The 60672-nt window shown below is 53.2% G+C and overlaps 3 protein-coding genes across 3 annotated transcripts; all 3 read right to left on the reverse strand.

The window, feature by feature from the left end:
* Window positions 1-2249: 2249 nt before the first annotated feature.
* PEX11B (peroxisomal biogenesis factor 11 beta) lies at window positions 2250-17483 on the reverse strand. The gene is made up of 4 exons (XM_038768318.1): window positions 17408-17483; window positions 8779-8894; window positions 5296-5497; window positions 2250-3094 (listed from the first exon to the last, which is right to left on the reverse strand). Exons 1-4 carry the CDS (start codon window positions 17461-17463, stop codon window positions 2722-2724), a joined length of 747 nt encoding a protein of 248 aa, XP_038624246.1. The 5' UTR covers window positions 17464-17483; the 3' UTR covers window positions 2250-2721.
* A 3046-nt stretch (window positions 17484-20529) lies between these two features.
* On the reverse strand, window positions 20530-29115 carry RBM8A (RNA binding motif protein 8A). Its single transcript, XM_038768321.1, has 6 exons — window positions 28994-29115; window positions 22855-22914; window positions 21208-21285; window positions 20932-21068; window positions 20717-20853; window positions 20530-20630 (listed from the first exon to the last, which is right to left on the reverse strand). The coding sequence occupies exons 1-6, from the start codon at window positions 29058-29060 to the stop codon at window positions 20585-20587; spliced, it is 525 nt and encodes a 174-aa protein (XP_038624249.1). The 5' UTR covers window positions 29061-29115; the 3' UTR covers window positions 20530-20584.
* A 1058-nt stretch (window positions 29116-30173) lies between these two features.
* Window positions 30174-54042, reverse strand: LIX1L (limb and CNS expressed 1 like). Its single transcript, XM_038768421.1, has 7 exons — window positions 54012-54042; window positions 53078-53323; window positions 44670-44833; window positions 42127-42267; window positions 40381-40476; window positions 35045-35122; window positions 30174-31321 (listed from the first exon to the last, which is right to left on the reverse strand). The coding sequence occupies exons 1-7, from the start codon at window positions 54040-54042 to the stop codon at window positions 31076-31078; spliced, it is 1002 nt and encodes a 333-aa protein (XP_038624349.1). The 3' UTR covers window positions 30174-31075.
* Window positions 54043-60672: the final 6630 nt, after the last annotated feature.

Genomic DNA, 60672 nt, shown 5'->3' on the forward strand with positions numbered 1-60672 from the left:
GAGATACAAGGTGATCAGGTTGTCCCACGTGGGGCTCCCAGTCTTCATCCCCATTTGACGGATGAAGGAACCGAGGCCCAGAGAAGTGAAGCGACTTGCCCAAAGTCACACAGCTGACAAGTGGCGGAGCCGGGATTTGAATCAGTGACCTCTATAATAAAAATAATGGCATTTATTAAGCACTTAGTATGTTCAAAGCACTGTTCTAAGCGCTGGGGAGGACACAAGGTGATCAGGTTGTCCCACGGGGGTGCTCCCAGTCTTCATCCCCATTTGACAGATGAGGGAACTGAGGCCCAGAGAAGTGAAGTGACTTGCCCAAAGTCACCCAGCTGACAACTGGCGGAGTGGGGATTTGAACCCATGACCTCTGACTCCAAAGCCTGGGCTCTTTCCACTGAGCCACACTACTATGTGCAGAGCACTGTACTGAGCACTTGGGAGAATATTAATAATTCTGGTATTTGTTAAGCCCTCACTGTGGGCTACGTATCCACCGAGCCAATCGGGTTGGACCCAATCCCTGTCCCGGGGGTGGCTCACAGTCTCCATCCCCATTTTACAGATGAGGAAACTGAGGCCCAGAGAAGTGACGTGACTTGCCCAGCAGACAAGTGGGGGAGTCGGGATTAGAACCCACAACCTTCCGACGCCCAGGCCGGTGGTCTATCCTCTATGCCGTGCTACTTTACGGTTAGAGAAGCAGCGTGGCTCGATGGAAAGAGGCTTTGGAGTTGGAGGTCGTGGGTTCAAATCCCCGCTCTGCTAATTATCAGCTGTGTGACTTTGGGCAAGTCACATAACTTCTCTGGGCCTCAGTGACATCATCTGTAAAATGGGGATGAAGACTGTGAGCCCCCCCGTGGGACAACCTGATCACCTTGTAACCTGAGCAGTGCTTTGCACATAGTGTTTAATAAATGCCATCATTATTATTACCCAAGTGCCACCCCCTCCCACCCCTATTCAAGATCCACAGCTTCTTTTACCCGCAGCCTGATTTCCTTTTGACTGGGGTCTGAGGGTCCCGTCCCTGGCCTCCTGGTTTGGGGGTCAGCCTGCGCCCCCGAAGTGGGATGGATATTCATTCATTCATTCATTCATTCCATTGTATTTATTGAGCGCTTACTGTGTGCAGAGCACTGTACTAAGCGCTTGGGAAGTCCAAGTTGGCAACATCTAGAGACGGTCCCTACCCAACAGCGGGCTCACAGTCTAGAAGGGGTTTTTCTAGAAGGCTTCAATTTTAAAATTTCAATTTTAATTTCAAGCCTCTTTCGGGTGAACTGTATCGTCCCTTTTTTAAAAAATGGAATTGGTTAAGCCCTTACTCGGTCCAACCTGATTTATCTGTATCCACCCCAGGGCTTGGCACATAGTGAGCGCTTAACCAATACCACAGATATTATTCTTCTGTGCCCCGCACTGTTTTAAGCACTGGGGTAGATACAAGACGATCAGTTTGGACCCGGTCCCCTGTCCCACGTGGGACTCACAGTCTACGTAATAATAATAATGATAATAATTCATTCAGTCGTATTTATTGAGTGCTTATTGTGTGCAGAGCACTGTAATGATAGTAATGGTATTTGTTAAGCACTTACTAGGTGCCAAGCACTGTTCTAAGCACTGGGTTAGATCCAATCAATCAATTGTATTTATTGAGCGCTTACTGTGTGCAGAGCACTGTACTAAGCGCTTGGGAAGTACAAATTGGCAACATCTAGAGACAGTCCCTACCCAACAGTGGGCTCACAGTCTAAAAGGGGGAAGGTGATCCAAGGTGATCAGGTTGTCCCACATGGGGCTCACAGTCTCCATCCCCATTTTACAGATGATGTAACTGAGGCCCAGAGAAGTGAAGTGACTTGCCCAAAGTCACCCAGCTGACAAGTGGCGGAGCCGGGATTAGAACCCACGACCTCTGACTCCCAAGCCCAGGCTCTTTCCACTGAGCCACGCTGCTTCCCTTCACTTCTCTGGGCCTCGGTTCCCTCATCTGGAAAATGGGGATGAAGACCGTGAGCCCCGTGTGGGACAACCTGATCACCCTGTATCCCCCCCCCCCAGCGCTTAGAACAGTGCCTGGCACGTAGTAAGCGCTTAACAAATACCACAATTGTAATTATTAGTCAAAAAGACGACTTCTCACTGCCCCCAACCTAGACTTCAAGGTAGGAGAGGGACCGGGCCTAATCCGACCGCCGTACCTGGGTGATGGGCCCGTAGAAAGCACATGACAGATACCTACAATTATTATTATTATTATTAATAACGTCGCTGACAAAGACGAACCGGACAGGGAGCATTTGGGAGGGGATGAGGACCAGGCCGGGCTCTTCAAGGAGTTCTAACGCCGGGCACGGGTATTTACAAGGTTTAATTGTACAGTATTTACACGGGGGAAGGCGGTGGACAAAAACCAAAGAAGGGAAGTTGAGACGGGGAGCAAGACCCTTCCCGCCTCTGGTTTTCTCCCAGGAGGAATCTTACACGTTGAATCTTGGATTTGTTCCTTTTTTTTTTATAAAAAGGGGGGAAAAAGTTCCAACTTTGTCCTCGAAGGGGACGGGGAGATGGACGAGGACTTCGGGGTCCCCCCGTCCCCGGCCTCACCCGGGGTGAATCGAGCGGACTTCCGGAGGGACGGGGCGGAGAAGCAAGACGCGGATCGGGAATTGGGGAGGGACCGGCGGGTCCGTCCATCGTCCGTGGGTCGGCTCAGGGCTTGAGCTTCATCCAGGGGTGCAGCAGGGCGAGGATGGAGAGGACGGAGGAGAGGAGGCCGCAGCAGCCCACGACCCCGGGCCCGGAGCGCAGCAGGCCGAGGCGGTCCAGGGGGATGGCCAGGTCGCAGCCGTTGCGGACCACGTCCAGGAGCAGGGGCGGGTGGGCGCGCAGGACCCGGCCGGCCAGCCGCAGCCGCAGCCCCAGGGCGGCCAGGGGAGCCCGGCCCGGCCCCGGCCCCGGCCCCGGCCCCGGCCCCCACTCCTCGCCCCCCTTGGCCCGTCGCCCCGACGCCTCCTGCTCCATCAGCAGCCCCATCTCGTAGGCGTCGCGACTCAGGTTCATGATCAGCGCGAACAGGTAGTACCTGCGGGGGGGTCGTCTCAGAGTTTGGGGGGGACCCCGGGGCCCGTCTACACCTCCCCTCCCTCCCCCAGCCGGCAGGGCCGTCGTCGGGGCGATTCCCGGGAGCAGGAGTACGGCCCACGGATGGATGGATGGATGGATGGATGGACAGAAGCGTCAGTGACCTCATCTGTAAAATGGGGATCAAGACTGGGAGCCCCGCGTGGGACAACCTGATCACCTTGTAAACTCCCCAGCGCTTAGAACAGTGCTTTGCGCATAGTAAGCGCTTAATAGATGCCATTAAAAAAAAAAAAGCGTCACGGCGTATCGGCTACAGCCCAGGCCTACGAGTCGGAAGACGGCCAGGCGTTCTAATCCCGTCTCTGTCGCTTGCCTGCTGGGTGACCTTGGGCGAGTCACGTCACTTCTCTGGACCTCAGTCCCCTCGTCTGGAAAACGGGGATGGACCCCGTGAGCCCCACGTGGGACGGGGACCGTGTCCAACCCGATTTGCCTGGCTCCGCCCCGGCGCTTAGTACAGTGCCTGGCACACGGTAAGCGCGGAACAAATTCCATCGTGATTATTATTCCCGGGGGGCGTCGGAAGGGTCCCGGGAGTCGGCGGGGGCGGGTGGGATCCGTGGAGTTCCTGGGGGGCGTTGGGAGCGATACACTCCCAACTCCCAGAGAAGCAGCGTGGCCTAGTGGCGAGAGCCCGGGCTTGGGAATCAGAGGACGTGGGTTCGAATCCCGCCTCCGCCCCTTGTCTGCCGTGGGACCTTGGGCAAGCCACTTCACTTCTCTGGGCCTCAGTTCCCTCATCTGTCAAATGGGGAGGAAGACTGGGAGCCCCAACGTGGGACAACCTGATCACCTTTTATCTGCCCTAGCGCTTAGAACTGTGCTTGGCACCTAGTAAGCGCTTAACAAAGACTATAATTCATTCACTCATTCCATCGCATTGAGCGCTTACTGTGTGCAGGGCACTGTACTAAGCGCTTGGGAAGTACACTTTGGCAACATATAGAGACGGTCCCTACCCAACAACGGGGTCGCATTTGTTATACGTGGAGGGGTGGTCAGGAGGTGGGGGTCCACTGAGTTGGGGAGGGCTTAGTCCAGTGCTCTGCACACAGTAAGCGCTCAATAAATACGATTGAATGAATGAATGAAGGAATGGGGAGGGGGTGGGGATGGTTCCACAGCAGGAAGGGCTCCCGGAATGGTCCAGGGGAAATTGTGCAGGCCGTTGGATAATCCCGGCTCTGCCACTTGTCTGCCGAGTGACCCTGGGCAAGTCCCTTCACCTCCCTGTGCCTCGGTGTCCTCCCTTGTAAAATGGGGATTCGATCCCTGTCCTCCGCCAGTGAGTGGGGCAGGGGCTATGCCCGACCTGCTGACCTCGAATCTCCCCCAGTGTGAATACCCCGATTGCTACTAATAATAATGATGGCATTTATTAAGCACTTACTATGTGCAAAGCACTGTTCTAAGCGCTGGCACTGTACCAATAATTATACTAGTAATAACCATGAGTCCGTTGGGTAGGGACCGTCTCTATATGTTGCCGACTTGCACTTCCCAAGCGCTTCGTCCAGTGCTCTGCACGTGATAAGCGCTCAATAAATACGACTGAATGAACTATGGTGTCTGTAATAATAATCATAATAAGGATGATGGCGTTTGTTAAGCGCTTACTACGTGCCAAGCACCGTTCTAAGCGCTGGGGGGGATACAAGGTGATCAGGTTGTCCCACACGGGGCTCCCAGTCTTCATCCCCATTTTACAGATGAGGTCACTGAGGCACAGGGAAGTTAAGCAGGTTGCCCAAGGTCACACAGCAGACGAGTGGCGGAGGCGGGATTACACTCCCAAGCCCGGGCTCTGGCCACTAAGCCACGCTGCTGCGAAGCGCTTACTATGTGCCGAGCACTGTTCGAAGCAATGGGGCAGGTAAATGTTAATCAGGGCGGACTCGGTCCCCGTCCCCCGTGGGGCTCGCGGTCTCATCCCCATTTTCCAGATGAGGGAACGGAGGCCCCGAGAAGCCCAGTGACTCGCCCAAGGTCACCCGGCGGACACTTGGCGGAGGTGGGATGAGCCCCAGGCCCGGGCTGCGCCCGTTAAAGCCGGGCTTCTTCTCACTAGTATTAGTGTCGGGGGCGGCCGGGGGGACGGGCCGGGGGGACGGGCTGGGGGGACGGGCCGGGGGTCCTGACCGGAATGAGCGTCGAGTCCACTTGTCCTGGTCGAGATGCGGAGCCAGCCCGGCCCGGCCGGCCCACAGGACGTTGTCGCAGGCCAAGTACATGGCGCGGTTGAGGTGGCCGACGGTGATGAGGAAGCGCAGGACCACGTCCGACAGGTGGACCGCACGCTTGGCCGACTCCAGGGCGTCCACCGAGTTGCCCAGGCGGAGCACTGGGGGCGGGGACGGGGACGGGGAGACACACGCCCACAGAGGAACGGAGACCCCCGGAGAGAAAATGAGAACCAAGGCAATTTAACCGTGCCCCGACTTCTGACACCCCCCCATCTTTGTGTCTCCCTCTCCTCCGACACCCCCCCGTCTTTGGGTCTCCATATCTTGACAACCCTGTCTCTGCAGCTCCATCTCTTCTGACGTCTTCCATCTCTGCGTCTCCTTACACTCCCCCATCTTTGTGTCTCCATCTCTTCCGACACCCCCCGTCTTTGGGTCTCCATATCTTGACAACCCTGTCTCTGAAGCTCCATCTCTTCTGACGTCTTCCATCTCTGCGTCTCCTGACACTCCCCCATCTTTGTGTCTCCATCTCTTCTAACACCCCCCCGTCTCTGGGTCTCCATATCTTGACAACCCTGTCTCTGCAACTCCATGTCTTCTGACATCTTCCGTCTCTGCGTCTCCACGTCTTCTGACACTCGCCCCGTCTCTGCGTCTCCACATCTTCTGACACCCCCGGCTCTGCGTCTCTGTATCTCGATACCCCCCGTCTCTGGGTCTCCCACCTCCCCGTCTCTACATCTCCATGTCTTCTGACATCTTCCTTCTCTGCGTCTCCATGTCTTCTGACATCTTCCGTCTCTGCGTCTCCACGTCTTCTGACACTCGCCCTGTCTCTGCGTCTCCACATCTTCTGACACCCCAATCGCTGCGTCTCCGTATCTCGATACCCCCCGTCTCTGGGTCTCCCACCTCCCCGTCTCTACATCTCCATGTCTTCTGACATCTTCCGTCTCTGCGTCTCCACGTCTTCTGACACTTGCCCTGTCTCTGCGTCTCCACATCTTCCGACGCCCCCAGTCTCTGCATCTCCGCATCTTCCGACACCCGCGTCTCTGCGTCTCCGTATCTTCCGACACCCGTCTCTGCGTCTCCATATCTCGATACCCGCCGTCTCTGGGTCTCCCACCTCCCCATCTCTACATCTCCATGTTTTTTGAATCTTCCGTCTCTGCGTCTCCATGTCTTCTGACACCCCGTCTCCGCATCTCCATATCCTGACACCCCCCCATCTCCGCGTCTCCATGTCTTCTGACAACCCCCGTCTCTGCATCACCATGTCTCCTGACGCTCGCCCCATCTCTGCCTCTCCATATCTTCTGACACCCCAATCACTGCGTCTCCATATCTTCTGACACCCCAATCACTGCGTCTCCATATCTCGATACCCCCCGTCTCTGGGTCTCCCACCTCCCCGTCTCTACATCTCCACGTCCTCTGACATCTTCCGTCTCTGCATCTCCATGTCTTCTGACACCCCCGTCTCTGCATCTCCATATCTTGACATCCCCCCATCTCTGCGTCTCCATGTCTTTCGACGCCCTCCGTCTCTGCATCTCCATGTCTTCTGACATCCTCCGTCTCTGCGTCTCCATGTCTTTTGACACCCACCCCTCTCTGTGCCTTCATAGTCATTCATTCAATCGTATTTATTGAGCACTTACTGTGGGCAGAGCACCGTACTAAGCACTTGGGAAGTCCAAGTTGGTAACATCTAGAGAAGGTCCCTACCCAACAGTGGGCTCACAGTCATATCTTCTGACACGCCCGTCTCTGCGTCTCCATATCTTGACACCCCCAGTCTCTGGGTCTCCCACCCCCCCCCGTCTCTGCACCTCCATGACTTCTGACAACCCCCCGTCTCTGTGTCTCCATGTCTTCTGACACCACACCCCGTCTCTTCGTCTCCATGTCCTCCGACGTCTTCCGTCTCTGCATCTCCGTGTCTTAATAATAATAACGATGGCATTTATTAAGCGCTTACTATGTGCAAAGCACTGTTCTAAGCGCTGGGGAGGTTACAAGGTGATCAGTTTGTCCAACGGGGGGCTCACAGTCTTCATCCCCATTTTCCAGATAACTGAGGCCCGGAGAAGTGAAGTGACTTGCCCAAAGTCACCCAGCTGACAATTGGCGGAGCCGGGATTAGAACCCATGACCTCTGACTCCAAAGCCCGGCCTCTTTCCACTGAGCCACGCTGCTTCTCCATGACTTCTGACACTCTCCAGACTGTGGGCCAGTCACTTCACTTCTCTGGGCCTCAGTTCCCTCATCTGTAAAGTGGGGATGAAGACTGTGAGCCCCCCGTGGGACAACCCGATCACCTTGTAACCTCCCCAGCGCTTAGAACGGTGCTTTGCACATAGTAAGCGCTTAATAAATGCCACCATTATTATTATTATGTCCATTTCTGTCGTTTATTTCTAATCGTGTCTGTCTCCCCCTCTAGACCATCAGCTCGTCACGAGCAGGGAATACGTCTCTCTACTGTCGGGTTGTCCTCTCCGTGGCTCAGTGGAAAGAGCCCGGGGTTTGGAGTCAGAGGTCATGGGTTCAAATCCCAGCTCTGTCAGCTGGGTGACTTTGGGCAAGTCACTTCACTTCTCTGGGCCTCAGTTCCCTCATCTGTAAAGTGGGGATGAAGACTGGGAGCCCCCCGTGGGACAACCCGATCACCTTGTCACCTCCCCAGCACTTAGAACGGTGCTTTGCACATAGTAAGCGCTTAATAAATGCCATTATTATTATTATTATTATGTCCATCTCTGTCGTTTATTTATTTCTAATCACGTCTGTCTCCCCCTCTACACCGTCAGCTTGTCACGAGCAGGGAAGATGTCTCTTTACTGTCAGGTTGTCCTCTCCCAAGTGCGTAATGCAGCGCTCTGCACACAGTCAGCGCTCGATAAATCCCCCTTCTCGACTGTGAGCCCGCCATTGGGGTAGGGACCGTCTCTATATGTTGCCAACTTGGACTTCCCAAGCGCTTAGTTCAGTGCTCTGCACACAGTAAGCGCTCAATAAATACGATTGAATGAATGTATTTTATTTTGTTAGTATGTTTGGTTTTGTTGTCTGTCTCCCCCTTCTAGACTGTGAACCCACTGTTGGGTAGGGACCAGCTCTATACGTTGCCAACTTGGACTTCCCAAGCGCTTAGTCCAGTGCTCTGCACACAGTAAGCGCTCAATAAATACGATTGAACGAATGTATTTTACTTGGTTTATATGTTTTGTTTTGTTGTCTGTCTCGCCCTTCTCGACCGTGAGCCCACTGTTGGGTAGGGACCGGCTCTAGATGTTGCCAACTTGGACTTCCCAAGCGCTTAGTACAGTGCTCTGCACACAGTAAGCGCTCAATAAATACGATTGGATGAATTAAATCTGACTGATTGACGGATCGAACCCCCGGCAAGGGGCCCGAGGGCTTACTTACGCTTGCGGACGACCCCGAAGTGTCCCTCCAGCTCCTTGATCTGTCTGAGCGCGGCCTCGCTCGCCCCATGTCTCTGCAGGGAGTAGCCCAGGAGGACGCAGGCGTACTGGGCGGCCCTGAGGAGACCGAGGGGCGGGAGGTCAGGCTGGGGGGCCGAGGGGCCGGGCCGGCGGGCCGAGGACGTCGGGCGGGACCGCGAGGAGGCCCGGTCAACGCCGGCCCGGGGCCCGGCAGCGGGAAGGGCGGCCGAGGTCGCAGCGAGAGGGAGCAAGGCTAGACCCTCAGGAAACTCTCGTTTAGGGTGGGAGGAAAAACTAAAGGGCGGGAGAGGTTGGAGGCCCCCCTCGGGGGTCGGCGTGGGGAACGACCACCCTCCCCGCGTCCACAGCGTCCGCCGGGGGCACGGAGGTAGGGGAACGGGTCGGGACGACCCTCGCGAGATGCCGATGGTGTTCGTTAAGCGCTTACTATGCGCCGAGAAGCGTTCGGAGCGCCGGGTTAGATTCAAGCTACAGCAGGTTGGATGTAGTAGTCCCCGTCCCACGTGGGACTCAATCAATCAATCAATCAATCGTATTTATTGAGCGCTTACTGTGTGCGGAGCACTGGACTAGGCGCTTGGGAAGTCCAAGTTGGCAACATCTAGAGACAATCCCTACCCAATCAATCAATCGTATTTATTGAGCGCTTACTGTGTGCAGAGCACTGGACTAAGCACTTGGGAAGTACAAGTTGGCAACATATAGAGACGGTCCCTACCCAATAGGGGGCTCACAGTCTAGAAGGGGGAGACAGAGAATGAAACCAAACATACTAACAAAATAAAATAAATAGGATAGATATGTACAAGTAAAATAAATAAATATGTACAAGTAAAATAAATAAATAGAGTAATAAATATGAAGGCTCGCGGTCTTCCTCCCCCTTTTTCCAGAAGAGGTCACTGAGGCATGGAGAAATGACTGGCTCAATCTAGAGCCGGTCCCTACCCAACAGCGGGCTCACAGTCTAGAAGGGGGAGACAGAGAACAAAACCAATCAATCAACCAATTGATCGTATTTATTGAGCGCTTACTGTGTGCAGAGCACTGGACTAAGCGCTTGGGAAGGACAAGTTGGCAACATCTAGAGACGGTCCCTACCCAACAGTGAGCTCACAGTCTAAAAGGGGGAGACAGAGAACAAAACCAAACGTATTAACAAAACAAAATTAATAGAATAGATATGGACAAGTAAAACAAATAAATATGTACAAGCCAAATAAATAAACAGAGTAATAAATATGAAGGCTCGCGGTCTTCCTCCCCCTTTTCCAGAAGAGGTCACCGAGGCACGGAGAAATGACTGGCTCAATATGGAGACGGTCCCTACCTAACAGTGGGCTCACAGTCTAGAAGGGGGAGACAGAGAACAAAACCAATCAATCAATCAATCGTATTGAGTGCTTACTGTGTGCAGAGCACTGTACTAAGCGCTTGGGAAGTCCAAGTTGGCAATATCTAGAGCCAGTCCCTACCCAACAGTGGGCTCACAGTCTAGAAGGGGGAGACAGAGAACAAAACCAATCAATCAATCGTATTTATTGAGCGCTTACTGTGTGCAGAGCACTGGACTAAGCGCTTGGGAAGTACAAGCTGGCAACATCTAGAGATGGTCCCTAACCCAACAGTGGGCTCACAGTCTAGAGGGGGGAGACAGAGAACAAAACCAAACGTAGTAACAAAATAAAATAAATAGAATAGATATGTACAAGTAAAATAAATAAATATGTACAAGTAAATAAATAAATAGAGTAATAAATATGAAGGCTCACAGTCTTCCTCCCCTTTTTCCAGAAGAGGTCACCGAGGCACGAAGAAATGACTGGCTCAATATAGAGATGGCCCCTACCCAACAGTGGGCTCACAGTCTAGAAGGGGGAGACAGAGAACAAAACCAAACTTATTAACAAAATAAATAGAATAGATATGTACAAGTAAAATAAATAAATATGTACAAGCAAAATAAATAAATAGAGTAATAAATATGAAGGCTCGCGGTCTTCCTCCCCCTTTTCCAGAAGAGGTCACCGAGGCACGGAGAAATGACTGGCTCAATCTAGAGCCGGTCCCTACCCAACAGCGGGCTCACAGTCTAGAAGGGGGAGACAGAGAACAAAACCAATCAATCAATCAATCAATCAATCGTATTTATTGAGCACTTACTGTGTGCAGAGCACTGGACTAAGCGCTTGGGAAGTCCAAGTTGGCAACATCTAGAGACGGTCCCTACCCAACAGCGGGCTCACAGTCTAGAAGGGGGAGACAGAGAACAAAACCAAACATAGTAACAAAATAAAATAAATAGGATAGATATGTACAAGTAAAATAAATAAATATGTACAAGCCAAATAAATAGAGTAATAAATATGAAGGCTCGCGGTCTTCCTCCCCTTTTTCCAGAAGAGGTCACCGAGGCACGGAGAAATGACTGGCTCAATCTAGAGCCGGTCCCTACCCAACAGTGGGTTCACAGTCTAGAAGGGGGAGACAGAGAACAAAACAGGACGTATTAACAAAATAAAATAAATAGAATAGATATGGACAAGTAAAATAAATAAATATGTACAAGTAAAATAAATAAATATGTACAAGTAAAATAAATATGTACAAGTAAAATAAATAAATACGTACAAGTAAAATAAATAAATAAATAGAGTGATAAATATGAAGGCTCACGGTCTTCCTCCCCTTTTTCCAGAAGAGGTCACTGAGGCACGGAGAAATGACTGGCTCAATCTAGAGCCGGTCCCTACCCAACAGCGGGCTCACAGTCTAGAACGGGGAGACATCATCATCATCAATCGTATTTATTGAGCGCTTACTATGTACAGAGCACTGTACTAAGCGCTTGGGAAGTACAAGCTGGTAACATATAGAGACGGTCCCTACCCAACAGTGGGCTCACAGTCTAAAAGAAAGACAGACAGAGAACAAAACCAAACGTATTAACAAAATAAAATAAATAGAATAGATATGTACAAGTAAAATAAATATGTACAAGCCAAATAAATAGAGTAATAAATATGAAGGCTCGCGGTCTTCCTTCCCCTTTCCCAGATGAGGTCACTGAGGCACGGAGAAATGACTGGCTCAAGGTCACACAGCGGATGAGGGGCGGGAACGGGATTAGAACCCAGGTCCTCCTGAATCCCAGGACGGGGCTCAATCCGCTAGGCCGCTCCGCTTTCCTATGAGGCCGGGGGGAGGAAACAGGGAATCTCCCCCTCTCCTCTCCCACCCGTTCCCTCTGCCCGCTTCTTTGACCTCTGACCCTGGGGGGCTCTGCCCCCGCAGGGTGGGCCGGAGTTATCTCCCCAACCCGGCCCCCCGAGGTCAAAGGTCACCATTCATTCATCCAATCGGATCTACTGAGCGCTTACCGCGTGCAGGGCACCGGACTAAGCGCACGGGGAGCAGGGCGGGTAATGAATGAGCTCAGGTCGTGGGTTCAAATCTCGGCTCTGCTATTTAGGTGTGCGACTGTGGGCAAGTCACTTCACTTCTCTAGGCCTCAGTTCCCTCATCTGTAAAATGGGGATGAAGACTGTGAGCCCCACGTGGGACAACCTGATCACCTTGTATCTCCCCCAGCTCTTGGAACAGTGCTTTGCACATAGTAAGCGCTTAACAAATACCAACATTATTATTATTATTATTATTGTTATTATTAAGTTGAAGGGGCGTCTACAGGGGAAGACGGGGCTACACTGTGGGCAACGACTCGATCCGAAAGGGGCTTCGCCGTCGGTGAAAGTGGGGTCCCCTGCTCCCCCGGGGACCGCGGAGTAAAGGGGAAGTTGGGAGAACAGCGACCTGCCCTCCCTTAGTAATAATCAATCAATCAATCAATCGTATTTATTGAGCGCTTACTAGGTGCAAAGCACTGTTCTAAAGTTCACAGTGTTAATCTCCATTTCACAGCTGAGGGAACTGAGGCACAGACAAATAGAGGGACTCGCCCAAGGTCACACTGCAGACGAAGGGTGGAGCCGGGATTAGAACCCAGATCCTCCGACGACCACTGCTGCTTCTCTCCCTTCTGCCTCGGTTTCCCCATCCTTATCCCCCCTTCCCTCGGCCCCACGGCACTTCTTATGTCCCTTTCCCTAATTTACTGAGAAGCAGCATGGCCTAACGGGTAGGGCCCGGGAGTCGGAAGGTCACGGGTTCTAATCCCGGCTCCGCCACCGGCCTGCTGAGGGACCTCGGGCCAGTCACTTCACTTCTCCGGGCCTCAGTGACCTCAGGGATGCAGACCGCAGGCCCCGTGTGGGCCGGGGACCGCATCCAACATGATTAACTTGTCCCTGAGTGCTTAGAGCAGTGCTTGGCACATAGTAAGTGCTCAAATACCACAAGTGCCGGTACTCTGAGTAATAATAATAGTAATAATAATAATGTTGGCATTTGTTAAGTGCTTACTATATATGAAGCACTGTTCTAAGCGCTTGGGGGATACAAAGTGATCAGGTTGTCCCACGGGGGGCTCACGGTCTTAATCCCCATTTTACAGATGAGGTACCTGAGGGTCAGAGAAGTGAAGTGACTTGCCCGAGGTCACACAGCAGACATGAGGCGGAGCCGGGATTCGAACCCATGACCTCTGACTCCAAAGCCCGGGCTCTTCCCACTGAGCCAGGCTGCTTCTCATTGAGAAGCAATGAGAAGCATTGCTGCGTTGAGTGATAATGCTACTAAATATTATGGTAAATTTTATATTTATATATATTATATTATATATACTATATATTATATTTATATATATTAAAAATACACTTATATTTATAAATGTAAATAAATATATTATAATTATATATTATAATAAATAAATAACATATAAATATTATAGCACATAATATTGCAATAAACAAATAATATATAAATATTATAGTAAATTATATATTTATATATATTATACATACTATATATTATATTTATATATATCATAAATACATTTATATTTATGCAAATATATTTATGTATGTTATAAATATATTTGTATTTATATAAATATTTAGTGAATATTTTATTTACTAAAATAAATATTATTTATGTGAATTTCTGCCTCCCCCGCTAAACTCTGAGCTCGCCGTAGGCAGGGAGCTAGCCTACCAGCTCCGTTACGTTGTACTCTTTCAAGCGCTAAGCCCAGTGCTGTGCACACAGCAAGCGCTCAATAAATACCCCTGATTGACTGACCCCTTGCTGTGGCTTAGAAGCCCTCCCCCTTTATATCTGACAGTCGCGTCCCCCACCTTCTTAAAAACACATCTCCTCAACAGGCCGTCCCTGAATGAGCCCTCGTTTCCCCTATTCCCTCTCCCATTTTTTTTTTAATTGCGTCTGATAAGGGGTCGCTACATGCCAGGCACTGTACTAAGCGCCGGGGAAGATACAAGCAACGCAGCCTGGTGATTAGAGACGATCCTGAGCATCAGAAAGACCTGGGTTCTCAACTCAGCTCTGCCATTTGTCTCCTGTGTGACCTCGGGCAGGTCACTTGACTTCTCTGGGCCTCGGTTCCCTCACCTCATAATCACCAGTGTCTCCTAAGTAGTAAACTCTGTTCCCTTTAAGCACTTGATAGGCACCGTAGGGACCGTCTCTATATGTTGCCGATTTGTACTTTCCAAGCGCTTAGTACAGTGCTCTGCACACAGTAAGCGCTCGATAAATATGATTGAATGAATGAGACCCAGTTATGATGTCCACTTAGTACATCACAAGCTTAGTCCAGTGCTCTGCACACAGTAAGCGCTCAGTAAACACGACTGACGATGTCCACACCCGGAACTCGTCTATAGGAATGGTTCTCTCATTCGCTCGGTCGTACTTACTGAGCGCTTACTGCGTGCGGAGCACTGGACTAAGCGCTTGGGAAGTACAAACCGCCGAACGGTCGCCTCTCCTCCTTGTGGGAAAGGGACTCCGCTGTACTAGACTCTTCCAAGCGCTTATTCGGGTGCTCTAAGCGGACAAAGCATTCTGTTCGGGCCTGCGGGGAAAATGAACGCGTTCCCACCCTCAAGGAGCGTGCAATCTAAGCAGGGAGACTGGCTGGCACAGACCGGAGCAGAAGTAACGGCAAAGACACACATGGTGGTACTGTGGTGAGGGCGCCGGCCTGGGATATTCTATTTATTTTATTTTGTTAGTATGTTTTGTTTTGTTGTCTGTCTCCCCCTTCTAGCCTGTGAGCCCACTGTTGGGTACGGACTGTCTCTACTTGTACTTCCCAAGAGCTTAGTACACTGCTCTGCACATAGTAAGCGCTCAATAAATATGATTGAATGATTGAATGAATGAATGAATGAATACCATGGGTGGATTAATTACCCCACGCGTGGTCAAGCCCCCCCGTGACTCCTCCGGCCCAGTGGGCCTTCCGCACCCCGGCGCCGGTGGATTCTCCCCGGGCCCGGGGGAGACCCCTGCCCCCCTGGCGACCCCCGGGATGACCCAGCCCCCCCGGCCAGAGGGCCTCAGGAAGCCCCCAACCCGCAGTGTAGTAGACCACCCCCGGATGACCCCTGTCCCCCACCCGGCGACTCCCGAGGCGACCCCGGCTCTCCAACCAGCAGCCCCCCAGGAAGACCTCTGCCCACCCGGTGACCCCCAGGGAGACCCCAGCCCACCCTGCGACCCCCAGAAAGCCCCCAGCCCCGTGCCCAGGGGGCCCCAGGAAGCCCCCAACCCTCAGTGCAGACCACTAGAAAGCCCCCAGCCTCTCACCCGGAGGACCCCAGAAAGCCCCCAACCCTCAGTGCAGACCACTAGAAAGCCCCCAGCCTCTCACCCGGAGGACCCCAGAAAGCCGCCAGCCCCGGGCCCAGACGGCCCCAGGAAGGCCCCCCAACCCCCAGTGCAGCAGACCACAAGAAAGCCCCCCGCCCCCCAACCGGAGGACCCCAGAAAGACCCCTGCCCCCCACACAGACGGCCCCAGAAAGCCCCCAGCCCCCCCGCGACCTCCAGAAAGCCCCCAGCCCCCTGCCCAGGGGGCACCAGGAAGACCCCTAACCCCCAGTGCAGTAGACCCCCAAAGGGCCTCAGGAAGGACCCCCAACCCCCCACCCGGAGGACCCCAGGCAGACCCCGCCCCCCGCCTTACAGCCCCCCCCCCCGCGACCCCCAGAAAGCCCCCAGCCCCGTGCCCAGGGGACCCCAGGAAGACCCCAACCTCCAGCGCAGCAGACCACCAGAAAGACCCCCAGCCCCTCACCCGGAGGACCCCAGGAAGACCCCAGCCCTGTGCCCAGAGGGCCCCAGGAAGACCCCCAACTCCCAGTGCAGCAGACCCCCAGAAAGACCCCAACCCCCAGCCCCCCGCCCAAAGGGCCTCGGGAAGACCCCCAACCCCCAGTGTGGTAGACCCCCAGGAAGCCCCCAGCCCCTCACCCAGAGGACCCCAGGAAGCCCCCTGCCCACCTGGTGAACCCCCAGGAAGACCCCAACCCCCAATCAATCAATCAATCGCATTTATTGAGCGCTTACTGTGTGCAGAGCACTGTACCAAGCGCTTGGGGAGGACAAGTTGGCCACCAGGAAGACCCCAGCCCCCCCACCCAGGCGACCCCAAAAAGCCCGCTGCCCACCCGGCGAATCCCCAGGAAGCCCCCAGCCCACCCTAAGACCCCCAGAAAGAGCCCAGCCCCCCGCCCAGAGGACCTCAGGAAGCCCCCAGCCCCCAGTGTAGTAGAGCCCCCAGAAAGACCCAGCCCCCCGCCCAGAGGGCCTCAGGGGACCCCCAACCACCAGTGTAGTAGACCCCCCCAGAAAGATCCCAGCCCTCCGCCCAGAGGGCCTCAGGAAGCCCCCAGCCCCCAGTGTAGTAGACCCCCAGAAAGACCTCAGGAAGCCCCCAACCCCCAGTGTAGTAGACCCCCAGAAAGAGCCCAGCCCCTCACCCAAAGGACCCCAGGGAGCCCCCAACCCCCAGTGTAGTAGACCCCCAGAAAGAGCCCAGCCCCTCACCCGGAGGGCCTCAGGAAGCCCCCAACCCCTAGTGTAGTAGACTCCCAGAAAGACCCAGCCCCCCGCCCGGAGGGCCTCAGGAAGCCCCCAACCCCCAGTGTAGTAGACCACCAGAAAGACCCAGCCCCCCGCCGAGAGGGCCTCAGGAAGACCCCAACCTCCAGTGTAGTAGACCCCCAGAAAGAGCCCAACCCCCTCAGAGGGCCTCAAGAAGCCCCCAACCCCCAGTGTAGCGGACCCCCAGAAAGAGCCCAGCCCCCCACCCCGAGGGCCTCAGGAAGCCCCCAACCCCCAGTGTAGTGGACCCCCAGAAAGAGCCCAGCCCCCCCCAGAGGGCCTCAGGAAGCCCCCAACCCCCAGTGTAGAAGACCCCCAGAAAGATACCAGCCCCCCACCCAGAGGGCCTCAGGAGGCCCCCAACCCCCAGTGTGGTAGACCCCCAGAAAGAGCCCAGCCCCCCCGCCCCCGAGGGCCTCAGGAAGCCCCCAACCCCCAGTGTAGTAGACGCCCCCATAAAGACCCCAGCCTCCCCCCCCACCAGAGGGCCTCAGGAAGCCCCCGAGCCGCAGTGTAGTAGACCCCCCATGAAGCCCCCTCCCTCGGGCGGCGCACGACCTGCACAGCCGCTCCCGGGCCTGGCTCTGCCCGCTGAAGCGAACCCAGGCGTCCATGGCGGGGCCCCCGGGGGACACGCCCCTTCCGGCGGAGGACACGCCCACTTCCGGCGCGCGACACGCCCACAGACCCCCCCCTCCAGCGACCCGCCCCTTCCGGAGCAGGGCACGCCCACACGTCAGGGACACGCCCCCTCCGATACAGAACCCGCCCCCTTCCGGCGCAGGGCCACGCCCACCCCCGGCACGTGACGCGAAACCCGCCCCTTTCAGCGCACGCCACGCCCACAGCTCCCAGGGACACGCCCCTTCCGGCGCAGGCCACGCCCTTGAACCCTAAGGACACGCCCCCTCCTGCTAGGCCCCGCCCCCTCGGGCAGGCCCGGACGGCGTCGCGTTAGGGACAAAAGGCCTTGGGGGGGGGGGGGGGGTGTCTTCCCCCAACGCCCCCCGAGCGTGGGATGGGCCTCTCGCCTTCAATGGGGGAGGGGCCGGTGCGAGATAGCATCATTATTATTAATAATATTATTATTTCATTATAATAATATAATGTATTATATCATATATTATAATAAACACAACTACTAATAAAATATATAATACACAACGTAATACCTATAATATACTATATATAGTATATTATTATATCATATTATATAATACATTATCATATATAATATATATTATATATTAATTATATTTGTATATTTTTTATATCCTCCCCATCTTACCTCCTTCCCTTCCCCACAGCACCTGTATACATGTATATATGTTTGTGCGTATTTATTACTCTATTTTATTTGTACATATTTATTCTATTTATTTTATTTTGTTAATATGTTCTGTTTTGTTGTCTGTCTCCCCCTTTTAGACTGTGAGCCCACTGTTGGGTAGGGACTGTCTCTACGTGTTGCCAATTTGTACTTCCCAAGCACTTGGTACAGTGCTCTGCACATAGTAAGCGCTCAATAAATACGATTGATGATGATGATATAGTGTAATATGTGATATGAAATATGTTATAATATGATAATATATTACATTATAATATATTATAATTATTATTAGTAATATCCCAATCCCCCCACCTTACCTCCTTCCCATCCCCACAGCACCTGTATATATGTATATGTTTGTACAGATTTATTACTCTATTCATTTTACTTGTACATATTTATTCTATTTTGTTAATATGTTTTGTCATCTGTCTCCCTCTTCTATTCATTCGAACATATTTATTAAGCGCTTACTATGTGCAGAGCACTGGACTCCCTCTTCTAGACTGTGAGCCCACTGTTGGGTAGGGACCGTCTCTATATGTTGCCAACTTGTACTTTCCAAGCGCTTAGTACAGTGCTCTGCACACAGTAAGCGCTCAATAAATACGAGTGAATGAATGAATGGTCAGGGGTTCAAATCCCTGCTCTGCCACTTGTCAGCTGGGTGACTTTGGGCAAGTCACTTCACTTCCCTGGGCCTCAGTTCCCTCATCTGGAAAATGGGGATTAAGACTGTGAGCCCCCCGTGGGACAACCTGATCACCTTGTGTCGCCCCAGCGCTTGGAACAGTGCTTTGCACATAAGCGCTTAACAAATACCATTATTATTATTATTATTGGGGGAGCAGATGGGATGGCTGGCCTAGTGGGTAGAGTCCGGGCATCTAATCCAGGCTCCGTCCCTCATCAGCTGCCTGACCTCGGGCCGGTCTCTTCACTTCTCTGGGCCTCAGTTCCCTCTCATTCATTCATTCAACTGTATTTATTGAGCGCTTACTGTGTGCAGAGCACTGGACTAAGCGCTTAGCATGAAGCAGCGTGGCTCAGTGGAAAGAGCCCGGGTTTGGGAGTCAGGGGTCGTGGGTTCTAATCCCATGGCTCCGCCGCTTGTCAGCTGGGTGACTTTGGGCAAGTCACTTCGCTTCTCTGGGACTCAGTTCCCTCATCTGTAAAATGGGGATTAAGACTGAGCCCCATGTGGGACAACTTGATCACCTTGTACTCCCCCCAGCACTTAGAACAGCGCTTGGTACATAGTAAGCGCTTAACAAATACATTATTATTATTACTAAGTGTTTATGTGTGAAACGGGGATGGAGGCAGTGAGCTCCACGTGGGACAGTGACTGCATCCGACCCGATTTGCTCATATAATAATAATGGCATTTATTAGGCGCTTACTATGTGAAAAGCACAGTTCTAAGCGCCCCAGCGCAGAGTTCAGTGCCTGTCACATAGTAGGTACTTAACAAATCCCACAACAATTATCATTACCGCTGTCCCGGGGGATTTTAGTGTAAGAATAGTAATGATGGGATTCGTTGAGCGCCTAGAGAAGCAGCGTGGCTCAGCGGAAAGAGTTCACGGATTCAAATCCCGGCTCTGCCAACTGTCAGCTGTGTGACTTCACTTCAAGTCACCTCACTTCTCTGGGCCTCAGTGACCTCATCTGGAAAATGGGGATGAAGACTGTGAGCCCCCCGTGGACAACACGATCACCTTCTAACCTCCCCATCGCTTAGAGCAGTGCTTTGCACATAGTAAACGCTTAATAAATGCCATCATTATTATTATTATTATTCCTACGTGCCGTACAGTCCGCTCGGCGGGCTCGCCCAGCCCGGGTGGCGTCCCCCGCAGCCCTCCCCGGACAACCGGGCCCACGTGCGGCTGCTCCTCGCTCACCTGGTGTTGCTCGGCTTGGTGCTCTGCTGGACGCCCTACTCCCTCCTGGGCCCGTGCTACTGGTTGCGCCCCGTCCCGCAGGCCCGGGGCTACCTGCCACCCGGCCTCGGCCGCATCCTCTCCCTCTTCGGCCCGCTCGACGCCCGCCCGGACCCCCTCCTCTCCGGGGCCTTCACGTTTGGCCGCCGCCCCCGGCCCGACGGGGGTCTCCGATGGCCGCGGCCGACGGCCCCGTGACCGCCCCACCCCCTGGGGAAGAGACGTGAGTATTCTCTTCGGCCCCCGGTCACGCTGCTTTTAGATTTTTAGACTGTGAGCCCACTGTTGGGTAGGGACCGTCTCTAGATGTTGCCAATTTGTACTTCCCAAGCGCTGAGTCCAGTGCTCTGCACACAGTAAGCGCTCAATAAATACGATTGATGATGACGGCTGGGACGCGCTTAGAAAACCTGGGGGACGCGTTTATTGAGGATCGGGGGGGAGGCGGGGGGACGGTCAGCGGCGACGCCGGTCCGGACTCCTGCTGCGTCGGCGGCCGCCCCTGTGGGAGAGGAGAGGGGGAGGGGGGTCAGCGCCCCGGTTGGGGGCGGAGGACGGACGGACGGTCCCCCGGCCGCCCCCACTCACCTTCGCTTGCCCTTGGGGGGCCCCCGCACGAAGCACCAGTCGACGCTGACGGGCTGCCCCATCATGTCCTGCCCGTTGAGCCCCTCCATGGCCGCCTGGGCCTCCTTGTACGTCTCGTATTCCACCAGCGTGTAGCCCTGGGGGAGGCGGAGCGGGGGTCAGTCCCCGGCGCGGCCCCCCCCGGCCCCGGGCTCCCCCCCGGACCCCCGCCGCACCTTGAGGTAGCCCGTACGCCGGTCCAGGTTGAGGTGGATGTTCTTGATCTCCCCGTACTCGGCGAATTTGTCGTGGATGTCCTCCTCCGTGGCCTCCTCGTGGACCCCCGTGACGAACAGGATCCAGCCCTCCACCGCTGGGCACGGGGGAGACGAGGGGGCTGGGAATCGGGGGTGGGGGGGGGGGGACGGCGCCCGATCCCGGCGTTCCCGCGGGCCCCCTCGCCCTCCCGGAGCCGCATTTCCCCCCCTCCCCGCACGGACGCCGGCACTCACAACGCTGGGGGCCCGGTTCGTCCCCGTCCTGCTCCACGCTGTCGTAGTCTTCCCGCACTCGCGCCCGCGACCCTTCCTCTGGGAGGGGAGAGGAAGGGCGGAGGGGGACGGGGATCAGGCAAGGGAAAAGCCAGGAGGGGAGAGACGGTGATGTGGGGAGAACGCCTCGAGCGTGCGCAGCGCTGAACTAAACGCTGGGGAACGGAACGGAAGAGAAACCAGCATTTTAGTAGTGTGTCGCTGTTTATTACTGTATCGGACTTGCCCGAGCGCTTAGAACAGTGCTCTGCACATAGTAAGCACTCAGTTAAAACCAGACTGATTGATGCTCGTCGTGAGCAAGGAATGTCACTGTTTATTACTGTATCATACTTTCCCAAGCGCTTAGAACAGTGCTTTGCACATAGTAAGCACTCAGTAAAAAAACCACTGACTGACTGATGCTCATTGTGAGCAGGGAATGTCACTGTTTATTACTGTAGCGTACTTTCCCAAGCGCTTAGACCAGTGCTCTGCACACAGGAAGAGCTCAATAAAAGCCACTGTCTGTCGCTCGTTGTGAGCAGGGAGTGTCACTGTTTATTGTCGTACTTTCTCCAGTGTTTAGTCCAGTGAGGTGCACGTAGTAAGAGCTCAATAAAAGCCGCAGGGAGTGTCACTGTTTAATTGTCGTACTCTCCCCAGCGTTTAGTCCAGTGCGGTGCACGTAGTAAGAGCTCAATAAAAGCCACTGTCTGTCGCTCGTTGTGAGCAGGGAGTGTCACTGTTTAGTGTCGTACTTTCCCCAGCGTTTAGTCCAGTGCTGTGCACATAGTAAGAGCTCAATAAAAGCCACTGTCTGTCACTCGTTGTGAGCAGGGAGGGTCACTATTTATTGTCGTACTTTCCCCAGCGTTTAATCCAGTGCTGTGCACGTAGTAAGAGCTCAATAAAAGCCACAGACTGATTGACGCTTGTTGTGAGCAGGGCGTGTCACTGTTTAGTGTCGTACTTTCCCCAGCGTTTAGTCCAGTGCTGTGCACGTGGTAAGAGCTCAATAAAAGCCACAGACTGATTGACGCTCGTTGTGAGCAGGGAGTGTCACTGTTTAGTGTCGTACTTTCCCCAGCGTTTAATCCAGTGTTGTGCACGTAGTAAGAGCTCAATAAAAGCCACAGACTGATTGATGCTCGTTGTGAGCAGGGAGTGTCACTTTATTGTCGTACTTTCCCCAGCGTTTAATCCAGTGAGCCACAGACTGATTGATGCTCATTGTGAGCAGGGAATGTCACTGTTTAGTGTCGTACTTTCCCCAGCATTTAATCCAGTGCTGTGCACGTAGTAAGAGCTCAATAAAAGCCAAAGACTGACTGACGCTCGTTGTGAGCAGGGAGTGTCACTGTTTAGTGTCATACTTTCCCCAGCGTTTAGTCCAGTGCGGTGCACGTAGTAAGAGCTCAATAAAAGCCACAGACTGATTGACGCTCGTTGTGAGCAGGGAGTGTCACTGTTTATTGTCGTACTTTCCCCAGCGTTTAGTACAGTGCTCTGCACACAGTAAGGGCTCATTGATTGATTAATTGATGGGCCAAGCACCTGATGGAGGGGGGGCATTTGGAAAAGGGTGGTGGGGGGTTATCGACCGTCCCCCACATCCCTGCTACTCACCCGAGCCGAAGCCGCGACCCTTCCGCTTCTTGGCCTTCTCCTTCAGCTTGTGGATGCTCTCTGGGGGAGGGGAAGAAAATCAATCAATCGCATTTATTGAGCGCTGACCGTGTGCAGGGCACTGGACTAAGCGCTTGGGAAGGTAAACTCCTCCCCCTGGGCTTCCAGGCTGTCCATCCATCCATCCCCTGGCCCCCTCCTACCTCCCCTCCCTTCTGTCCTTCTCCAGCCCAGCCCGCACCCTCCGCTCCTCCGCCGCTAATCTCCTCACCGTTAGGCCTCATTCTCGCCCGTCCCGCCGTCGACCCCCGGCCCACCTCATCCCCCGGGCCCGGAATGCCCCCAATCCCTCTGCCCATCCGCCGCGCTGGCTCTCTTCCTCCCTTCAAGGCCCTACTGAGAGCTCACCTCCTCCGGGAGGCCTTCCCAGATTGAGCCCCTTCCTTCCCCTCCCCCTCGTCCCCCTCTCCATCCCCCCCATCTTACCTCCTTCCCTTCCCCACAGCACCTGGATAGATGTATATATGTTTGTACATATTTATTACTCTATTTATTTATTTATTTATTTTACTTGTACATATCTATTCTATTTATTTTACTTTGTTAGTATGTTTGGTTTTGTTCCCTGTCTCCCCCTTTCAGACTGTGAGCCCACTGTTGGGTAGGGACTGTCTCTATCTGTTGCCAATTTGTACTTCCCAAGCGCTTAGTACAGTGCTCTGCACATAGTAAGCGCTCAATATGATTGATTGATTGATTGACAAGTTGGCAACGTATAGAGACGGTCCCTACCCAACAGCGAGCTCACAGTCTAGAAGGGGGAGACGGAGAACAAAGCCAAACATATTAACAAAATAAAATAAATAGAATAGATATGGACAGGTAAAATAGAGTAATAAATCCGTACCAACATATATACATATATACAGGTGCTGTGGGGAAGGGAAGGAGGTAAGGCGGGGGGGATGGAGAGGGGGACGAGGGGGAGAGGAAGGAAGGGGCTGAGTGTGGGAAGGCCTCCTGGAGGAGGTGAGCCCTCAGCAGGGCCTTGAAGGGAGGAAGAGAGCTAGCTCGGCGGATGGGCAGAGGGATTGGGGGCATTCCAGGCCCGGGGGAGGACGGGGGTCGACGGCGGGACAGGAAAGGCATTGGAAGGGGGAGGTGGCAGCATGGTTCAGTGGCAAAAGCCCGGGCTTGAGAGTCAGAGGTCGTGAGTTCGAATCCCGGCTCCGCCCCTTGTCAGCTGGGTGACTTTGGGCAAGTCACTTCGCTTCTCTGGGCCTCAGTTCCCTCATCCGTCAAACGGGGATGAAGCCTGTGAGCCCCATGTGGGACAACCTGATCATCTTGTATCTACCCCAGCGCTTCGAACAGTGCTTGGCACATAGTGAGCACTTTACAAATATCATCATCATTATTATTATTCTCTGAGCCTCAGTTCCCCATCTGTCAAATGGGGATGAAGCCTGTGAGCCCCGCGGGGGACGACCTGATCACCTTGTATAGCAATTATAATGATGGCGTTTGTTAAGCACTTACTCTGTGCCAAGCACTGTTTTAAGCACTGGGGAGGTTACAAGGTGATCATGCTGTCCCACGCGGGGCTCGCCGTCTTCATCCCATTTGACAGACGAGGGAACTGAGGCCCAGAGAAGTGAAGTGACTTGCCCAAAGTCGCCCAGTCGACAAGCGGTGGAGCCGGAATTTGAACCCATGACCTCTGACTCCAAAGCCCGGGCTCTTTCCCCTGAGCCACGCTGCTTCTTAGAACAGTGCTTCGCACATGGTAAGTGCTTAACAAATACCATCATTATGATCATTATTATCTTGAGAGGCCGCGTGGATCAGCAGAAAGAGCCCGGGATTTGGAGCCAGAGGTCATGGGTTCTAATCCCGACTCCGCCGCTTGTCAGTTGCGTGACTTAGGGCAAGTCACTTCACTTCTCAGGGCCTCAGTTCCCTCATCTGGAAAATAGGGATGAAGACTGGGAGCCCCCCGGGGGATAACCTGATCACCTTGTATCTCCCCCAGCGCTTAGAACAGTGCTTGGAACATAGTAAGCATTTAATTAATCGATCAATCGGATTTATTGAGCGCTTACTGTGTGCAGAGCACTGGACTAAGCACTTGGGAAGTACAAGTTGGCAACACATAGAGACGGTCCCTACCCAGCAGTGGGCTCACAGTCTAAAAAGGGGGAGACAGAGAACAAAACCAAACATACTAACAAAATAAAATAAATAGAATAGATATGTACAAGTAAAATAAATAAATAATAAATAAATAAATAAATAAATTTAACAAATATCATCATCATTACTATTATTTCTATTATTCTCTGGGCCTCAGTTCCCTCATCTTTCAAATGAGGAGGAAGCCTGGGAGCCCCACAAGGGACAACCTGATAATAATAATAATAATAATAATAATAATAATAATGGCATTTTTGTTAAGCGCTTACTATGTGCAAAGCACTGTTCTAAGCGCTGCGGAGGAAACAAGGTGATCAGGTTGTCCCACGGGGGGCTCACAGTCTTCATCCCCATTTTCCAGATGAGGTAACTGAGGCTCAGAGAAGTGAAGTGACTTGCCCAAGGTCACACAGCAGACATGTGGCGGAGGCGGGATTCGAACCCATGACCTCTGACTCCAAAGCCCTTGTATCCCCCCCCATCGCTTAGAACAGTGCTTTGCACATAGTAAGCACTTAACACCACCATTACTATCGTCATTATTCCAGCGCTTAGAACGGTGCCTGGCACACAGTAAGCACTTACCAAATACCATCATTATAATAATTTTATAATTTTGGTATTTGGTAAGCGCTTACTGTGTGCCAAGCACCGTTAACAAGGTGATCAGGTTGTCCCACGTGGGGCTCACAGTCTTAATCCCCATTTTACAGATGAGGGAACTGAGGCACAGAGAAGTGACTTGCCGAAAGTCACACAGCTGACAATAATAATAATAATAATGGCATTTATTAAGCGCTTACTCTGTGCCAAGCACTGTTCTAAGCACTGAGGGGGAAACAAGGTGATCAGGCTGCCCCACGGGGGGCTCAAAGTCTTATTCCCCATTTTAGATGAGATAACTGAGGCCCAGAGAAGTAAAGTGACTTGCCCAAAGTCACAAAGCTGACAGTGACAATAACAATGGCATTTATTAAGCGCTTACTATGTGCAAACCACTGTTCTAAGCGATGGGGAGGATACAAGATGATCAGGTTGTCCCACGTGGGGGCCACAGTCTACATCCCCATTTTACAGATGAGGAAACTGAGGCCCAGAGAAGTAAAGTGACTTGCCCTAAGTCACACAGCTGGCAATAATAATAATAATGGCATTTGTTAAGAGTTTATTATGTGCAAAGCAGTGTTCTAAACGCTGGGGAGGATACAAGATGATCATTCTTCATCCCCATTTGAGGGATGAGGGAACTAAGGCCCAGAGAAGTGAAGTGACTGGCCCAAAGTCACCCGGCTGACAAGGGGCGGTGGCGGGATTAGAACCCACGACCTCCGACTCCCCAGCCTGGGCTCTTGCCACTGAGCCAGGCTGCTTCTCATTCATTCATTCATTCAATCGTATTTACTGAGCGCTTACTGTGTGTGGAGCACTGTACTAAGCGCTTGGGAAGTACAAGTTGGCAACATCTAGAGACAGGTCCCTACCCAAGAGTGGGCTCTGTATATATGTATGTATGTTTGTATGTATTTATTACTCTATTCATGTATTTATTTGTACATATTTATTCTATTTATTTCATTTTGTTAATATGTCTTGTTTTCTTTCCTGTCTCTCCCTTCTAGACTGTGAACCCGCTGTCGGGTAGGGACCGTCTCTACATGTTGCCAACCCGGACTTCCCAAGCGCATAGTCCAATGCTCTGCACACAGTAAGTGCTCAATCAATACAATTGAATGAATGAATAAATGCCGCTATTATTATTATTTGTTCTGATGACCTGACACCTGTCCCCATGTTTTGTTTTGTTGTCTGTCTCCCCCTTCTAGCCTGTGAGCCCGCTGTTAGGTACGGACCGTCCCTGTATGTTGCCGACTCGTACTTCCCAAGCGCATAGTCCAGTGCTCTGCACACAGTAAGCGCTCAATAAATACGATTGAATGAATAAAGAGAGAAGCAGCGTGGCTCAGTGGAAAAGAGCACAGGCTTTGGAGTCAGAGGTCATGGGTTCAAATCCCCACTCCGCCAATTGCCAGCTGCGTAGCTTTGGGCAAGTCACTTCACTTCTCTGTGCCTCAGTTACCTCATCTGTAAAATGGGGATTAAGACTGTGAGCCCCACGTGAGACAATCTGATCGCCATGTCACCTCCCCAGCGCTTAGAACAGTGCTTTGCACATAGTAAGCGCTTAATAAATGCCATTATCATTATTTCTTCTAGACTGAGCGCCCACTGTTGGGTAGGGACTGTCTCTATATGTTGCCAACTTGTACTTCCCAAGTGCTTAGTTCAGTGCTCTGCACACAGTAAGCGCTCAATACGATTGATTGATTGAATAAATGCTATTATTATTATTATTTGTTCTGATGACTTGATACCTGTCCTCATGTTTTGTTTTGTTCTCTGTCTCCCCCTTCTAGACTGTGAGCCCGCTGTTGGGTACGGACCGTCTCTAGATGCTGCCAACTTGGACTTCCCAAGCGCTTAGTCCAGTGCTCTGCACACAGTAAGTGCTCAATAAATACAAATGAATGAATGAATGATAATATAAAGCATAATATAATAATGGTAAACAATATCTAGAGTGTGAGCCCACTGTTGGGGAGGGACCATCTCTAGAGGTTGCCACCTTGGACTTCCCAAGCGCTTAGTCCATCATCATCATCAATCATATTTATTGAGCGCTTACTGTGTGCAGAGCACTGGACTAAGCGCTTGGGAAGGCTTAATACAGTGCTCTGCACACAGTAAGCGCTCAATAAATACAGTTGAATGAATGAATGAATAATAATATAAAGCGTAATACATAATATAATAATGGTAAACAATATCTAGACCGTGAGCCCACTGTCGGGTAGGGACCGTCTCTCTAGGTTGCCAATTTGGACTTCCCAAGCGCATATTCCAGTGCTCTGCACACAGTAAGCGCTCAATACGGTTGAATGTATGAATAATAATATAAAGCATAATACATAATATAATAATGGTAAACAATATCTAGACTGTGAGCCCACTGTTGGGTAGGGACCGTCTCTCTAGGTTGCCAACTTGGACTTCCCAAGCGCATGGTCCAGTGCTCTGCACACAGTAAGCGCTCAATAAATACGAATGAATGAATGATAATATAGAGCATAATACATAATATAATAATGGTAAACAATATCTAGCCTGTGAGCCCACTGTTGGGTAGGGACCGTCTCTCTCGATGTTGCCAACTTGGACTTCCCAAGCGCACAGTCCAGTGCTCTGCACACAGTAAGCGCTCAATAAATACGATTGATTGAATGAATGAATGAATAATAATATAAAGCATAATGTATAATATAATAATGGTAAACAATATCTAGCCTGTGAGCCCACTGTTGGGTAGGGACCGTCTCTAGATGTAGCCAACTTGTACTTCCCAAGCGCATAGTCCAGTGCTCTGCACACAGTAAGCGCTCACTAAATACGATTGAATGAATGAATAATAATATAAAGCATAATACATAATATAATAATGGTAAACAATATCTAGCCTGTGAGCCCACTGTTGGGTAGGGACCGTCTCTGGATGTTGCCAACTTGGACTTCTTAAGCGCATAGTCATGGTGGCTCAGTGGAAAGAGCCCGGGCTTGGGAGTCCGAGGTCGTGGGTTCGAATCCCGGCTCTGCCGCTTGTCTGCTGGGTGACTCTGGGCAAGTCCCTTCACTTCTCTGGGCCTCAGTTACCTCATCTCGAAAATGGGGGTGAAGACTGGGAGCCCCTCACGTGGGACCACCTGATCACCTTGTAGCGCCCCCTAACGGTTAGAACAGTGCTTAGCACATAGTAAGCCCTTAATAAATGCCGTTATTATTATTATTATTATTATTAAAGTCCAGTGCTGTGCACACAGTAAGCGCTCAATAAATACGATTGACTGGATGCAGGGCACTGTACTAAGCGCTTGGGGAGTATAATTCGGCTCACCGTCCCCGTCCTCGTCCATGGCGAAGTCCTCGCCGCCCGCCTCATGGAGATCCAACACGTCCGCCATGGCGACGGTCCCCTTGCCTTCTTCTCGGCCTCCCCTCAGGGCCGCTCTGCCGCGGAGGATGCCGGGACGGCCGCGGAGGATGCCGGGACGGCCGCGCCTTTCCACCAATCAGAGAGCGCCGCTCCCCGACGCACGCGGCCCCGCTCGCTGGCGGGAGGACGTCGCGCGCGCGCACGCGCCGGAAGAAGGCGGCCGCCATGTTGGGAAGGGCGCAGGGCGGCGTCGCCAGGAGGCCGCCATCTTGGTGAGGTCGGGTGCGGTGGGGGCTGCGGCCGGCATGGGCAGAGCGGAGAGGAAGTGACAGCCCACGGCGCGCCCCCTGCTGTTAGGACTAATGCTTTCAATCAATCAATCAATCAATCAGTCGTATCTATTGAGCGCTTACTGTGCGCAGAGCACTGTACTGAGCGCTTGGGAAGTCCAAGTTGGCAACATATAGAGACAGTCCCTACCCAACAGTGGGCTCACAGGCTAGAAGACTGTGACCTTGCAACCGCGCCAGCGCTTAGAACGGTGCTTTGCACCCAGTGAGTGCTTAATCAATGCTGTCATTATTTATTAGTATTAATAAATAATAATAATGATGGCATTTGTTAAGCACTTACTATGTGCTAAGCACCGTTCTAAGCGCTGGATGATGAATTTTGATTGGCAGGGGAGGGGGTTGGGCAGCGTGTTCCTGACGAGGCCTTCCCAGACTGAGCCCCTTCCTTCCTCTCCCCCTCTCCATCCCCCGCCATCTTACCTCCTTCCCTTCCCCACAGCACCTGTATATATGTATATATGTGTGCACATATTCATTACTCTATTTATTTTACTTGTACATATCTATTCTATTTATTTTATTTTGTTAGTATGTTTGGTTTTGTTCTGTGTCTCCCCCTTTTAGACTGTGAGCCCACTGTTGGGTAGGGACTGTCTCTATATGTCGCCAATTTGTACTTCCCAAGTGCTTAGTACAGTGCTCTGCACATAGTAAGCGCTCAATAAATACGATTGATGATGATGATGATGACGGTATTCCTCTCTGTCCCGATTTGGGGTTGGGATGGAGGGTCAAAGGTCCCGGAGGCCCCTCCCAGAACTCTGGGAACACTGCCAGGAGGCACCCCATCTGGTTGCTACACAAAATTGGTTTATTATATAAAATTATACGTACGAAATACATGGGACAGGATGGGGTCTGGGGTCCCGGGCTGGGGGAGGGTGGGGAATGGCCTGCGCCCGTTGGCGGGTCTTGGGGCCACCGGCGGTGGGTTGGGGGGGGTCCTTTGGGATCAAAAATAGGACCAAAAATGGGCGGGAAAGGTGGTTGGAGGTGTGAGGCCCGGGGCGCCGACCGGCCCCCGGACAGGGGGATGAAGCCGATGGCCTCTTGGTCGGGTCACGGCCGGCCGGGGACGAAGGCAGGAGGGGGCTGACGCCCCCCCGGCACCGTCCCCTCGTTGGGGGCTGAAGACGAGGAGTGGGTTTCCAGAAGGGAGTCCAAAGGGGAACCCGGCGGAAAATGGCATCTGGCCCCTTCCCGGGCCCCGGAGCCACGGCGACGATGGGGGTGGGCAGGAGAGAGGGAGGTCAGGGCACCGGTGGCCCCCCATCTGTTCCGAGGGGGACCCCGTGTTGCCGGGATATGGGAGGGGAGTCTGGGGCAGGTAGGGGTCTGCCCTTCTTAAAAGTGGGGGGCCGGAAACGGGAAAGGGGGCGACTTGGGGGTCGGGGGGGGGTGTGCCTTTAAAGTGCAGCGACGGACCCCCGGGGGGCCGTGGGGGGGGGAGAAGGGGCAGGGCGCTGCCGCCCCTGGGCCCGACGGGACGGGGAGGAGACGGAACAGCCCGGGGCCCGCGCCTGACCCAATTCGCCCGCCCAGTACGGCGTCTCGACGCCTAGAGTAAGCGCCCCCGGCGTGGGGGGCGATAAACGATAAACCAAGAGGAAAGGGTCCGGGGACTGGAATCGGTCGGAAGCGGGGCTGGGGCGAGCGGCGGCAGTGTTGGGGGGGGGGGGCGGCCGGGGGCCTAGCAGGCGGGCGGCGAGTGCGGGGAGGCGAGCTGTCCGGCGGCCAGGAGGAGGATGTCCTTCTTCTCCTTGTGGAAGCGCAGCTCCTTGCCGGCCAGGCGCGCCTGGTCCAGCTCCCGCTCGGTGGCGGCCAGCTCCCGGGCCAGGGCTCCCGCCACCCCCTGCTCCCGGCTCACCCAGTCCAGGGCCATCTGGTGACGGATGTCGTCGTCCAGCGTCCGGTGCGAGTAGTGGGCCAGGACCTCCTGCGGGGGGACCAGGGCGGGGTGATCCATCATCAGCATCATCATCATCATCATCAGAATAATGGTATTTGTTAAGCGGGGTGATCATCATCAGAATAATGGTATTTGCTAAGCGCTTACTAGGTGCCAAGCACTGTTCTAAGCTCTGGGGAGGATTCAAGGCGATCGGGTGGTCCCACGGGGAACTCCCAGTCTTCATCCCCATTTTCCAGATGAGGTCACTGAGGCCCAGAGACTAAGAATGATGGTATTTGTTAAGCGCTTACTAGGGGCCAAGCACTGCTGTAAGCGCTGGGGAGGTTACAAGGTGATCGGGTTGCCCCACGGGGGGCTCCCAGTCTTCATCCCCATTTGACAGATGAGGGGACTGAGGCCTAGAGACTAATAATGATGGTCTTTGTTAAGCGCTTACTATGGGCCAAGCACCGTTCTAAGCGCTGGGGAGGTTACAAGGTGATCGGGTTGTCCCACAGGGAACTCCCAGTGTTCATCCCCATTTGACAGATGAGGGAACTGAGGCCCAGAGACTAATAATGATGGTCTTTGTTAAGCGCCAAGCACTGTTCTAAGCTCTGGGGAGGATACAAGGTGATCAGGTTGCCCCACGGGGAACTCCCAGTCTTCATCCCCATTTTACAGATGAGGGAACTGAGGCCCAGAGACTAATAAGGATGGTATTTGTTAAGCGCTTACTATGGGCCAAGCACCGTTCTAAGCGCTGGGGAGGTTACAAGGTGATCGGGTTGTCCCACGGGGGGCTCCCAGTCTTCATCCCCATTTTACAGATGAGGGAACTGAAGCCCAGAGAATAATAATGATGGCATTTGTTAAGCGCTTACTACGTGCAGAGCACTGTTCTAAGCGCTGCGGAGGTTACAAGGTGATCAGGTTGTCCCACGGGGGGCTCCCAGTTTTCATCCCCATTTTACAGATGAGGGAACTGAGGCCTAGAGTCTAATAATGATGGTCTTTGTTAAGCGCCAAGCACTGTTCTAAGCTCTGGGGAGGATACAAGGTGATCAGGTTGCCCCACGGGGAACTCCCAGGCTTCATCCCCATTTTACAGATGAGGGAACTGAGGCCCAGAGAATAATAATGATGGTATTTGTTAAGCGCTTACTATGGGCCAAGCACTGTTCTAAGCGCTGGGGAGGTTACAAGGTGATCGGGTTGTCCCACGGCGGGCTCACAGTCTCCATCCCCATTTTACAGATGAGGGAACTGAGGCCCCGAGAATAATAATAATAATGATGATGGTATTTGTTAAGCGCTTACTATGTGCCAAGCACCGTTCTAAGCGCTGGGGAGGTTACAAGGTGATCAGGTTGTCCCACAGGGGGCTCCCAGTTTTCATCCCCATTTCAGAGATGAGGGAACTGAGGCCTAGAAAATAATAATGATGGTATTTGTTAAGCACTTACTATGTGCCAAGCACTGTTCTAAGCACTGGGGAGGTTACAAGGTGATCAGGTTGTCCCACGGGGGGCTCCCAGTTTTCATCCCCATTTCAGAGATGAGGGAACTGAGGCCTAGAGAATAATAATGATGGTATTTGTTAAGCGCTTACTAGGTGCAAAGCACTGTTCTAAGCGCTGGGGAGGATACAAGGTGATCAGGTTGTCCCACGGGGGATGAAGACAGGGAGCCCCCAGTAGGACAACCTGACCACCTTGTATCTCCCCCAGCGCTTCAAGAAGCAGCGTGGCTCAGTGGGAAGAGCCCGGGCTTGGGAGTCAGAGGTCGTGGGTTCAAATCCCAGCTCCGCCACTTGTCAGCTGGGTGACTTTGGGCAAGTCACTTCACTTCTCTGGGCCTCAGTTCCCTCATCTGGAAAATGGGGAGTAAGACTGTGAGCCCCACATGGGACAACCTGATCACTCTGTAACGTCCCCAGTGCTTAGAACAGTGCTTGGCACATAGTAAGCGTTTAACAAATACCAAAATTATTATTATTATTAGCACACAGTAAGCGCTTAACAAATACCATCATTATTATTACTATTCCCCTTTTAGACTGTGGGCCCCCTTTTAGACTGTGAGCCCACTATTGGGTAGGGACCGTCTCTGTATGTTGCCAACTTGGACTTCCCAAGCGCTTAGTCCAGTGCTCTGCACACAGTAAGCGCTCAATAAATACGATTGATGATGATGATGATGATATTATTATTCACTTCTCTGTGCCTCAGTGACCTCATCTGTAAAATGGGGATGAAGACTGTGAGGCCTCCCATGGGACAACCTGATCACCTTGTATCTCCCCCAGCGCTTAGCACACAGTAAGCGCTTAACAAATACCATCATTATTATTATTATTCACTTCTCTGGGCCTCAGTTCCCTCATCTGTCAAATGGGGGTGAAGACTGAGCCCCCGTGGGACAACCTGATCACCTTGTATCTCCCCCAGTGCTTACAGCAGTGCTTGGCACGTAGTAAGTGCTTAACAAATACCATCGTTATTATTATTATTCACTTCTCTGTGCCTCAGTGACCGCATCTGTCAAATGGGGATGAAGACTGAGAGCCCCCCGTGGGACAACCTGATCACCTCGTATCTCCCCCAGCGCTTCGAGCAGTGCTTGGCGCGTAGTAAGCGCTTAACAAATACCATCATTATTATTATTATTCACTTCTCTGTGCCTCAGTGACTGCATCTGGAAAATGGGGGTGAAGACTGTGAGCCCCCCGGGGGACTTATTCACTTCTCTGTGCCTCAGTGACCGCATCTGTCAAATGGGGATGAAGACTGAGAGCCCTCCGTGGGACAACCTGATCACCTCGCATCTCCCCCAGCGCTTAGAGCAGTGCTTGGTGCATAGTAAGCGCTTAACAAATACCATCGTTGTTATTATTATTCACTTCTCTGTGCCTCAGTGACCGCATCTGTCAAATGGGGATGAAGACTGGGAGCTCCCCGTGGGACAACCTGATCACCTCGTATCTCCCCCAGCGCTTACAGCAGTGCTTGGTGTGTACTAAGCGCTTAACAAATACCATCATTATTGTTATTATTCACTTCTCTGTGCCTCAGTGACCGCATCTGTCAAATGGGGATGAAGACTGTGAGCCCCGCATGGGACTTATTCACTTCTCTGGGCCTCAGTGACCGCATCTGTCAAATGGGGATGAAGACTGTGAGCCCCCCGTGGGACTTATTCACTTCTCTGGGCCTCAGTGACCGCATCTGTCAAATGGGGATGAAGACTGAGAGCCCCTCTGTGGGACAACCTGATCACCTCGTATCTCCCCCAGCGCTTCGAGCAGTGCTTGGCGCGTAGTAAGCGCTTAACAAATACCATCATTATTATTATTATTATTCACTTCTCTGGGCCTCAGTGACCGCATCTGTCAAATGGGGATGAAGACTGTGAGCCCCCCGTGGGACTTATTCACTTCTCTGGGCCTCAGTGACCACATCTGTCAAATGGGGATGAAGACTGTGAACTCCCCATGGGACAACCTGATCACCTTGTATCTCCCCGAGCACTTAGAGCAGTGCTTGGCGCATAGTAAGCACTTAACCAATACCATTGTTAATATTATTATTCACTTCTCTGTGCCTCAGTGATGACATCTGTCAAATAGGGATGAAGACTGGGAGCTCCCCGTGGGACAACATCTCCCCCAGCGCTTCGAGCAGTGCTTGGCGCGTAGTGAGCGCTTCACAAATAGAAAGGTGATATTATTATGAGCAAAGGAGGCCCGGCCCCCTCCCGTCGGCCCACCTGCCGGGAGCATCGCCGTTCCCGCATGGCTTTCAGGCTGCCGTTCCAATGCAGCAGCTGGAAAACCGTCATCAGCTCCTGGGGGGTGGGGAGGGGGGGGCGAGGGTCAGCCGGGGAAGAGGGGGGGCCCCCCGCTTCCGACCCAGGTGGGCAGGGGGCACCTCCCCCATCTCCATCCCCCCCCCAACCCATCCCCCGCCGGGCCGTTGGGCCGTTTTGGGATTCGGGAATCCCCCCTTCCCGGACCTCCTGGCGCCGGGAGAGACACGGGGGCGACCATCCTCCATAAGGCCTTCCCACCCTCAGCCCCCGGCCCTACCTCCTTCCCCTCCCCACAGCACCTGTCTATATGTTTGTACAGATTTATTGCTCCATTTATTAATCAATCAATCAATCAATCGTATTTATTGAGCGCCTACTGTGTGCAGAGCACTGGACTCAGCGCTTGGGAAGTCCAAGTTGGCGACATTTCTATTGATTTTGTTAATGATGTGCATCTAGCTTGAATTCTAGAATCATTCTTGATTCTAGAATTCTTGAATCATTTATTCTGATGACGTGACACCTGTCCACGTGTTTTGTTTTGTCGTCGGTCTCCCCCGTCTAGACTGTGAGCCCGCTGTTGGGTAGGGACCGGCTCTAGATGTTGCTGACTTGGCCTTCCCAAGCGCTTAGTCCAGTGCTCTGCACACAGGAAGCGCTCAATAAATACGATTGATTGATTGATTGATTCACAAGCGCTTCATATAGTGCTCTGCACACAGTAAGTATTCAATAAATACCACTAAATGAATGAATGAACCTAGCTTTAATTCTATTTGTTCTGACAACTTGACACCTGTCCACATGTTTTGTTTTGTCACCTGTCTCCCCCTTCTAGACTGTGAGCCCACTGATGGGTAGGGACCGTCTCTATATGTTGCCAACTTGGACTTCCCAAGCGCTTAGTACAGTGCTCTGCATACAGTAAGTGCTCAATAAATACCACTAAATGAATGAATGAACCTAGCTTTAATTCTATTTGTTCTGACAACTTGACACCTGTCCACATATTCTGTTTTGTCGCCTGTCTCCCCCTTCTAGACTGTGAGCCCGGTGTTGGGTAGGGACCGTCTCTATATGTTGCTGACTTGGACTTCCCAAGCGCTTAGTACAGTGCTCTGCACACAGTAAGTGCTCAATAAATACCACTAAATGAATGAATGAACCTAGCTTTAATTCTATTTGTTCTGACGACTTGACAGCTGTCCACATGTTTTGTGGGTCTGTCTCCCCCCTCTAGGCTGTGAGCCCGTTGGTGGGTAGGGACCGTCTCTTTATTTTGCCGACTTGTACTCCCCAAGCACTTAGTACGGTGCTCTGCACACAGTAAGCGCTCAATAAATATGAATGGCTGACTGAATGAATGAATCTAGCTTTACTTCTATTTGTTCTGATGACTTGACACCTGTCCACGTGCTTTGTTCTGTCGTCTGTCTCCCCCTTCTAGACTGTGAGCCCGCTGTCAGGTAGGGACCGTCTCTACATGTTGCCAACTTGTACTTCATTCATTCATTCATTCAAGCGCTTAGTCCAGTGCTCTGCACACAGTAAGCGCACAATAAATACGATTGAATGAATGAAAAATAAATACGACTAACTGAATGAATGAATCTAGCTTTAATTCTATTTGTTCTGACGACTTGACACCTGTCCACATGTTTTGTTTTGTTGTCTGTCTCCCCCTTCTAGACTGCGAGCCCGGTGTTGAGTAGGGACCGTCTCCATCTGTTGCCAACTTGTACTTTCCAAGCGCTTAGTACAGTGCTCTGCACACAATAAGCGCTCAATAAATATAACAATGAATGAATGAATGAATGAATCTAGCTTTAATTCTATTTGTTCTGACGACTTGACACCTGTCCACATGTTTTGTTTTGTTGTCTGTCTCCCCCTTCTAGACTGCGAGCCTGGTGTTGAGTAGGGACCGTCTCCATCTGTTGCCAACTTGTACTTTCCAAGCGCTTAGTACAGTGCTCTGCACACAATAAGCGCTCAATAAATATAACAATGAATGAATGAATGAATGAATCTAGCTTTAATTCTATTTGTTCTGATGACTTGACACCTGTCCACATGTTTTGTTTCGTCGTCTGTCTCCCCCTTCTAGACTGTGAGCCTGTTGTTGGGTAGGGACCGTCTCCATATGTTGCCGACTTGGACTTCCCAAGAGCTTAGTACAGTGCTCTGCACACAATAAGCGCTCAATAAATATAACAATGAATGAATGAATGAATGAATCTAGCTTTAATTCTATTTGTTCTGATGACTTGACACCTGTCCACATGTTTTGTTTCGTCGTCTGTCTCCCCCTTCTAGACTGTGAGCCTGTTGTTGGGTACGGACCGTCTCCATATGTTGCCGACTTGGACTTCCCAAGAGCTTAGTCCAGTGCTCTGCACACAGTAAGTGCTCAATAAATACAACAATGAATGAATCTAGCTTTAATTCTATTTGTTCTGACAACTTGACACCTGTCCACATGTTTTGTTTTGCTGTCTGTCTCCCCCTTCTAGACTGTGAGCCCACCGTTGGGTAGGGACCGTCTCTATCTGTTGCCGACTTGGACTTCCCAAGCGTTTAGTCCAGTGCTCTGCACACAGTAAGCGCTCAATAAATACGACTGAATGAATGAATAAATGAACGAATCCCCTCCTGCTGCCGTTACTCTGGGCCCGAGCCCGGCTGGCCCCCCGGGACCCCCGGAGAGGAGGGGGTGATTCTCTCTCCGGGCATCTCCCCCATCCGTTGCTCCCCGGACGGCACCACCAGACTGTTTAGACGGATTCCTCTGCCTCTGTGCCAAGGAAGCCGGCCCGGGGCGGTGGGGAAGTTGAGGGGAGCGGGACAGATGTGCGGCTGCTAGGAAAGGTGGGGAGCAAGCCCTTCCCCTCCCCAAACACACATCTCTCCCCCCCCCAGCCCCAAGTGGGTACCTCATTCATTCATTCAATCGTATTTATTGAGCGCTTACTGTGTGCGGAGCACTGGACTAAGCGCTTGGGAAGTACAAGTTGGAAACATATGGAGGCGGTCCCTACCCAACACCGAGCTCACGGTCTAGTGGGGGAGACGGACGTTAATACAAATAGATAAAACAGTAAATTACAGATTGAGAGATAGGTGCTGTGGGGAGTCATTCATTCCATCGTATTTATTGAGCGCTTCCTGTGTGTGGAGCACTGTACTAAGCGCTTGGGAAGTACAAGTTGGAAACGTATAGAGACGGTCCCTACCCAACAACGAGCTCACGGTCTAGAGGGGGAGACAGACATTAATACAAATAGATAAAACAATAAATTACAGATAGATACAGATATGTGCTGTGGGGAGTCATTCACTCCATCGTATTTATTGAGCGCTTCCTGTGTGCGGAGCACTGTACTAAGCGCTTGGGAAGCCCAAGTTGGCAACATCTAGAGACGGTCCCTACCCAACAACGAGCTCACGCTCTAGAGGGGGAGACAGACATTAATACAAGTAGATAAAACAATAAATTATAGATATATACAGATAGATCCGTATGTGCTGTGGGGAGTCATTCATTCAATCGTATTTATTGAGCGCTTCCTGTGTGCGAAGCACTGGACTAAGCGCTTGGGAAGTACAAGTTGGAAACATACAGAAGCGGGCCCTACCCAACAACGAGCTCACGGTCTAGAGGGGGAGACAGACATTAATACAAGTAGATAAAACAATAAATTACAGATACAGATGTGCTGTGGGGAGTCATTCATTCAATCGTATTTATTGAGCGCTTACTGTGTGCGGAGCACTGGACTAAGCGCTTGGGAAGTACAAGTTGGAAACATGGAGGCGGTCCCTACCCAACAACGAGCTCACGGTCTAGAGGGGGAGACAGACATTAATACAAGTAGATAAAACAATAAATTACAGATACAGATGTGCTGTGGGGAGTCATTCATTCAATCGTATTTATTGAGCGCTTACTGTGTGCGGAGCACTGGACTAAGCGCTTGGAAAGTACAAGTTGGAAACATGGAGGCGGTCCCTACCCAACAACGAGCTCACGGTCTAGAGGGGGAGACAGACATTAATACAAGTAGATAAAACAATAAATTACAGATAGAGACATAGGTGCTGTGGGGAGTCATTCATTCAATCGTATTTATTGAGCGCTTACTGTGTGCAGAGCACTGTACTAAGCGCTTGGGAAGTACAAGTTGGAAACATATAGAGGTGGTCCCTACCCAACCACGAGCTCACGGTCTAGAGGGGGAGACAGACGTTAATACAAGTAGATAAAACAATAAATTACAGATAGAGACACAGGTGCTGTGGGGAGTCATTCATTCAGTCGTATTTATTGAGCGCTTCCTGTGTGCGGAGCACTGGACTAAGCGCTTGGGAAGCCCAAGTTGGCAACATCTAGAGACGGTCCCTACCCAACAGCGGGCTCACAGGCTAGAGGGGGAGACAGATGTTAATACAAGTAGATAAAATAATAAATTACAGATAGAGGCATAGGTGCTGTGGGGAGTCATCCATTCCATCGTATTTATTCAGCGCTTCCTGTGTGTGAAGCACTGTACTAAGTGCTTGGGAAGTACAAGTTGGAAGCATATGGAGACGGTCCCTACCCAACAACGAGCTCACGGTCTAGAGGGGGGAGACAGACATTAATACAAGTAGATAAAACAATAAATTACAGATAGAGAAACAGGTGCTGTGGGGAGTCATTCATTCATTCGTATTTATTGAGCGCTTACTGTGTGCAGAGCACTGGACTAAGCGCTTGGGAAGCCCAAGTTGGCAACATCTAGAGGCAGTCCCTACCCAACAACGAGCTCACGGTCTAGAGGGGGAGACAGACGTGAATACAAGTAGATAAAACAATAAATTACAGATAGAGACATAGGTGCTGTGGGGAGTCATTCATTCAGTCGTATTTATTGAGCGCTTACTGTGTGCGGAGCACTGGACTAAGCGCTTGGGAAGCCCAAGTTGGCAACATCTAGAGGCAGTCCCTACCCAACAACGAGCTCACGGTCTAGAGGGGGAGACAGACGTGAATACAAGTAGATAAAACAATAAATTACAGACAGAGACACAGGTGCTGTGGGGAGTCATTCATTCAGTCGTATTTATTGAGCGCTTCCTGTGTGCGGAGCACTGGACTAAGCGCTTGGGAAGGACAAGCTGGCAACATCTAGAGACGGTCCCTGCCCAACGGCGGGCTCACAGGCTAGCAGGGGGAGACATTCACTCGGTGGCGCGCCGGGCACTGTACTAAGCGCTCGGGAGAGCCCCGGAGAGCGACCGACGCACGGCGGTACCTGGAATTCCAGCATCGACTTGCCCTTGTTGGACTCCAGCATGAAGCGGAAGGCGCCGATGCCGGTGTTGGGGTTGTCCGCCTCCTCCGGGTTGCCCTGGGGCAGACGCGACACCCTCCGCTGGCCCCTCCGCTCCCGGGGGGCCCCCCGCCCCCCCCCCACCCCAGCCCCGGCGCCCCGCGTGTCGGCCGCGGGCGAGGGGGGGACCGGAGAGCTCAAACGGGGATCGAGCCTGAGCCCCCCGTGGGACAACCTGATGACCTCGTCTCTCCCCCAGCGCTTAGAACAGTGCTCGGCACGTAGTAAGCGCCTAACAAACTCCATCATAAAAAAAAAAAACCCACTCCCCGCGCAACCCCCCACCCCAAACTTGGACCCGGGGGGCGAGAGGCAGGGGGACCCCGATGTCTCTTTTCCCGACCAGAGAGGCGCGACAAGATCCCGGGCTTGGGAGTCCGAGGTTGCGGGTTCCAATCCCGGCTCCGCCACTTCATCATCATCAATCGTATTTATTGAGCGCTTACTATGTGCAGGGCACTGTACTAAGCGCTTGGGAAGTACAAATCTTGTCAGCTGGGTGACTTTGGGCGGGTCATTCCACTTCTCTGGGCCTCAGTTCCCTCATCTGGAAAATGGGGATGGAGACTGCGTGGGACAACCTGTTGACCTCCTATCTCCCCCAGCGCTTAGAGCAGTGCTTGGCACGTAGTAAGCGCCTATCAAATACCCTCCTTATTATTATTATGATTTGATCTTGGTATGATTTGATCTTGTCAGCTGGGTGACTTTGGGCAGCTCATTCCACTTCTCTGGGCCTCAGTTCCCTCATCTGGAAAACGGGGATGGAGACTGCGTGGGACAACCTGTTGACCTCCTATCTCCCCCAGCGCTTAGAGCAGTGCTCGGCACGTAGTAAGCGCCTATCAAATACCCTCGTTATTATTATTACGATTTGATCTTGTCAGCTGGGTGACTTTGGGCAGCTCATACCACTTCTCTGGGCCTCAGTTCCCTCATCTGGAAAATGGGGATGGAGACTGCGTGGGACAACCTGTTGACCTCCTATCTCCCCCAGCGCTTACAGCAGTGCTCGGCACGTAGTAAGTGCCTATCAAATACCCTCGTTATTATTATTATGATTTGATCTTGTCAGCTGGGTGACTTTGGGCGGCTCACTCCACTTCTCTGGGCCTCAGTTCCCTCATCTGGAAAATGGGGATGGAGACTGCGTGGGACAACCTGTTGACCTCCTATCTCCCCCAGCGCTTACAGCAGTGCTCGGCACGTAGTAAGCGCCTAACAAATACCCTTGTTATTATTATTATGATTTGATCTTGTCAGCTGGGTGACTTTGGGCAGCTCTTTCCACTTCTCTGGGCCTCAGTTCCCTCATCCGGAAAATGGGGATGGAGACTGCGTGGGACAACCTATTGACCGCCTATCTCCCCCAGCGCTTACAGCAGTGCTCGGCACGTAGTAAGCGCCTATCCAATACCCTCGTTATTATTATTATGATTTGATCTTGTCAGCTGGGTGGCTTTGGGCAGCTCTTTCCACTTCTCTGGGCCTCGGTTCCCTCATCCGGAAAATGGGGGTGGAGACTGCGTGGGACAACCTGTTGACCTCCTATCTCCCCCAGCGCTTAGAGCAGTGCTCGGCACGTAGTAAGCGCCTATCAAATACCCTCGTTATTATTATGATGATTTGGGGAGGATTTCCCCGGTCCCCCGGGGGGGTGAGGCTCACGTTGAAAGTCGCCAGGGCGTCCGACACGCTCTTCTCAATGAACTCCTCCGTGATCCGCCGGGAAGGGTGCTCGTTGAACACGGAGTTCATCAGCGCGATCTTCGCCGCGCTGCGCCGGGCCTCCGCTTTGGTGGGGCAGAACTGCCGGGAAAAATCAATCATCGGTCCTCCGGCGCGCTCACTATGCGCGGGGCGCTGTACTGAGCGCTTGGGAGACGGCCCCGCCACGGGACCGCGACGGGGCCTTACGGGATAGAGGGGGAGGCGGACGTCGGGAGGAATCACTCTATTTAATTTAGACTGTGAGCCCACTGTTGGGTAGGGACCGTCTCTATCTGTTGCCAACTTGGACTTCCCAAGCGCTCAGTACAGTGCTCTGCACACAGTAAGCGCTCAATAAATACGATTGATTGATTTTGATGGTATTGACACCTATCTACTTGCTTGATTTTGTCGTCTGTCTCCCCCTTCTAGACTGTGAGCCCGTTGGTGGGTAGGGACCGGCTCTATACGTTGTCCAATTGTACTTCCCAAGCGCTCAGTACAGTGCTCTGCACACAGTAAGCGCTCAATAAATACGATTGATTGATTTTGATGGTATTGACACCTATCTACTTGCTTGATTTTGTCGTCTGTCTCCCCCTTCTAGACTGTGAGCCTGTTGGTGGGTAGGGACCGGCTCTATACGTTGTCTAATTGTACTTCCCGAGCGCTCAGTACAGTGCTCTGCACACAGTAAGCGCTCAATAAATACGATTGATTGATTTTGATGGTATTGACACCTATCTACTTGCTTGATTTTGTCGTCTGTCTCCCCCTTCTAGACTGTGAGCCCGTTGGTGGGTAGGGACCGGCTCAATACGTTGTCTAATTGTACTTTCCAAGCGCTCAGTCCAGTGCTCTGCACGCAGTGGGCGCTCAATAAATACGGCTGAATGGATGGATGAATGACTGAACTTCTCTCACGGCGTAGTGAACGGATCACAGGCCTGGCAATCGGAAGGTCACGGGTTCTAATCCCGGCTCTGCCACTTGTCTGCTGTGTGACCTTGGGCAAGTCACTTCCACTTCTCTGGGCCTCAGTTCCCTCATCTGGAAAATGGGGATGATGACTGGGAGCCCCATGGGGGACAACCAGATCACCTTGTATCCTCCCCAGTGCTTAGAGCAGTGCTTGGCACAGAGTAAGCATTTAACAAATGCCATCATTATTATTAGTCTCTGAGCCTCAGTTCCCTCACCTGGAAAATGGGGATGAAGAACGGGAGCCCCACATGGGGCAACCTGATCACCTTGTATCCCTGCCCAGTGCTTAGAACAGTGCTTGGCACATAGTAAGTGCTTAACAAATGCCATCATTATTATTATTCTCTGAGCCTCAGTTCCCTTATCTGGAAAATGGGGATGAAGACCGTGAGCTCCAAGTGGGACAACCTGATCACCCTGTATCCGCCTCAGCGCTTAGAACAGTGCTTGGCACATACTAAGCGCTTAACAAATGCCATCATTAATATTATTCTCTGAGCCTCAGTTCCCTCATCTGGAAAATGGGGATGAAGACCCCATGAAGACCCAGTGCTTAGAACAGTGCTTGGCACAGAGTAAGCGCTTAACAAATGCTATCATTATTATTAGTCTCTGAGCCTCAGTTCCCTCATCTGGAAAATGGGGATGAAGACCGTGAGCCCCGCATGGGACAACCAGATGACCTTGTATCTCCCCCAGTGCTTAGAACAGTGCTTGGCACATAGTAAGCGCTTAACAAATGCCATCATTATTATTATTCTCTGAGCCTCAGTTCCCTCATCTGGGAAATGGGGATAATAATAATAATGATGATGGGATTTATTAAACGCTTACTATGTGCAAAGCCCTGTTCTAAGCGCTGGGGAGGTTACAAGGCAATCAGGTTGTCCCACAGGGGGCTCACAGTCTTCATCCCCATTTTACAGATGAGGTAACTGAGGCTCAGAGAATAATAATAATAATAATAATGTTGGTATTTGTTAAGCGCTTACTATGTGGAAAGCACTGTTCTAAGTGCTGGGGGAATACAAGGAGATGAGGTTGTCCCATGTGGGGCTCACAGTCTTAATCCCCATTTTACAGATGAGGGAACTGAGGCACAGGGAAATAAAGTGACTTGCCCAAGGTCACACAGCAGACATGTGGGGGAGGTGGGATTCGAACCCATGACCTCTGACTCCAAAGCCCGGGCTCTTTCCACTGAGTCACGCTGCTGACCGTGAGCCCCACGTGGGACAACCTGATGACCTCGTAGCCCCCCCAGCGCTTAGAACAGTGCTTGGCACAGAGTGAGCGCTTAACTACCACCACGATGATGATTATTCATCAATCGTATTTATTGAGTGCTTACTCTGTGCAGAGCACTGTACTAAGCGCTTGGAAAGTGCAAATTGGCAACATATAGAGACGGTCCCTACCCAACAGCGGGCTCACAGTCTAAAATGATACTACTAATAATCAATCTTATTATTTAATATCACTTCCCCGCCCCGGCCCGAGGCGCTGCCCGCTCCTACCTGGAAACTGCCGAAGCAACTCCCGCCGGGCAGGGTGACGTAGCAGACGTACGGGGGGCTGTTGGAGGGGACCATCTCGTAGACCACCAGGGCCCCGTTCTTCAGGTCGGCCCCCCGGGACTGCTTCATCTGCCAGAACTCCTGCAGGGCCTCCACCACGTTCACTGCCGCCGCGGGCGATGGTGGGGGGGGGAGAGAGAGGGAAAGAGAGAGAGCACGGCTTTATCGTATTTATTGAGCGCTTACTGTGTGCCGAGCACTGGACTAAGCGCTTGGGAAGTCCAAGTTGGAAGCATCTAGAGGCGGTCCCTACCCAACAACGAGCTCACGGTCTAGTGGGGGAGACGGACATTAATACAAATAGATAAAACAATAAATTACAGATTGATACACAGGTGCTGTGGGGAGTCATTCATTCAATCGTATTTATTGAGCGCTTACTGTGTGCGGAGCACTGGACTAAGCGCTTGGGAAGTCCAAGTTGGAAGCATACAGAGACGGTCCCTACCCAACAACGAGCTCACGGTCTAGTGGGGGAGACGGACGTTAATACAAATGGATAAAACAATAAATTACAGATTGAGACATAGGTGCTGTGGGGAGTCATTCATTCGATCGTATTTATTGAGCGCTTACTGTGTGCCGAGCACTGAACTAAGCGCTTGGGAAGTCCAAGTTGGAAGCATACAGAGACGGTCCCTACCCAACAACGAGCTCACGGTCTAGTGGGGGAGACGGACATTAATACAAATGGATAAAACAGTAAATTACAGATTGATACATAGGTGCTGTGGGGAGTCATTCATTCGATCGCATTTATTGAGCGCTTAATGTGTGCGGAGCACTGGACTAAGCGCTTGGGAAGTACAAGTTGGAAGCATATAGAGACGGTCCCTACCCAACAACGAGCTCCCGGTCTAGTGGGGGAGACAGACGTTAATACAAATAGATAAAACAGTAAATTACAGATACAGACATAGGTGCTGTGGGGAGTCATTCATTCAATCGTATTTATTGAGCGCTTACTGTGTGCGGAGCAATGGACTAAGCGCTTGGGAAGTCCAAGTTGGAAGCATCTAGAGACGGTCCCTACCCAACAACGAGCTCACGGTCTAATGGGGGAGATGGACATTAATACAAATGGATAAAACAGTAAATTACAGATTGATACATAGGTGCTGTGGGGAGTCATTCATTCAATCGTATTTATTGAGCGCTTACTGTGTGCGGAGCACTGGACTAAGCGCTTGGGAAGTACAAGTTGGAAGCATACGGAGACGGTCCCTATCCAACAACGAGCTCACGGTCTAGTGGGGGAGACAGACATTAATACAAATGGATAAAACAATAAATTACAGATTGAGACATAGGTGCTGTGGGGAGTCATTCATTCAATCGTATTTATTGAGCGCTTACTGTGTGCGGAGCACTGGACTAAGCCCTTGGGAAGTACAAGTTGGAAGCATATAGAGGCGGTCCCTACCCAACAACGAGCTCACGGTCTAGTGGGGGAGACGGACCTTAATACAAATAGATAAAACAATAAATTACAGATAGATACATAGGTGCTGTGGGGAGTCATTCATTCAATCAGAGGTCATGGGTTCCAATCCCGGCTCCGCCACTTGTCAGCTGGGTGACTTGGGGCAAGTCACTTCACTTCTCTGGGCCTCAGCTGGAAAATGGGGATGAAGACTGGGAGCCCCACGGGGGGGCAACCTGATTCATTCAATCGTATTTATTCATTCATTCATTCAAACGTATTTATTGAGTGCTTACTGCGCACTGTACTGAGCGCTTGGGAAGTACGCTTACTGTGTGCAGAGCACTGGACTGAGCGCTTGGGAAGTCCAAGTTGGCAACATCTAGTGACGGTCCCTGCCCAGCAGCGGGCTCACAGGCTAGAAGGGGGAGGCAGTCGACAAAACAAAACGTATTAACAAAATAAAATAAATAGAATAAATATGTACAAATGAAATAGAGTAATAAATATGTACCAACATACATACAGGTGCTGTGGGGAGGGGAAGCAGGTAAGGCGGGGGGGTGGGTGGGGAGGGGGAGAGAAAGGAGGGAGCTCAGTCTGGGAAGGCCTCCTGGAGGAGGTGAGCTTGTAACCTCCCCAGCGCTTAGAACAGTGCTTGGCACATAGTAAGCACTTAATCAATCAATCAATCAATCGTATTTATTGAGCGCTTACTGTGTGCAGAGCACTGGACTAAGCGCTTGGGAAGTCCAAGTTGGCAACATCTAGAGACGGTCCCTACCCAACAGTGGGCTCACAGTCTAAAATGGGGAGACAGAGAACAAAACCAAACATACTAACAAAATAAAATAAATAGAAATACCATCGTTACTATTATTTCAGGCTTCTGAGGCTTGGAGTGTGGTGGTTGGGTGGGGGGAGAGCGGGACCCTCTGGCCGGCCGGGTGGGATGCGGGCCCCCCGAGGACAAGCCCACCAGCAGGAAGGAGGGGACGAGGATGAGGGGGAGACCAGAAGCAGCGTGGCCCAGTCGAAAGAGCCTGGGCCCGGGCGTCAGAGGACCTGGGTTCCCTCCTGGCTCGGCCAGTTGCCTGCCGTGTGCCTTGGGGCAAGTCACACAGCGGACAAGCAGCGTGGCTCAGTGGAAAGAGCCCGGGCTTGGGAGTCAGAGGTCGTGGGTTCTAATCGCGGCTCCCCTACACGTCTCCAGTGGCTACCAATCAACCTATGCATCAGGCAGAAACTCCTCCCCCTGGGCTTCCAGGCTGTCCATCCATCCATCCCCTGGCCCCCTCCTACCTCACCTCCCTTCTCTCCTTGTCCAGCCCAGCCCGCACCCTCCGCTTCTCTGCCACCGCTCACCTCCTCACCGTTAGGCCTCGTTCTCGCCCGTCCCGCCATCGACCCCCGGCCCACGTCCTCCCCCTGGCCCGGAATGGCCTCCCTCTGCCCCTCCGCCGCGCTAGCTCTCTTCCTCCCTTCAAGGCCCTACTGAGAGCTCACCTCCTCCAGGAGGTCTTCCCAGACTGAGCCCCCTCCTTCCTCTCCCCCTCATCCCCCTCTCCATCCCCCCCGCCTTACCTCCTTCCCTTCCCCACAGCACCTGTATATATGTATATATGTTTGTACGGATTGATTACTCTACTTTACTTCTACATATTTATTCTATTTATTTCATTTTGTTAATATGTTTTGTTTTGGTCTCCGTCTCCCCCTCTAGACTGTGAGCCCGCTGGTGGGTAGGGACCGTCTCTATATGTTACCAATTTGTACTTCCCAAGCGCTTAGTCCAGTGCTCTGCACACAGTAAGCGCTCAATAAATACAATTGAATGAATGAATGAATGCTGTGTGACCTTGGGCAAGTCACTTAACTTCCTGAGCCTCAGTGACCTCATCTGGAAAATGGGGATCAAGACCGTGAGCCCTACGTGGGACAACGTGATCACCTTGTATCCCCCCCCCCCCCAGCGCTTAGAACAGTGCTTGGCACATAGTAAGCGCTTAACAAACAAGACATGTAATCACATATATTAATTGACTCTGATCCTCAGTCTAGGTCATATGGAAATGACTTCCCAAGGAAGAAGAAATTCTCAAGGTGGAAGAATGGAAACTTGGTTTTAGTCAGTCAGCTGTATTTATTGAGCACTTATTGTGTGAGAGCACTGTGCTAAGTGCTTGGGAGAGTACAATATAACAAACACATTTCCCTTACCACAGTTCCCTTACCACAGTAAGCTTTACAGTCTAGAGGGGGAAATGGACATTAATATAAATAAATAAATTACAGATATGTACATATCTGTACATATGTACATTTATTTTGTTAATATGTTTGGTTTTGTTCTGTGTCTCCCCCTTCTAGACTGTGAGCCCACTGTTGGGTAGGGACTGTCTCTATATGTTGCCAACTTGTACTTCCCAAGCACTTAATACAGTGCTCTGCACACTGTAAGTGCTCAATAAATACGATTGATTAACAAATGCCATCGTTATTATTACCATTTACTTCCCTGGGCCTCAGTCCCCTCATCTGTAAAGTGGGGATAAAAACTGGGACAGGGATTGGCTCCATCCTGTCTTGTAGTTACCCCAGCGCTTAATGCAGGGCCTGGCACATAGTAAGCGCTTAAATACCGTCGGAAAGCCAAAACCCTCTCCAGCGCCGGCTCCTGTCTCCCGGAGCTGGTGGGCTGTGGGTGGGGGGTCCCCGCGCGGGGACCGGAGGGGGCTTCTGGAGAGATGCCCGGGACAAATCAGGAATGCGAGCATGGGCCGAGGGGGCCGGGGCCACAGGGGCACCCGCCCCATCTCCCCCTCCCCAGAGGGAGCCCAGTATTTCAGGCCAAGACGACTGATCTCTTGCCAAGAAGGGAAGGAGGGAGGCAGGGAAGAAGGGCCAACTCCCAGGCCCCAAAGGGGAAATCGATCCCGGGGGACCCGGTCCCCCGGTTTGGTGCCAGCGGCGGGGGCAGGTTTGGAGGAAGGATGCGGGGATTGAGTGGCCAGCCCTGCCGTCTCCCCATCAAACCTCTCTCAGAGGAAGCGAGGCCGGAGGGAGGGAGGGAATTGGGAAGAAAGCACTGACTTCCCAGGGCTGGATTCCCCCCCCCCCCCCCCCCCCCCCCCCCCCGCCCAGGACCGCACCGTCCAACCCCCCAGCTGGCCGCCCAGTCCACGAAAGCTGGAAAGCTGGCTGCGAGTCAGAGGCCGCAGGGAAACCCAACAGACAAACACAGGGGCACGCAAGGACACCCAGATGGGCACGCGAGATGTCGGGGCGGGGGATGCTGGGATGCTGAGGATGTTTGCCCAGAGGCCGGGACCCTCCGAGATGCCCAGACGGGGTGGAGAGAGGGAGGGGACGGCGCCCTGGAAGGGCGTGGGGGGCCGGAGGAGGAGGAGGAGAGGAGAAGGGGGAGAAGAGAGGAGGAGGAGGAGAACGGGAGGAGGAGGGGAAGGAAGAGGAGGAGGAGGGATAGGGGATGAAAGGGAAAGAGGAGGAAAAGGAGGAGGAGGGGGAGAAGAAGGAAGAGAAAAAAAGGAAGAGGGGAAGAGGAAGAGGGGAAGAAAGGGGAAGAGGAGGAGGAGGAAAAGGAGAAAGAGGAGGGGAAGAAGAAGGAAGAGAAGAGGAGGAGGAGGAGAAGGAGAAGAGGAGGAGGAAGAGGGGAAGGAAGAGGGGAAGAAAGGGGAAGAGGAGGAGGAAGAGGAGGGGAAGAAGAAGGAAGAGAAGAAAAGGAGGAGAAGGGGAAAAGGAGGAGGAAGAGGGGAAGGAAGAGGGGGAAGAGGAACAGGAGGAAGAGGAGGGGAAGAAGAAGGAAGAGAAGAAAAAGGAGGAGGAGAAGGGGAAAAGGAGAAGGGGAAGAGGAAGAGGGGAAGAAAGGGGAAGAGGAGGAGGAGGAGGAAAAGGAGAAAGAGGAGGGGAAGAAGAAGGAAGAGAAGAAAAGGAGGAGGAGAAGGAGAAGAGGAGGAGGAAGAGGGGAAGGAAGAGGGGAAGAAAGGGGAAGAGGAGGATGAGGAGGAGGAAGAGGAGGGGAAGAAGAAGGAAGAGAAGAAAAGGAGGAGAAGGGGAAGAGGAGGAGGAAGAGGGGAAGGAAGAGGGGGAAGAGGAACAGGAGGAAGAGGAGGGGAAGTAGAAGGAAGAGAAGAAAAAGGAGGAGGAGAAGGGGAAGAGGAGGAGGAAGGAAGAGGGGATGAAAGGGGAAGAGGAGGAGGAAGAGGGGAAGGAAGAGGGGGAAGAGGGGATGGAAGAGGAGGAGGAAAAGGAAGAGGAGGAGGGGAAGAAGGAAGAGGAGGAGAAGAAAAAGAAAGAAGAGGAAGAGGAGGGGAACGAGGAGGGGAGGAGGAGGAGGAGAAAGGCAGTGAGGAAGAAGAAGGCAAAAAAGAGGAGGAGGAGGGGAATGAGGCGGGGAGGAGAAGAAAGACAGCCAGGAGGAAGAGGGGAAGGAGTAAGTGTTTCCATGTGGCCGGAAAAGGGGCAGCCGCTCCTCGAGACTTGGGGCCGAGCTACCTGCCAAGCGCCGCCCGACAGGGCAGGTCTCCGGCCGCAGCATCGGGGCTGGACGGGACCCGGCCGGGAGCGGGCAGCGGGCGGCGGGCGGCGGCCTGACGCCTGGCAGCAGCAACCGGAGACCGGCGGCAGTGCCTGCCCTCTGACCCCCAAGGCCCGGAGTAGGCCCCGTCCCCTCGCCCAACGGCCGCCGGGCATCCATCACCCGGGCCAGGGAGGGGATCCATCCTGGGCTGGGGGGGGTCAGCCATCCTTGGCTTCGGGGTGGTACCCGCTGGCCCGGTCCCCTCGCCCAACGTCCGCCGGGCATCCATCACCCGGGCGAGGGAGGGGATCCATCCTGGGCTGGGGGTCTGCCATCCTTGGCTTCGGGGTGGTACCCAAGCGGGTAAAGGCCTCCGGCCTCCTCCCTCAGCCCCGAGCCCCTTGCCCTGGGGTTTCGGGGGGTTGGGGGAGGGGGACAGGAGAAAAAAGGAGGGGAAGGGGTGATGATTTCCAGGCCAGGGAGGGGGGGCTCAGCCTTCGGGCCACGGGGCGAGATAGTTTGGGAAGACGTCCGGACTGACGCCAAGGGTCTCGGCCCTCGCCCCTTGTCCCCTGCCCGGTGAAAAGATGGAGGTGCGTAGGGGCTGGGGTGGACATTCACTTAGCTTCTCTGTGCCTCAGTTACCTCATCTGTAAAATGGGGATTAAGACTGTGAACCCCCCGTGGGACAACCTGATCACCCTGTAACCTCCCCAGCGCTTAGAACAGCGCTTTGCACATAGTAAGCGCTTAATAAATGGCATTATTAGTATTATTATTCGGGCTCCTGGGTCCTCAGTGACTGGGGCCGGTGGGCTGGGGGCGCGGGGGGAGGGGATGGGCCCAGCAGACGGCCCCTCCTCGCTGGCCTTGGGCCAGGAAAGGCGAGCCAGCCCGAGGCCCAGACGAAGGGCTGGGGAATTTAGGCCGCAGGAAACGCTTGAGGTTGGGGGGCGGGGGGGGGGGGTGTCGGGGAGGGGGCTTTCGGGATGGCACAGGAAGGAGGGAGATTTGGAAGGGGGAGGTGGTTCTGGGGGTGTGTGCTGGGGGGGGGGGTGTCCCCAGGGACGGAGATGGTCCAGGGGTGCGGAGAGGAGGGGATGGATCTCGAAAGGGGGTGTCTGGAAAGGGAGAAAGGAGAGGAAGGAGGGGGAAGAAAGAGTTGGAGGGAGAAAGGGAAGGAGACGGGGAGAGAGGGGGGAAGGGAGAGAGGGAAAGGAAAGGGAGGAGGGGAGGGGGAGGGAGAGGGAGAAAAAGGAGGAGACGGGAGGGGGGAAGTGGGGGAGGGAAGGGGCAGAAGGAAAGAGGACGGGGGAGAGAGGAGAGGGAAGGGGAAAGGAGGGGAGATAGAAGGGGGTGAGGGATGAGGGGAGAAGAGAGGGAAGGGAGGAGAGAGAAGGGGAAAGGAGAGAGGGAAGGGGTGAGAGAGGAGAGGGAAAGGGAGAGGAGAGGGACAGGGAGAGGAGAGGGAAAGGGAGAGAGGAAGGGGGAGAGAGGAGAGGGGAGAAAGGAGAGAGAAGTGGGGAAGAAAGGAGAGAGCGGGGGGGGGAGAGGGAAGGGGAGAAAGGAGGGAGAAGGGGGAGAGGGAAGGGAAGAAAGGAGGGAGAAGGGGGAGAGAAGAGAGAGAAGGAGGAGAGAGAGGGGGGAGAGAGGTGAGGGGAGAAGGGGGGAGAGAGAGAAGGAGAAGAAAGGAGAGAGAAGGGGAGGAGAGGGAAAAGGGGAGGGAGAAGGGCGAGAGAGGGGAGGGGACGGGGGAGATAAGAGGGAAGGTGGGGGGAGAAGGGGGAGAGAGAAGAGGGAAGGGGGAGAGAAGAGAGGGAAGAAGAGAGGAGAGGGGAAGAGGGGAGAGGGAAGGGGGAGAAAGGAGGAAGACAGGAGGGACAGAAGAGAGGGAAGGAGAGGGAAAGAGAGGGGAAGAGGGGAAAGGGAAGGGGGAGAAAGGAGGAAGAGAGGAGAGGGAAGGAGAGGGAAGGAGAGAGGAGAGGGAAGGGGGAGAGGGAAGGGGGAGAGGGAAGGGGGAGAAAGGGGGGAGAGAGGAGGGAGAGAAGAGAGGGAAGGGGAAGAGAGAAGGGGAGAAAGGAGGGAGAAGGGGGAGAGAAGAGAGGGAAGGAGGAGAGAGAAAGGGGAGAGAGGAGAGGGAAGGAGGGAGAGGGAAGGGGAGAAAGGGAAGGGGGTGTGTCGGTGTGTGTCTGTGTGGGGTGTGTCTGTCTGAGTGTGTGTGTCTGTATCTGTGTGTGTTCTCTGTGTGTGTGTGTGTGTGTGTGTGTGTCTGTGTGTCCCTGTATGTGTCTCCGTGTTTGTATCTGTGTGTGTCTGTGTCCGTGCGTGTTCTCTGTGCGTGTGTGCGTCCGTGTGTTGTGTCTCCGTGTCCGTGTGTCCTCTGACCTCTGCCGTATCCGTGCGTGTGCTTGGCGAAGCTCCTGACGACCGCCTCCACCGCCTCGCGCAGCACGGCCGGGCTCCCGCCGGAACCCCCGGGGGACGGCGCCGCCGCCGCCGGCGGGAGGGGAGCCGCGGGAGCGGGAGGAGCGGGAGGAGCGGCCGGCCCCACCGGGGCCACCGGGGCCACCGGGGGAACCGGGCCAACCGGGGCCACCGGGGCAACGGGGGCGGGGGCTGCTCCTCCTCCCCCTCCCCCTCCCCCCCCGGCCCGCAGCGCCCGGCCCGCCCCCGCCCCCACCCCCGCCTGCAGCCGCTGCGCCCGCAGCGTGTCCATCCCCCGGCCCCCGGCCCCCGGGCCCCTGCCCCCTGCCCCCCGACCCCCGACCCCCGACCCCCTGACCGCCCCCGCGCCCGCCGAGCGCCGGACTGACGGCGGCCCCGCCCCGCGCCCCGGAGCCTTGTCCGTCGCCCCCCGGGGGGCGGGGCCTAGGAACGCTCAGGGCCAATCGCGGGGGCGGGCGGCGGGAGGGGCGGACCGGGCAGCCAATCGCCGGCCGGGGAGGGAGGGGGCGGGGCCGGGTTACGACCAATCAGGAGCGGGGAGGGGAAAAGGGGGGGGTGAGTGGCGCGCGCCTGTCTGTCAGACGGAGTGGGCGGGGCTTAGTGTCCAGTGGGCGGGGCTCACCATCGCCAGGGCGCGTGCGCGCCTGCCTTTCAGACGGAGGGGGCGGGGCTTAACCCCCCAGTGGGCGGTCTCCTCCATCCCCAGAGCGCGTGCGCGCCTCCTTTTCAGAAAGAGTGGACGGGGCTTAGCCCCCGAATGGGCGGGGCTCCCCATCATTCATTCATTCATTCATTCATTCATTCATATTTATTGAACGCTTACTGTGTGCAGAGCACTGGACTAAGCGCTTGGGAAGTACAAGCTCGCGACTACCTGTCAGACGGAGTGGGCGGGACTCTTCCATCGCCAGCGCGTGCGCGCCGCGCCTCAGGGAGGCGCCACCTCCCCCTCCCAGGTGCCTTGTCCGTCACCCGGGAGGGGGCGGGGCCTAGGGCCGCTCAGGGCCAATCGCGGGGGCAGGCGGCGGGAGGGGCGGACCGGGCAGCCAATCGCCGGCCGGGGTGGGAGGGGGCGTGGCCGGGTTCCGACCAATCGGGAGCAGGGAGGGGGGGGGAAAAAGGGGGGGAGGGGCGCGCGCCATTGCCAGTGCGCGTGCGCGCCTGCCTGTCAGGCAGAATGGGCGGGGCTCCCCATCGACGGTGCGCGTGCGCGCCTGCCTTTCAGACGGACGGGGCGGGGCTTAACCCCCAGAGGGCGGTCTCCTCCATCGCCAGGGCGGGTGCGCGCCTGCCTTTCAGATGAAATGGGCGGGGCTTAGTCCCAGGGGGCTGGGCTCCTCATCGCCAGGGCGCATGCGCGACTGCCTGTCAGATGGAGTGGGCGGGGTTTTGCGCCCAGTAGGCGGGGCTCCTCCATCTCCAGGGCGCGTGCGCTCCTGCTTTTCAGATGGAGTGGGCGGGGATTAGCCCCCGAGTGGGCGGGGCTCCCCATCATTCATTCATTCATTCATTCATTCATTCGTATTTATTGAGTGCTTACTGTGTGCAGAACACTGGACTAAGCGCTTGGGAAGTACAAGTGCGCGACCATCTGTCAGACGGAGTGGGCGGGGTTTAGAACCCAGTGGGCGGTGCTTCTCCATCGTCAGCGCGTGCGCGCCGCGCCTCAGGGAGGTGCCACCTCCCCCGCCCAGGTGCCTTGTCCGTCACCCGGGAGGGGGCGGGGCCTCGGGCCTCTCAGGGCCAATCGCGGGGGCGGGCGGCGGGAGGGGCGGACCGGGCAGCCAATCGCCGGCAGGGGCGGGAGGAGGGCAGGGCCGGGTTGCAACCAATCGGGAGGGGGAAGGGGAAAAGGGTGGGGTGAGTGGCGCGCGCCTATATGTCAGACGGAGTGGGCGGGGCTCCCCATCGACGGTGCGCGTGCGCGCCTGCCTTTCAGACGGAGGGGGCGGGGCTTAACCCCAGTGGGCGGTCTCCTCCATCGCCAGGGCGCGTGCGCGCCTGCTTTTCAGGTGGAGTGGGCGGGGATTAGCCCCCGAGTGGGCGGGGCTCCCCATCATTCATTCATTCATTCATTCATTCATTCGTATTTATTGAGCGCTCACTGTGTGCAGAGCACTGGACTAGGCGCTTGAGAAGTACAAGTCCGCGCCCGGCTGTCAGATGGAGTGGGCGGGGCTTATCCCCCCATGGGCGGGGCTTCCCCATCGCCAGTGCGCGTGCGTGCCTGTCTGTCAGACGGAGTGGGCGTGGTTTAGAACCCAGCGGGCGGGGTCCCCCATCGCCAGTGCGCGCGCGCGCGTCTGTCAAAGAGAGTGGGCGGGGCTTAGCCCGCCAGTATGCGTGCGCGTCTGTCTGTCAGGCGGAGCGGGCGGGGCTCGCCCATCGCCAGTGCGCGTGCGCGCCTACCCTTCTGTCTGTCTCCCCCTCAAGACTGGAGGTTCGTTGTGGGCAGGGAATGTGTCTATTTGTGGTTATACTGTCCTCTCCCAAGCTCTCGGTGTAGTGCTCTGCATACAGTAAACGCTCAATAAATACCATTGACTGACTGACTATTACTAGGTGAATTTAGTCATTCATTCATCTCAGACTGAGCCCCCTCTTTCCTCTCCCCCTCCCCATCCCCCCCACCTTACCCCCTTCCCCTCCCCACACCACCTGCATATATATATATATATGTTTGTACAGATTTATTACTCTTTTTAGTGTGGGAGGGAATGGTCCCTGCCAGCACTGAGGGGGGGAGGGTCCTGGCAGCAGATGACGGATGAGAATCAGCGTGGCTCAGTGGAAAGAGCCGGGCTTTGGAGTCAGAGGTCATGGGTTCAAATCCCACTCCCCCGCTTGCCAGCTGTGTGACTTTGGGCAAGTCACTTCACTTCTCTGGGCCTCAGTTACCTCATCTGTAAAATGAGGATTAAGACTGTGAGCCCCCTGTGGGACAACCTGATCACCTTGTAACCTCCCCAGCGCTTAGAACAATCAATCAATCAATTGTATTTATTGAGTGCTTACTGTGGGCAGAGCACTTTACTAAGCGCTTGGGAAGTCCAAGTTGGCAACATATAGAGACGGTCCCTACCCAACAGTGGGCTCACAGTCCAGAACAGTGCTTTGCACATAGTAAGCGCTTAATAAATGCCATCTTCATCATCATTTTACTTGTACATATTTACTATTCTATTTATTTTGTTCATGATGTGCATCTAGCTTTACTTCTATTTATTCTGATGACTTGACACCTGTCCACATGTTTTGTTTTGTCGTCTGCCTCCCCACTAAAGACTGTGAGCCCGTTGTTGGGTAGGGACCGTCTCTATATGTTGCCAACTTGTACCTCCCAAGCGCTTAGTCCAGTGCTCTGCACACAGTAAGCGCTCAATAAATACGATGGAATGAATGAATGAATGAGTGGGCGGTGCGCCCCATCGCCAGTGCGCGTGCGCGCCTGCCTTCAGACGGAGTGGGCGGGCTTAGCCCCCCAGTAGGCGGGGCTTCGCCCATCGCCAGTGCGCATGCGCGTCTCTCTGTCAAACGGAGTGGGCGGGGCTTAGCCTCCAGTGGGCGGGGCTCCACTTCGCCAGCGCGCGGGCGCGCCTCTCCTCTGGAGGGCGCCACCTCCCCCGCCCAGGCGCCTTGCCCGTCACCCGCGAGGGGGCGGGGCCTCGGCCCGCTGCGGGCCAATCGCAGGGGCGGGCGGCGGGAAGGACGGAGAGGGCAGCCAATCGCCGGCCGGGGCGGGAGGGGGGCGGGGCCGGGATCCGACCAATCGAAGACGGCGGCCTCGAGAGAAACGGGGCGGGGCGGATAAGGGGCGTGGCTTCAGACGGAGTGGGCGGGGTCATTTATTAGTAGTATATGATAATAATAATAATAATGTTGGTATTTGTTAAGCGCTTGCTATGTGCAAAGCACTGTTCTAAGCGCTAAGCACTGTTCTAAGTGCTATTACATTACATCATATTGTATTGTAATGTATTGTATTATATTGTATTGTACTGTACTGTATTATATTATATTATACATTATATTATATTGATCGTATTATATTACATTATATTATATTATATTATACATTATATTATATTGATCGTATTATGTTATATTATGTTATGTTATGTTATGTTATATTATATCATCTTATATTATGTCATATTATGTTGTTAAATTACGTTATGCCATGTTATGTTATGTTATATAATGTTATGTTGTATTGTATTATATTATGTTCTATCATTATACTATGTTATGTAATGTTATGTTATATTATACTGCATTGTATTGTATTGTATTGTATTATATCAAATCATAGGAGCCCGGGCTCTGGAGTCAGAGGTCACTAGTTCTAATGCCGACTCTGCCATTTGTCAGCTGTGTGACGGGTCAAGTCGCTTCACTTCTCTGGGCCTCAGTTCCCTCATCTGTCAAATGGGGTTTAAGATTTTGAGCCCCAAGTGGGCCAACATAATCACCTTGTATTCCCCCCGCCCCCGCACCCAGCGCTTAGAACAGTGCTTGGCACATAGTAAGCGCTTAACAAATACCATCATTATTATATTATGTTATGTGATATTATATCATATATTAAGAGAATATGATATTCTCTTAATATATTATTATATTATATAAGAGAAGCAACGTGGCTCAGTGGAAAGAGCCCGGGCTTGGGAGTCAGAGGTCGTGGGTTCTAATCCCGGCTCCACCACTTGTCAGCTGCGTGACTTTGGGCAAGTCACTTCACTTCTCTGGGTCTCAGTTGCCTCATCTGGAAAATGGGGATGAAGACTGTGAGCCCCACGTGGGACAACCTGATCACCTTGTATCTATCCCAGTGCTTAGAACAGCGCTCGGCACATAGTAAGCGCTTAACAAATGCCATCATCATTATTATTAATATTATATTATATTACAGTATTTGTTAATGCTTCACAAATATAGTAATGCTTAACAAGTGCTATCATTATTATCATTATATTATATTATGGTATTTGTTAAGCTCTTACTATGCGCCAAGCACTGTTCTAAGAACCAGGGTGAATACAAGGTCATCAAGTTGTCCCACGTGGGGCTCCCAGTCTTCATCCCCATTTGACAGATGAGGGAACTGAGGCCCAGAGAAGTTAGGTGGCTTGCCCAAGGTCACACAGCAGACAATTGGCGGAGTCAGGATTAGAACCCACATCCGGGGGCAGGGGGTGGAGGGACGCCCTTTGCCCTCAGACATTCCCATTGGAGAGGTTCCCCAGAATATACAGATTTATGCACATTTCACTGGGCCCACAGGCCTCTCTCTCTCCAGATACTTGGAGTTCTGCTCCCTCACCTCTTCCTCCGTGCCTCAGTTTCCTCATCTTTAAACAGTGGTGGTAGAGGAAGAGTCTTCCTTAAACTCCTTTTAAAAAAAAAATAATAATGACGATGATGGCATTTGTTAAGCGCTTACTATGTGAGAAGCACTGTTCTTGGGGGGATACAAGGTGATCAGGTTGTCCCACGTGGGGTTCACAGTCTTCAACCCCATTTTCCAGATGAGGTCACTGAGACCAGAGAAGTGAAGTGACTCGCCCAAAGTCACACAGCAGACATGGAGTCGGGATTCGAACCCATGACCTCTGGCTCCCAAGCCCGGGCTCTTGCCGCTGAGCCACGCTGCTTCTCAAAATGGAGTTTGTGAAGAGCTTATTTGGTGGGGCCTAGCACTGTACTAAGCGCTGGGGAAGATAGAAGAAAATCAGATTGGACCCAGTCCAGGTCTCCCGTGGGGCTCACGGGCTTCATCCCCATTCTGCAGATGGGGGAACTGAGGCACAGAGAAGTTAAGTTGTCAGCTGTGTGACTTTGGGCAAGTCACTTCACTTCTCTGGGCCTCAGTGACCTAATCTGGAAAATGGGGATGAAGACTGGGAGCCCCCCGTGGGGCAACCTGATCATCTTGTGACCTCCCCAGCACTTAGAATGGTGCTTTGCACATAGTAAGCGCTTAATAAATGCCATCATTATGATTATTATTATTAAGTGGTGTGTCAAGGTCACACAGCACACGAGCGGCCGAGGAAGGATTAGAACCCAGGTCCTCTGACACCCGGGCCTGGGCTCTTTCCGCTGGGCCACGCTGCTTCTCTATAGCTCCTTACCTCCTTCCCCAAAGAGATTGGGAAAACCCCAGGGGGAGGAGTTAAAAAAAACCCAAAATCCAAGGGTCCCGGTTGACACAAAAACTCCAGAAATGAGAACCCTGAAGATGGAGGAAATGACCAGGGTTCGGATTGCAGAAGTGGGGAAAGACATTAGAGGGGAGACTTTTCTGCTTTTTTGTTTTTATGTGGTCGTTAAGTGCTTAATAATAATAATCATCATTATATAATATAATATTATTATTATTATGCTATATTATTATATATTATTATAGTTATTATGTTATTATTATGGCATTTATTAAGCACTTACTATGTGCAAAGCACCGTTCTAAGCGCTGGGGAGGTTACAAGGTGATCAGGGTGTCCCCCGTGGGGCTCCCAGTCATCATCCCCATTTTCCAGATGAGGTCACTGAGGCCCAGAGAAGTGAGGTGACTCTCCCAGAGTCGCCCAGCTGACAAGCGGCGGGGCCGGGATTTGAACCCATGACCTCGGACCCCGAAGCCGGGGCTCTTTCCACTGAGCCGCGTTGTGCTAAGCGCTGGGGTAGGTTTAAGCTAATCAGATCCGACACAGTCCCTATCCCTAGGGCTCCCCTCCTTCGTCCCCATTTTACAGATGAGATCACTGAGGCAAAGAGAAGTGAGGTGATTTGCCCAAGGTCACACACTAGACAAGCGGAGGAGCCGGGATTAGAACCCGGGTCCTTCTGATTCCCAGGTGTGGGCTCTATCCATCAGGGCACACTGCTTCTCAGCGCTTAGGACAGCGCTTGGCACATAGTACACGCTTAAAAAAATACCCTCAGTGGAAAGAGCCCGGGCTTTGGAGTCAGGTCGTGGGTTCAAATCCCGGCCCCGCCGCTTGTCAGCTGTGTGACTTGGGGCAAGTCACTTCGCTTCTCTGGGCCTCAGTTCCCCCATCTGTCAAATGGGGATGAAACCTGGGAGCCCCCCGATAACCTTGTAACCTCCCCAAGCGCTTAGAACAGTGCTTGGCACATAGTAAGCGCTTAACAAATACCCTCAGTGGAAAGAGCCCGGGCTTTGGAGTCAGAGGTTGTGGGTTCAAATCCCGGCCCCGCCGCTTGTCAGCTGTGTGACTTGGGGCAAGTCATGTTGCTTCTCTGGGCCTCAGTTCCCTCATCTGTCAAATGGGGATGAAACCTGGGAGCCCCCCGATAACCTTGTAACCTCCCCAAGCACTTAGAACAGCGCTTGGCACATAGTAAGCGCTTAACAAATACCCTCAGTGGAAAGAGCCCGGGCTTTGGAGTCAGAGGTTGTGGGTTCAAATCCCGGCCCCGCCGCTTGTCAGCTGTGTGACTTGGGGCAAGTCATGTTGCTTCTCTGGGCCTCAGTTCCCTCATCTGTCAAAGGGGGATGAAACCTGGGAGCC

Source organism: Tachyglossus aculeatus, chromosome Y4 (assembly GCF_015852505.1).
Source record: "Tachyglossus aculeatus isolate mTacAcu1 chromosome Y4, mTacAcu1.pri, whole genome shotgun sequence".
In the NCBI taxonomy this organism is placed as follows: domain Eukaryota; kingdom Metazoa; phylum Chordata; class Mammalia; order Monotremata; family Tachyglossidae; genus Tachyglossus; species Tachyglossus aculeatus.

What these genes read in the sequence shown, in the direction of transcription:
- LIX1L (XM_038768421.1), bottom strand. Translation starts at nt 54,042, where the DNA reads ATGGAAGAGTCCCGCCCACTCCGTCTGACAG. An exon ending in CACGCACGGATACGGCAGAG is followed by an intron (nt 44,834 to 53,077) that starts GTCAGAGGACAC and finishes CCGCGGCGGCAG; the next exon opens with TGAACGTGGTGGAGGCCCTG. An exon ending in ACGCCCTGGCGACTTTCAAC is followed by an intron (nt 40,477 to 42,126) that starts GTGAGCCTCACC and finishes CGTCTGCCCCAG; the next exon opens with GGCAACCCGGAGGAGGCGGA.
- RBM8A (XM_038768321.1), bottom strand. Translation starts at nt 29,060, where the DNA reads ATGGCGGACGTGTTGGATCTCCATGAGGCGGGCGGCGAGGACTTCGCC. An exon ending in CATGGACGAGGACGGGGACG is followed by an intron (nt 22,915 to 28,993) that starts GTGAGCCGAATT and finishes CCCCTCCCCCAG; the next exon opens with AGAGCATCCACAAGCTGAAG. An exon ending in CGAACCGGGCCCCCAGCGTT is followed by an intron (nt 21,069 to 21,207) that starts GTGAGTGCCGGC and finishes CCCCGTGCCCAG; the next exon opens with CGGTGGAGGGCTGGATCCTG.
- PEX11B (XM_038768318.1), bottom strand. Translation starts at nt 17,463, where the DNA reads ATGGACGCCTGGGTTCGCTTCAGCGGGCAGAGCCAGGCCCGGGAGCGG. An exon ending in GCCCGGGAGCGGCTGTGCAG is followed by an intron (nt 8,895 to 17,407) that starts GTCGTGCGCCGC and finishes CGGTCTCCTCAG; the next exon opens with GGCCGCCCAGTACGCCTGCG. An exon ending in TGGACTCGACGCTCATTCCG is followed by an intron (nt 3,095 to 5,295) that starts GTCAGGACCCCC and finishes ACCCCCCCGCAG; the next exon opens with GTACTACCTGTTCGCGCTGA.